The 70,528-nt window shown below is 40.0% G+C and overlaps 7 protein-coding genes across 8 annotated transcripts; 6 read left to right on the top strand and 1 right to left on the bottom strand.

Annotated features, from left to right (window-relative positions):
- The first annotated feature begins 2,982 nt into the window (after positions 1–2,982).
- On the top strand, positions 2,983–4,984 carry LOC121857451. The gene is made up of 6 exons (XM_042353505.1): positions 2,983–3,044; positions 3,294–3,341; positions 3,452–3,544; positions 3,933–4,094; positions 4,325–4,456; positions 4,819–4,984. The coding sequence occupies exons 2-6, from the start codon at positions 3,294–3,296 to the stop codon at positions 4,930–4,932; spliced, it is 549 nt and encodes a 182-aa protein (XP_042209439.1). The 5' UTR covers positions 2,983–3,044; the 3' UTR covers positions 4,933–4,984.
- Positions 4,985–7,694: 2,710 nt separating this feature from the next.
- Positions 7,695–10,041, top strand: LOC121857447 (putative per-hexamer repeat protein 5). Its single transcript, XM_042353502.1, has 5 exons — positions 7,695–7,736; positions 8,121–8,198; positions 8,349–9,221; positions 9,502–9,692; positions 9,809–10,041. The coding sequence occupies exons 2-5, from the start codon at positions 8,121–8,123 to the stop codon at positions 9,927–9,929; spliced, it is 1,263 nt and encodes a 420-aa protein (XP_042209436.1). The 5' UTR covers positions 7,695–7,736; the 3' UTR covers positions 9,930–10,041.
- Positions 10,042–12,157: 2,116 nt separating this feature from the next.
- LOC121857450 lies at positions 12,158–13,751 on the bottom strand. Its single transcript, XM_042353504.1, has 6 exons — positions 13,714–13,751; positions 13,479–13,523; positions 13,236–13,343; positions 12,868–13,029; positions 12,590–12,721; positions 12,158–12,336 (listed from the first exon to the last, which is right to left on the bottom strand). Exons 2-6 carry the CDS (start codon positions 13,521–13,523, stop codon positions 12,226–12,228), a joined length of 558 nt encoding a protein of 185 aa, XP_042209438.1. The 5' UTR covers positions 13,714–13,751; the 3' UTR covers positions 12,158–12,225.
- Positions 13,752–16,399: 2,648 nt separating this feature from the next.
- Positions 16,400–18,599, top strand: LOC121857449 (keratin, type I cytoskeletal 9-like). The gene is made up of 5 exons (XM_042353503.1): positions 16,400–16,456; positions 16,917–16,985; positions 17,199–17,879; positions 17,977–18,167; positions 18,410–18,599. Exons 2-5 carry the CDS (start codon positions 16,917–16,919, stop codon positions 18,519–18,521), a joined length of 1,053 nt encoding a protein of 350 aa, XP_042209437.1. The 5' UTR covers positions 16,400–16,456; the 3' UTR covers positions 18,522–18,599.
- Positions 18,600–22,234: 3,635 nt separating this feature from the next.
- Positions 22,235–25,785, top strand: LOC121857446. The gene is made up of 6 exons (XM_042353500.1): positions 22,235–22,276; positions 22,884–22,931; positions 23,483–23,563; positions 23,740–23,901; positions 24,672–24,803; positions 25,611–25,785. Exons 2-6 carry the CDS (start codon positions 22,884–22,886, stop codon positions 25,722–25,724), a joined length of 537 nt encoding a protein of 178 aa, XP_042209434.1. The 5' UTR covers positions 22,235–22,276; the 3' UTR covers positions 25,725–25,785.
- A 13,871-nt stretch (positions 25,786–39,656) lies between these two features.
- Positions 39,657–42,160, top strand: LOC121857445 (dirigent protein 10-like). 2 transcript variants are annotated; one of them, XM_042353498.1, is made up of 5 exons: positions 39,657–39,741; positions 40,107–40,195; positions 40,467–41,111; positions 41,367–41,557; positions 41,895–42,160. In XM_042353498.1, the coding sequence occupies exons 2-5, from the start codon at positions 40,109–40,111 to the stop codon at positions 42,010–42,012; spliced, it is 1,041 nt and encodes a 346-aa protein (XP_042209432.1). In that variant the 5' UTR covers positions 39,657–39,741; positions 40,107–40,108; the 3' UTR covers positions 42,013–42,160. The 2 variants fall into 2 exon arrangements, with proteins under 2 accessions (XP_042209432.1, XP_042209433.1); XM_042353499.1 differs by having other exon boundaries at positions 39,668–39,741; positions 40,098–40,195.
- A 3,049-nt stretch (positions 42,161–45,209) lies between these two features.
- LOC121857444 lies at positions 45,210–46,919 on the top strand. The gene is made up of 6 exons (XM_042353496.1): positions 45,210–45,256; positions 45,399–45,446; positions 45,750–45,821; positions 45,977–46,138; positions 46,350–46,481; positions 46,722–46,919. Exons 2-6 carry the CDS (start codon positions 45,399–45,401, stop codon positions 46,830–46,832), a joined length of 525 nt encoding a protein of 174 aa, XP_042209430.1. The 5' UTR covers positions 45,210–45,256; the 3' UTR covers positions 46,833–46,919.
- Positions 46,920–70,528: the final 23,609 nt, after the last annotated feature.

Here is a 70,528-nt window from a genome sequence, read left to right as displayed (position 1 = left end):
TCGTGTATATTTGTTTGTATTCTTGTTTCTGTTGCTTTATTTGTTTTTTCATTGTTGGTTTTGACTTCTTATTTCTTTCTTGTTTATGTTGGATTTGACCTCATTTACAAGTTTTGTTTCATTCTTGTGCTGATTTTTGGTTTCACTTAAACATTTCAAAATTTTTTCACCCATATGGTAATTCTTGAGTTAATTATGACTCTTATTCAACATTGAAGCTTCAAAAGAATTCCTGTCAGTGTTGGGTATTTAATTACGAAGTTGGAATTTGGTTGAATGATTAATATTTACATAAATGATTAAGGTGGCGTTAGTAATTTAGTAGAGGTACTAAGACTATATTGGGAGTTAATTTTAACAAGTTATTTTAGTTTATACGTGGTTGAGAATTAATTTTATTTACGATTTACACGGAGTTTTATATTGAGTGTTTACAATTTTCCCTAAATTATGAAATTATTAATTTTATAACTGAATAAAAACTAAGTATATAATATCTTATTTACTACTCACTAAAAATAAAAAAGTATAAATTTACAAGTCTTCTCTAGTTATAAAGAAAAGTATTTACCAATTTATTTTCATACGTGTTTTGCTGAAGGATCTTGAAATTGTGTAAGTTAAGAATATAAACAATTATAGGTAAACAATTCTGCTTGTTATTTGTACTTAATGAAGATTGTCAACTAACCCCTTGTGAACGGAGTCCCTTCTGAGCTGAATAAAATCATCTTTCGTTAACCAAATAAAATACCAAAAGTGGCGTCCCTGTAGTGAAGGGATTAAGGAGTAAAGAGTTTTAGTAATGAAGGGATTAAGGAGTAAAGAGGAAGTTTTAGTAATGAAGGGATTAAGGAGTAAAGAGTTTTAGTAATGAAGGGATTAATGAGTAAAGAGTTTTAGTAATGAAGGGATTAAGGAGTAAAGAGTTTTAGTAATGAAGGGATTAATGAGTAAAGAGTTTTAGTAATGAAGGGATTAAGGAGTAAAGAAGTTTTAGTAATGACGGGATTAAGGAGTAAAGAGTTTTAGTAATGAAGGGATTAAGGAGTAAAGAGGAAGCTTTAGTAATGAAAGGATTAAGGAGTAAAGAGTTTTAGTAATGAAGGGATTAAGGAGTAAAGAGGAAGCTTTAGTAATGACGGGATTAATGAGTAAAGAGTTTTAGTAATGAAGGGATTAAGGAGTAAAGAGGAAGCTTTAGTAATGAAAGGATTAAGGAGTAAAGAGTTTTAGTAATGAAGGGATTAAGGAGTAAAGAGGAAGTTTTAGTAATGAAGGGATTAATGAGTAAAGAGGAAGCTTTAGTAATGACGGGATTAATGAGTAAAGAGTTTTAGTAATGAAGGGATTAAGGAGTAAAGAGGAAGTTTTAGTAATGAAGGGATTAATGAGTAAAGAGTTTTAGTAATGAAGGGATTAAGGAGTAAAGAGGAAGCTTTAGTAATGAAGGGATTAATGAGTAAAGAGTTTTAGTAATGAAGGGATTAAGGAGTAAAGAGGAAGCTTTAGTAATGAAAGGATTAAGGAGTAAAGAGTTTTAGTAATGAAGGGATTAAGGAGTAAAGAGGAAGCTTTAGTAATGAAGGGATTAAGGAGTAAAGAGGAAGCTTTAGTAATGACGGGATTAAGGAGTAAAGAGGAAGCTTTAGTAATGACGGGATTAAGGAGTAAAGAGGAAGCTTTAGTAATGAAGGGATTAAGGAGTAAAGAGGAAGCTTTAGTAATGGATAATCAAAGTAACTGATGTGATTCCCATTAGAGAGAGACACTTGGTAGTTGAGTTATTGAAAGACTTTTGCATAAAGACTAACTTACGTACAGGGATAGCAACGATTAGAGGAATATATTTACGATATGTTGTTTAGTTTAAGTGTATCGTTAATAACATATGTTGTAACCAAACCCAACTTAACCTTTCTAGAATAACCTAACTTGTGTAATCTGAGTTAGCTTAATCTACATGAATAAACCTGATTTACCTAATCTAACTATCTACCTAAATTAATCTTACCTACGTAATCTGATCTATCTACGTAATCTAAGTTACTTTACTTAATCTAACACTACTAAATAACACACCTGACACTAACATTCCGACATTACTAAATAACATGGTGTGATACTTACACACCCACACTTCTAAATAACGAACACATCTTACACTTCTAAATAATACACGTAACACCTCTACACATCTGACACTACTAAATAACACACGTGACACTTACACATCTGACACTTCTAAATAATACACCTGACACTAACACACCTGACACTTCTAAATAATACACGTGACACTAACACACCTGACACTACTAAATAACACACGTGACACTAACACACCTGACACTACTAAATAACACACGTGACACTAACACACCTGGCACTTCTAAATAATACACGTGACACTAACAGACCTGACACTTCTAAATAACACACGTGACACTAACACACCTGACACTACTATATAATACACGTGACACTAACACACCTGGCACCACTAATCACCATCACAGTGTCAGGTGATTGTGTGTTGTTTTTCACCACCAGTCAACGTAATATTCTCTCTTCTTTTATTTAGTAATTTCTATGTTCATATCTTCCTTCACATAACAACATCATAACTAACTTTACTTACAAAATACAACAACAGTTCCATACGTGGGTTATACATGGGGTTTCTGAGGCAACACTCAAGGACCATAACAACCACACTAGTGTTCGAACGTCTTGTCGCTGTCAAACGTTGAAGTTATTCTCTTAATTGTCGTATAATATTTTTCCATAAATATTAATCAATGATAATTTGTAAGACATACGTGTTTGAGTTTTTTTTATCTGATCATGAATTGCAGTTGAGATTTATAAAAGAATTAGTTGGTCAATGAAGACGAAGTCAAAGCTCAGTTTTACATTCGAACGGATTTCCCGCCAAAAATGGCCTTTAAATAGCGTGGCTGACTGTTCGAGGTCAGCAGTTGTCAGCACCGCCACCTTTAATCGGTCAGAGTTTTCTACAGCTTCGAGCAGTATACATTAAGGTGAGGAGTAATTTTTGGTGAAATTGTACTTGTTTTATTTTTGTGGGATATGGTGTTCTTTAATTTTGTTTCAATATAGTGTTAATATTAAAGTCTTTAATTTTAAACTAATATCTATGGTTGTTTTGTTTGTTATTTCAAAGTGTTAATATGTTTCTTTAACACTATGATGTTTTATCGTTTTAAAGACGTAGATGATCATAGTCACAAATTTGTGATGAGACCTTATAAACATTATCGTCTTTTCAGATGGCAAGTTTTGTGTCTACACTTTTGCTCCTTGTGGCGGCCTCCCAGGTAACTAGGTTTTTTCATTAACTCTATTCATATTGAACTAGTAACCTACAATGGCATTTGACATCCATAAACATAACTAAATACATTTAATAAGTCGTTTGTTTTTACAGGTCAACTGCCAACAGGATACAAGCCCATACGAACCACATGAAACCTACCCACCTGTAACTATCACCCCAGTTACTGTAACGGTGTTTGTGACGGTATGTAACTTAAACAATATCCTAGTTTTCTATTGGTTAAGTTGAGTACTTAAGTGTTTAACAAGTTTCCTTCTCATTAACTTCATACTCTAATAAATTATATAGTTTAAAATTCCGAAAGTTAATTTGTCTTCGAAAGCATAAAATATTTTACTTAAACAATACTTTCATCAAAATTGTAAAATTCCTGAAACTAATGGTAATTATTAATTTTCTCTACTTAAACAAAAACTAAAGTGGTTTTAACTCGTCCCCCTCCACTTAACAAACTAATAAGGCAGCGTAAGTGTTTTAACGAACACGACAAATTCTTACAATACGTGCTGCGTTTGTTTAATTATAAATATAACTTCGATTTAAGGCATTAAATCGATATTAACATTGACAGGACACGATCACCCACACACTGAGGGAAACTACCACCTCCGACGTGTGGATCACCGACCAGACCACAGTGACGCAGACTCTCACAGCCACTACCACTGACTGGAGCTTCGTGTCCTATCGGCCATCTACCAGGACCTCTGTTATCAAAATCACCTCCACACCCGTGAGTATCTCATCGTTAGGATTCTGTCTTGCCAATGCTTTCCTTGACTTAATTACGAGCAATTGTTTGATTAAATTTACTGATGTCGTGGGAGTGTTAAGTTGACACTGATGGCTTTAATTTTTACACTGACAAACATTCTACTCGAATAACTTGGTACATTAAACGGATTAAGTCTTAATCGGTGTTCTAGTTGAAACCTCATTATGTTAAAACCATATATGTTACAGGTCGAAGTAGTGACTGCCACCAGCTATGTCTACCCTCTGCGTACTATGGTGTCTGAATACACGTCTTTCTTTACTACCACGAGCGTTGTAGAGTTATGGCAGAGCATCACCCACGTGTCGGTAATACACCAGGTAAATAATTATCAATGTTCCTCAATCCACTAGTTTTCGTCCTATATGTAACGGTCTAAGACTTTCTTTAGATATATCAAAGTACAATTGGTTTTAACTTTCTCTAATGCTAGAATCTCTCTAGCTAGTTCTAATTGGCTTAATGGCTTAAACGTCAGGAATTTTTAACTTGAACAATCCCTATTGATGTAACTTGACTGGTATCATTAGTCTTGATAGCTCTCCACTATCGGTTTAATAACCTGAGTAACTTGACTAGCCCACTTCAATAGCATCTAAATTATAAAAGTAAGACAATGATATAAATTGTCTGGTCACATAATTTTCTTTACTTACAAATTCTTAATCCTTATCTCCCACAGGTGCACACGGTACCCGTGGTCAGTACTCAGGAGCTGGTGCAGGAAATAGTCACTACCCTAACAGAGTTCATCACCGTTACCGTCACCTCCGCCTCCCGTTATGGACATAATTAATGTATCCTTGTAATAATTAACTTAATATAAATAAAACTTGTTTTCTGCATCATTCTGGATTTTAATAATGACCTAAAATAAGGTTAAATTATGTACACCACAATGTAACCCGAGCTTTAATCTGTTGCCTTAAATAAACGGTTACCGGATTTACTCTGAACATTAAGTTGACCTACACAAGTGTAAATCAGTAGTTGGTTAAAAAGTTTCAATATAATGATTTTGTTCTACTAAGAGTAGATGTGTAGGAAACGTAACTTCTTAATATTTCTAACCGAATATGGTATAAAGACCTAGTTAAAATTTGAAGATGGGTTCATGTCATAAGACGCTTTAGAAATAGTATGGATATTAAAACTGTCTTAAGACACAAATAGTCTAAATATTAACGACATTGCCAGAACCTAACCAATAGAGCGGTTAAGTGCAACGTATATTAATTTCATGGGCTTCTCCACCCTGTTTACCTGTTTAGATTATAAAGAGGCTTCAGAAATTAATACTCAAAATTTTAAGTTATCAAAATAAGCTCTGAACGCAATTGGCAATATAGCAACTAAGTTTGTTTAATAGATAATTACTTGTCGAGGAAGACGACTGAACTTCTAAGTGGTCCGCAGTGGTATGGGGGAAACTGAGGATGGATTTAAAACTTGACAAAACGAATCCTCTGGTAAATCTCTATTATATTTCCTTGCAAAGATTAACTGCACAACCACCCAATACTTGATATACTTCCTGGAGCCTTTGCAACAAGACTTGGAGGTTTATTTGTTGAACCATTTTGAAATGTATTACTTGTATTTCTGGGACTAATTATTAGCTTATATTCCTTTTAATGTTGAGCCACAACGAATACCAGTAGTTTTATTAAACGATCAAACTCAAGTATGAGAATCGTTTAAGTAAATGGATATTGGTATGTGGTCATAGATGTATGGATTATGTGTATGGACACTTTACTTGTGTGGAGGTGCTATATAGTGAAGTATTTCCTTTGTATCTAATCTTGATTAAACCCACAACACGATTGACTTGTTACCTAACAGATGGATTGTTGCTAGAAAGGAATATTATAATACCCATAAAGTCAACTATAGTATTACCAGAGGAATGAGTTAAGGATCTATCAATAGGAGGATGTATGGAGGGGACACCACGGAATATACAGGGCCCCGTGTCTACGGCCGTTCACTGCCTCACAAACCCTCTTCAACACTAATTAAATAATATTTCAACAAATCCTAAATTATTCCCGTTAATTAATTTCACAACCAAATTTTAGTTGTGTAATTAAATTCCAGCAATGAGGGACTACCGCCAAGCTACACCAAATTAATAATGAATTTAGTTATAATTATTAAGTGCAACCTCACGAGATGTTGTATATAAATAATTGAATTATATATACATTTACTAGTATATATATAGTGAGGCTAAGTTATATAAATTTGTCATTGGCTGGGAATATGATTTTTTAAAGTCAGTTTATTTTTTATTTTCTCTTTTTTTTAAAACTATGAAGAATTTTATGATTAGAAATTATTCCTATTGAATTTTAAGTTAGGTTAGGTTAGGCTAGGTTAGGTTCCTGTTTATTACACGTCTTAAAATATTATAAACATTTACGGTATATGATTAACCTATGACTATTATTGAACTAAAGATATTCAGTTAAATATTTTACCTCACTAATTATGTCTTGATGTTGTTCCTAAATTATCTCTTCTATTTAAGTAACTAATTTAATGTTTTCATGCTCTGTATTTTTTTGTTATTTTATGTATCTATGATGATTGTTTTATATTGTAGCTTAATATATAATGTAAGTCTTTTGTAATGGCTCGGGTGATATGTATTTTGGTTTGGTTTTATGCTGAGTTGACTGACTGACTTTACTGACTTTTCCAACTAACTGACTGACTAACTTACTTTACTGACTTTTCCAACTAACTGACTGACTGACTGGCTGACTGACTTTACTGAGTGACTGACTAACTTACTTTACTGACTTTTCCAACTAACTGACTGGCTGACTGACTTTACTGACTTTACTGAGTGACTGACTAACTTACTTTACTGAGTGACTGACTAACTTACTTTACTGAGTGACTGACTAACTGACTTTACTGACTTTTCCAACTAACTGACTGACTGACTTTACTGACTTTACTGACTGACTGACTAACTGACATTACTGACTTTTCCAACTAACTGACTGACTGATTGACTGACTTTACTGACTTTACTGACTGACTGGTTTATTACGACTGAAGCAGTAACTTGTACCTCGTAATATTGTTTGATAAGCATGATGGAGTTGTTTCTCCGTGTTCAGAGTGTTAGTCAAGCATTAATGATTTATTTTTTTATCAAGCGTGGAAGAAAAGTGTTAACAATTAAGGCGCGAAGGACGAGGGCAAATTATAACGACGGTAGTTCACCCTCGTTACGTGTTCCACCTCTGTTGTTACGACCCAAAGATAATAATTTGTAAGTTTAATTCTGTCAATAAATTACTATTAATATTCTAACGGTTATTTATTATCACAGAAATTATGAATATTACTTTAAGAAATACTTGTACTGATGGATAAGTGAGGTAATGCCACGTCTTTTGTTGATGAATATAGACTGAAAAAATGGGGGGGGGGGTAGGTGGGTGGGGGGGGGTTTAGGGAGGTGAAGGGGGGTGACAGAGTGGGGTAATGGGGGGTGAGGAAGGTGAAGAGGGAGGGTAGGTCGGCCGAGAAAGTCATTCTGTCTTCAGCTTGCAGTTGGGTAACACTCGTCTCTTAGCAAAGGTGATATAGTATAAGTGTTAGTCTTATGGTTGGGTTTTAAAGTGAGAGTTAATGAGTTGTTTTTATTTAATGGGTTTGATATTTAAGTATTATTGTTTCTTGATATTTAAATTGGTTGTCCTGTGAAACAAGGATTGAATATCGTTTAAACTATCAGTTACTTAGTTCGTCTTACAAAGTGTAAGTTCTATAACACAAAGGAACTTTTCACTTCGTATTTTCATACTCGCATGACGTGGTAGTATCGATCTTGCCTCGCAAAACTTTTCCGTAACACTATAATAATTACGATGTTTATTTTTGTACATTCAAACAAATAAAAAAAAGTATCATCCAACCCATGAACCCTGATGCAGAACTCATGAATTTACGTTGTTCCCCCAGATGTGGACGTTCGTGACGACGGCTTTAGCCATCTTGGCGGTTACCCCTACACAGGCCGGTGATCTTCTTCGAAGACCGGTTAGTAATTTTATTTCTCGGATACATACTTGTTGATGAATAACATTATCAAACAATATTACTCCATCAAATTTCTAATCTGATTATTTGTAGACATAAAATTACCAGTGTTCTTCATAAGACGTTACCACCCTTATTTCTTCTCTACAGAATGCAAACATAATCCTGAAGCAAGACTTCCAAGGACCGAGAGGTTCCTTTGTTACTCAAATAGGCGATAGCCCCGTTTTGGGTCCAGACAACACTGGCCGAGGTAGTAGTGGTCGGGTATTTGGTTCAGGTGTCGACAATGACCTGGTTTTTGACTCTGGCGTCGGCAGTGGTCGTGTCTTTGGCTCTAAATCAGGTGTTGGTAGTGGCCCGGTATTTGATACAGGATCTGGGGTCGGCAGTGGTCAGGGCTTTGGTTTAGGTGTCGGCAGTGGTCGGGTCAGTGGTTCTAGATCAGGTGTGGGCAGTGGCCCGGTATTTGGTACAGGATCTGGGGTCGGCAGTGGTCGGGTCAGTGGTTCTAGATCAGGTGTCGGCAGTGGCCCGGTATTTGGTACAGGATTTGGGGTCGGCAGTGGTCGGGTCAGTGGTTCTAGATCAGGTGTCGGCAATGGCCCGGTATTTGGTACAGGATCTGGGGTCGGCAGTGGTCGGGTCAGTGGTTCTAGATCAGGTGTCGGCAGTGGCCCGGTATTTGGTACAGGATTTGGGGTCGGCAGTGGTCGCGTCTTTGGTTCTGGATCTAGTGTCGGCAGTGCCCCGATCTTTGGGGCAGGTGTCGGCAGTGCCCCGATCTTTGGGACAGGTGTCGGCAGTGGCCCGATCTTTGGGACAGGTGTCGGCAGTGGCCCGGTCTTTGGTTCAGGATTCGGCAGTGATCAGGTCAGGGAAGTGGAAGCCTTAATCACGCCTACTGTCACCCAGACTGTTACACTGGACAGGTTCGTGACTTTGACTGACCTGGCCTTCCACAGCGTGGCGGTGACCCTGACTGACCTCCGATTACAGACCATCACGGTCGGGACACGCGCGGTAAGTTGGTGTAGCTCGCCATGTTAAGTGATCCCTGAGTGTAATTAAGTGCAGGTTGAACAATACTGGCACCATTAACTATGGTTGATATAACTAGTTTAACAAGTGCTATTGATGAAACATTAAACTAGATTTGGTGGACTTGTAGATGGTTAAATCATTATTTTGTCACAAGCATTACTGTAGTAACGGTTAATATAACTTGGTGTAGCCATATACAGTAGGCAGTGAGGGAGCAGAAGTTGACCCTATTGGTGGCCACTAATGTTGTTGTCTACAGGTGGTACAAACTCCCGTCGACGACCACGTCGCCCTCCAGACCACGGTAGTTGTCAGGCCTACTTCGGTCATCGTCACTTGTGTTAAGTCTGACTTCAAGATGGTGACTGACGTGGCTGTAGACCACGTCACCATCACCCACACCTCCTACGTCATCTACCAGACCACCATCACCACCCTCATCACACAGGCGTAAGTATAGTGTCTGTTGTCATAGTGTAACAGTAACCCGCCTGGTGTTATGTTTTAACTTGGTATAACGAGTAAATATATTAGTTCTGTTATTAATGGTAAACTGTCTCCCACAGCCTGACCTACACCTCCACACTGGTACGGACGATCATCAACACTCAAAGAACAACCTTGACTGACCTCCGCACAGTGACAGACACCGTGTTCGAGCACGGTACCTATGGTACTCCCGTCTAGTGCCCTCGCAGCGTCCACTAATGCCATCCTTATTAACTGGTCCCTTGTACACCAGAATTTAAATTATAATGTTATATTGTGTACATAGAAGCCTTATTTAATAAAACTTACAATATTACCACAATATTTTAATACCCAATAAAGCTAACTCGGTTTTTTTAGATTTTTCGTTTTTATTCACAAATTAATGAGTAACTTTAAGGTCTAAATCTATTTTATAATAGATGCCGCTAAAGTGTCTGAATTATATTGTAACAAACAATAAGTTTGCGCTCTATGTTCACTTAAAGCGGCTGTAGCTGTAAAATTAGAATTCGCGCTCAAATATTGCCGACATTATGAAATTGCCTCCTGGTAACTTTGCCTTAAGTTTAACAATTCTGGTAATGTACTCGTTAGAAGACTACGTAAGTACCAATGCTACAATCCACTACCTTAATGGTTGGATGGAACTTGTCAAGAGGGGTATACTCCACTAAACATTTGCTTCTGCTAGTGTGTAATTGTCAGGGTACTGGTATAGTAAAAAGCTAAGTCTACAACACCTGGTGTTTTAACTTGCCCAGTACAGGATGGTAAACTAGCTTAAATGAAAATATTTATCCGCTTAATTAAGAGTTTAATCAACTTGGACTATGGTGTAGGACAACCTCAAATGCTGTGATAGAGGCTCTTGGCAGAACATTCCTGGAGTTGAATGTTACTTAATAATTTGAAAAGGTTGGTTATATAAAGTACCACGGCATTTGGTTGTTGCCTTTACTGGACTTTTTACTTTAATGGAGGGAGACTGAGAGTGCTTGATTCACTACGTGCGACGTCTTAACTTTTCGTCTGGTCGTTTAACTGGTGAAAATAAAACCGTGTAACTCCATCTAATCTCCACCTTAAATTAATGGAACGAGAAACTCCGGTTAAACACTACATAACCGTCAGGCAAAGCATGAGCTACTTTAGAACCTTTGACAATTTGTAGCCGAAATTATGAAGGTACACTCGCACAAAAAAGTATCGGTGCAGGGTGTGATCGACGACTTCCGAAACGATACGTACTGTGATATGTCGGGAAGGTTGGTAAGTGTATCCTCATTGACCCCCCCCCACCCACTAGGTGTTGCCAAATGGCTGACAGTGTGTTCTCGGATTGTTGCTTTGTCGACAATGATGAGCGAGGGTTCGGTGAACGTGGGTATAAAACAAGAGGCAATATGAAGCGGTAGAGATCTACACATGGAAACCACAGAGGGAACACGATGAGCTATTATTCCCCTTCATAACGAAGGGTTTGGCGTCACATATTAGCCGGCGGGTTGGTGTCCACAGGAACACCGCTGCACCATGGATTCGGCGATACCTCGAAACTGGTGTTACAGACGACAGGTCTCGGAGCGGCTGTCCACACTGCACCACCCCTCAGGACGACCAGGTTGAGTGGTTTATTTGGAAGCATAAATTAATGTGGCAATATTCACAAGTGCCAATTTTAACGGAGCTCCTTATTTTTCATACTGTATCACTTCCCAACCTTATTTATAACGGTTTGATTCACTTTACTAGGCCATAGCTGCTCAACAAGATTACAGGGCTGCAAACACACGGCTGGAACAACTGGTCTCAAATTGTTCACACTACATTATGAACCGATACTTTGTTGCGAGTGTACCTGTAAATATAAGATTCCAACCGACACTACGAGGTCAGTAGTCTTAAAAAAGTGGGACTAGATTGCGATTAAGTACTAGAATTTATTTTCATTGTTCAAAATCGATGGTATTTTAACATGTAGTTCGCCGGGATATCACCTCCATATACTTATGGGTCAGTCAGCCCACAAGTCTAGACAAGGAACTGTAATCTATCCCGAGAGGGTGACCTTCAGAGGCAACACGATCAAGTTACTAGACCCTTCGTTACTGGGAAGCCCTGACTCATGACAGACCCTTAGGGGGGACGTACGTTTTCATACTAAATTTATACTTAAGGATTTATAGTAAAAAGAATTGTGTTCAGCTTAGTGCGGTTGAAGTGTAAGGAAAAAATATGAATTTTTATGTACACGAGGCGTTCGGTGAAGTTATAATTTACTTAAAACTTTAGAACTTCCCAATTCAGCAGCCAAATAACCAATTATATTTTCTAAGGTTTGGTTACAGCAATATGCTTTATAATTAATTTACAGATATATTAACATACACGGGTGAATATAAAGAAATTATTTTAGAGGAGTCTTTATTTAATATTCCTATCCCAGTTTTACAATTAGCCAACACCGGTTAAACAACATTTAGTGGCGTTATTATCCTAAGTATCCTGTAGAGGAGGTGACGGTAGAGGTCACGATTTGCGTCACTGTCGTAACTATCTCTTGCACCAACTCCTGCGTGGAGAACACTGGCTTTGTGAAGATCTGGGGAAAGATTACAGAAATTTAATATTTCCACGATTAAATACAATAATTTCACAAATTTCCTGCTTCAGAACCACTTTGCTTAAACGTTAATGGTAAAGAACTACAACTGTCTCAAGGTGAAGTATAATTTAACAACATTAGTTTGAAGTAGATGGCGATTTATTTTTTTTTTTACAGCCCAAGTTTATCAAAAATTTCTTGAAGTCATAATAAACTAGACTCGTGGTGTTACAGGTGTGGGTTACCTTACCTGGTGAGCGAGGGAGACGTGAGTGATGCTCTGCCAGAACTCAAGGATGGTGGTTGAGGTGAAGAAGGAAGTGAAGATGGACGTTACAGTTCTTACTGGGTTGGTGAAGGATGTTACGGTCGTTACGATCACCTGATAAATATAAGATACAACATTAACGCCTTCATAACTACAACCAAATTTAACAACTGGAATTCTGTAAAGTATCTTGCATTGCAAGACGTCATTGCCAGTCCAACGAAACCCACCTTATTTTTTTTAATTTACTTTGGCCTTACCGGGGTGGAGGTGACCCTCACTACAGAGGTCCGGGTGTAGGGTTCGGAGGACACAAAGTCCCAGTCGGTGGTATACTGGGTGACAGGGAGCACTACGGTGGTCTGGTCAGTGATCCACACGTCAGAAGTGGAAGTCTCCCTCAGCGTGTGGGTTACAGTCACCTGAGGGGGGGGGGGGTGTAATTATTACGTGCCTTGGTTTATTGGGCAAAATAATTTTATGTAAAGAGTAAGTCCTTTTATACAGTGTTTACAGACGATCAGATAAATAAAGTTATTAACCAATGTCCTGTTAACACTATCCAACAAGCTATCTAGTTACGGAGGCTGTATTATCAAAACACGTTAAGATAATTTCAAAAACTCACCGTCTCGGTTACATATTTAGTGATCACTGTGAAGTAGGGGTCATGGGTGTCGTAGGTGGGAGAGGTCACCCGAGTGTTGTAGGTGGGAGTGGCCACCTGACAACTCACCTAGAAGGAAGGGCAAGAGGTCCATTATAAAGAATTTAAGTCAATTTGTGTTATACCAAGTTAAGGCTTTGTTTTATATTTAAATTGTTTTTTACAAAAGATAAATTTAGGTTATGTTTGAGTGGTTATATTTACCGAAACAACTCCCAAGAACAGAAGAATAACTGCAAACACCGACATCTGTTGGGAAAAATGGATACTTGTAGTAACAAGGAACCATGAAAACGGCCTAAACAAACCAGAGAAATATTAACCAAAGTAATCAATCGCATTAGAAACTATTCAATAAATAAAAGTCCTTTTTTTCACATAAGAACTACAAATCACCAAAAAACTTCAACATTAAACAAACATGGTCTATAATACTCACCTTGTTGTGTGAAGCTGACAACACCTGTATCAGACAAGCAATGGACGGAGACAACGCGTTAGGGGCTGCCGTCCACCTATTTATTAGCCACTTTTGGCGGGAAACTTGTTCGAATGCCCAACATGACTTTGGCTTTGTTTACAATTCAGTAATTTTTTTTTGTCTCTAGCTTCAATAAATATAACCTACATGCGTACAGACTTAAGTTAATAATGAGGAAGGTCTTTATTTTCTTTATTTAAAGAAAATTAAAAGTGTGAGTCTTGCATAATTCCGAACTCAGGACGACACTCAGCCGGAGTCACTGACGACCAAAGGTAATTAAGCCATTACGTAAGAAAGCCGTCCACTGTATCTGGTTGTGGGTTAGATTAGGTTAAGTTAGGTTGGGTTAGAGTAGGTTAAGCTACTACTACTACTATTATTATTATTATTATTTTTAGAACGTGGCCTCCAGCCTCCCCCAATAGCCACACCTTCGCCACCATTTTATTACCTTAATATTAAATATCCTAATACATAAGTAGCTATCCTAGCTGTGTTGAGTTAGTTGAGCCGCAGATCTACGCGGCATTCAGTGACTGTTGCCTCATAGTCAATATCTGCAACTGTTGTCGGCTTTGGGGCCGATGCTCTCGTTCCCCTGAGGCAGAGCAAAGTCGACTGAAGGAGAGAGAAGGAAAATCGACATCTCATCCAGGCTGTAACATAACTTCTGGGCTGCTGCTTCTGTTCGGATATTACCTCCGCGAGTCTGGCGTAGAAACATCTTGCACTTGGTCCCATCCCACCAGAGGTTGTGAACACTAGAGGAGTGAAGCTGCCTTGATCAACGCTTTGAATTCTCTCCCTGTATGCCCCTATCTTGTCGTTCTCGTTCCTCCTGTGTGCAGCATCGAGAGCTAAGTTACGGTGACATGCGGCCATGGGATCAAAAATCCTGATGTCGAAGAAGGCTCGCTGTCCCCGCGTCCAGAATCCTCGAGCACTGACGTCAACACGGGCTTCGTTGGATGTGTTTGAAGTCCTATGTTGGAAAATCTCACCGTCCAATGGAAGGAGGGTCGGTTCTACCCTGACATCACGGCAGATTTCCTTCAACATATTTGCTGTGAGATTCCTTACTTCGTCATGCCTCATGCATATGAAGCCCCCCTTCTTGCACACCATGGCGTGATCGACGTCATAGGAAGAGTCACACACGTATTGGGAGGGCAAACCTTCTACTGGCCTACCGTACCTTAGAACATTGGCATCTGTAAATTCTTGTTTATTGAGACTGAAATCATTTGCCCTTATCGGTAACGTAGTTAACCAGTTCGAGGCGCCCACCTCCTTCGCTATAGCTACTACTACTACTACTACTACTACTACTACTTTTTCTTAAAGTGGCCTTCAGCCTCCCCCAATAGCCTGACCTTCGCCGCCATTTTATTACTTTAAAATCAAATATCCTATTACAACATAAGTAATAATAATAATAATAATAATAATAATAATAATGTGTTTGAAGTAACTCACCATGGAAGGAGGGTCGGTTCTAATGAATTTCCTTCAACATTTTGCTCAATGCCTCATGCATATGAAGCCCCCCTTCTTGCAACCATGGCGTGATACATAGTTTGGGAGGGCAAACCTTCTACTGGCATACCTTAGAGTATCTGTAAATATAATGTGGCCTTCAGCCTCCCCCAATAGCCTGACCTTCGCCGCCATTTTATTACTTTAAAATCAAATATCCTATTACAACATAAGTAATAATAATAATAATAATAATAATAATAATAATAATAACCACATTCAATAATTAAATTGTCAAAAAGGTTAACAGGTATACAGTTCAGCATGAGTATATATAATGTAGGTATACGGTATATATAGATCGTAGGAGTATACACATACCTATGTAATATACCTAGGCAATGCAGGTATATAACAAAGGTTAAACAGTAAGGCAATTTGACCAAGGATAACCAACAAAGTCATCAGATGCGTGTTTCCAGTAGAGCCATCCACCTGAAGATTAACCACCCTAACTAATTTACCGTACAGTCACGAAGAAGAGTCGTGTCGCCTCTCCTGCTACTCTATGAACCCTGGAAATTTAGACTCATGAACCCGAAGCAGCAGACTGACGCATTATTCTGTCTATAAATGTTTCGGATTCACGAGTTTGAATCTTGGTGGTTCATGGATCAGCGGGTGAGGGAGACAGGACTTTTTCATTCGTGACTTGTACTGCATATCAACTAAAGTCCTTATAAATATGTTTTTTCTTTGATCATACAGTAAATATACATAATTTTAAGAGATTTACGTCTAAGATGGGGTGATATAGAGGCTTATTATGACACCAAGTTGATATACGAAAATTGAATTATGTCAATGGTGTGGTTGTTAGGTGTGGGTCGGTCGTTACATCACAGGAATATTATATACGGGTTATTACTTTTACTCTTATAGTCATTTTTAGATAATAATATGTAACTCATTCCTGTAACTTGGTTAGGTTATGGAAACAAAATTGATTTATGATTGGTTAAGGGTGTGTGGGTACTTGAGGGAGAGGGGGGGGAGGTAATGGGGGTGTGGGGTAATAGGGGGGTGGTGGTGGTATGGGGGTTGGGTGGGGGGTAGAGGGATGTGTGGGTATAAAAGGCGAGGGCACCGGGTCAACGTCGTCAGTGTGCGCCTCACCGTTATCACGTTAACATCTCTCAACTATAAAACTTTCTTTGCAAAGGTATTGGGGTTTATAGGGTTTGGTGTTTTAGTTTATTTTAGTTATGTTTTAAGGTTTGTGATTTTATTGGGTTAAAATTAATTAGTATTGTAACTTCATTGCAGTAGTTTATCTAATTGAACACGACTGTTTACTTCAAATAATTAATAGAACATAGTGGTTGGCGTTAGTGTACTATGTACACTCTCTTTACCAGCTTACTAAAACTAACCACATTCGAGGTAAATTTTTAGTCCTTAAATTGCTCTACCTTAAGTAATTTTAAGAAATTAAATAACTTTACTTCCTAGAAGTTTCCTGCACTTGTATTGACTAAATCTAACTACTGTAATCGCACATCGACTACACTTGAACCCCTTGAATATTAAAGATTTCTTTAACTTGGTTTGCTGTTCCTGTTATCTTGTAGAAGCCTTTACGTCAACTACTTCTTAATTTTAATCCGTATTATAAATTCCAGATGTCTTGGTCAACGGTGTTCCTGGCTGTGGTCTTGTTAACAACCCAGACGACGTCTGCGGATAGACCAGTAAGTTTTTTACACCAATATATTTTCTAAGCGTACATAACTCCATGACCAGCAACAGTAGCTCGTATGAATAACGTCCTGTAATATTCTAACTTCTCAATTAATCAACTATAGATATATCATCGGATTGACATCTTAAGTCATGCATTGTTTATGGTTTTGAAATTCGTTTCACATCGTTTCAAAAGTATATCTGCATTATTTTCTCCCCAGCAGAGACCGAGAGGAGTGGTTAGCGGCACCACTACAGGTGGTTCTACACCAACCTATGGAACCCAAGGCTCTACCGGAGGACAAGGCTCCACCTTTGGCACTGGTCAGGGCTCTACCGGAGGACAGGGTAGCACCTTTGGCACTGGTCAGGGATCTACCGGAGGACAGGGTCCCACCTTTGGCACTGGTCAGGGCTCTACCGGAGGACAGGGTAGCACCTTTGGCACTGGTCAGGGATCTACCGGAGGACAGGGTAGCACCTTTGGCACTGGTCAGGGCTCTACCGGAGGACAGGGTAGCACCTTTGGCACTGGTCAGGGCTCTACCGGAGGACAGGGTAGCACCTTTGGCACTGGTCAGGGCTCTACCGGAGGACAGGGTAGCACCTTTGGCACTGGTCAGGGCTCTACCGGAGGACAGGGTAGCACATTTGGCACTGGTCAGGGCTCTACCGGAGGACAGGGTAGCACCTTTGGCGCAGGTGGGGTCTTTGGCGGCGGTGTGTTTGGCTCAGGTCTCGGCAGTGGTCAGGTCAGGCGGGTGGAGGCCTTGATCACGCCCACTGTTACCCATACTGTCACTGTGGACAGGTTTGTGACCTTGACTGACCTGGCTTTCCACAGCGTGGCGGTGACCCTGACAGCCCTTGGAGTCGAGACGGTCACCGTCACTAACTTGGAGGTAAGTGTAGTGTTCCATAACTATAAAGAAGGTTGAACAATACTGTTGGCATAATCTGTTGACCAATATTGGTGGCCACTAATGTTGTTGTCTACAGGTGGTACAAACTCCCGTCGACGACCGCGTCGCCCTCCAGACCACGGTAGTTATCAAGCCTACTTCGGTCACCGTCACTTGTGTTAAGTCTGACTTCAGGCTGGTGACTGAGGTTGCGGTAGACCACGTCACCATCACCCACACCTCATACGTCATTCATCAGACCACCGTCACCACCCTCGTCACACAGACGTAAGTATTGCCTACTGTATATACTGCTTGATGTCTGTTTAATGGAGATAATTTGACCACTTACTTCCCCAAGATCTTTTAGTATTTGGATCCTTGGTTTTAGGTATTTCATATTTTTATTAAATGTTCAACCAATGCTTGGATTTTAAACGGGTAATTTTCTTTTTTTGTACCTGCTGGTGCAATTCCGTATAACAGATAACGTTCATAGGCGTTACTAAACCTTCATTACTCCCTGACAGACTGACCTACACCTCTACTCTGGTGAGGACCGTCATCAACACTCAGAGGACGACCTTCACGGACATCCACACCATCACCGACACAGTCCTCGTCCCTCTCGCCTACAACTAGATGTGACCAACCTTCACTCGTACATATTTAACGTCCAAGACATTGTAAATTTAAACAATAAATAATGCTGCAAAATTACCTTCTGTGTTTGTCTAGTACATACTGTAAGAAAGGTATCACGCAGGGTGTCTTAACTTCCGTAATGACCCATACATCCCCTGAAGTGCCAGAAGATTGGCGTGCGTTCCTGTATGGCAAAGGTTTCCACCTACCAAAGACCGGGCAACATACGTGAGGACACCCTCGAGCAAGGACCGTAAGACTTCCTCCATAACGCATGACCATCGTGCATATTCCACTATACCAAGTCTGTTATAAATGTTACACAAGCAATCCGTGCGGTATTTTTTTTACGGAGCACCTCTTGAAATGGTCCATAATGCGTTTAAAAAAGTTCCTGTTGGTGAGCCAGTCGCTGCTTGAATCGACCAGAGGTACCAGGCGTTTTGACTTGATTGTTTAATAGTTGTAAGGTATGGGAACTTCCCCTACCCTAAAGGTATCTCTTGGAACACGAGTGTAATATTTACTCTACGTTATAAAATACTAGTTTGTTCCTGGGGATTTGGATATAACTAAATTATCTAAGCAGTTTTCTATTAACACAACCAAACTGCTGTTAAGAGGTCTAGCAGAAGGTGGTGTAACCGTGAAGAAGTTGCATTTTTTACGCGGACCAAACTAGGCATTAATCATAACTGCGTCACTAGACTAATAAAGGAGGCCAAACTGCCCTATCCTTCACTATAATTTGCATTATTAAACAATGGTCGCGCAAAGCTTCACGAGTCTTTGCCACGAAACTTGGAACTATGCCATGAGCTCAAAACGACCTTCACACCGCGTTGTAACCAAATGAATCTCTAATTCGAACATAAAATGTAAGTTCATTACTTTCTGTAGCTGGAATCGCTTGAGAAACCATAGTTACTGATTTGAGGAACTTAGTACAGTACAAAAAATTCATCCCCGACGTTACATACACCTGACCCCCTCTACTGTTCTCGGTTCAGCTTCTCCAACCTTGCTGCCTCGCCTCACTTCCCTTGCTGGAGAGTAATATAATAGTGAAGAATAAACATTCCTTCCCCACGCTTCAAAATATTGTGCTAAGTGTCTTAAGAATAATTGTCAAGGTGAGGGTAGGCTTATAAACATTGTTGGCAGAAGTTATGGACGAAAATAAATGGTAGTTGGTATTGTGTACGGAAGTTGTAATTTGGCAGCTGATGGTCCTTAACCTCACCTGATACTTCACCTGCCTCTACCTGCTGAAAATAGTGACTTTAGTGACTTGTTTTAATTATCAGGTAAAGGATATTGCTGTAGGATAAAAATATAGAATATTTCACTCAATAAAAAAAATCCCCGTACAATATATGTATGTACCAATACAACTTAACACTGAATGTTACACCAGAAATAGTTAAAAAAGTTTCTCCAAAAGTAAAAGACTAAACTCTTCATCACAACATGTAGTTTATATTCTAATCTTAACAAAGTCGGTGGTCCATCGCTTACTGCCAACGCGAGAGAAAGCAGGTAAAACCCATAATCGGATTACGTTAAATTGAAAAGCTATTTACTCGGATCTTTCCAAAGCCTGAGTTGGTTTAGTGTGGAGCTCGCCTGCTCTTGGCTATTAAATCTCCAGGAATATGTTAGTGGAGGTAATGTACGTGTACAGTCTAGCCTCAAGGTTTACCAGAGACCCTCCCCTTATCCCCCAACCCTTCACCCCCTCACTCCTTCACCCCTACTCCTCATCCCTTCACCCCCTCACCCCTTCACCCCCTCACCCCTTCACCCCTCACCCCCCAACACATGCGATCACTTTGTCTCAATTTATATCCACGATTTTTAACCCTCAAACTTGTGATTATTTTATAAGTTTTGAATAATCTTTTGTTTCTGTTGCTGTAATACAAATAAGAGTTACCATTCTATTTATACCTAGGGAGTGCCAGTGAATGTCAGAGTGCTAGTGAGTCCTAGGGAGTACCAGGGAGTGCCAAGAGTTCAATAGAGAGACAGTGAGTGTCAGGGAGTACCAGTGAGTCACGGGGAGGATTAGGAAGTGCTAGAGAGTGTCAGTAAGTTCAGGAAAGAGATACTAAGTGCCGGGGAGTGCCAGAAAGTACCAATAAGTACCAGGGAGCCCCAGTGAGTACCAGTGAGTGCCAGGGGTGTCAGAGAGTACCAGGGAGTGTCAGGAATTATCAGTGATTGCCACCGAGTGCCAACAAGGAGTGCCAGAGGGTGCCAAGGTAATGCAGTATTATATAACATGTTAGGTTCACTTCGTTTAATTAGTTTTGTATTAAAAGGGAGAGGTGTTTTAACCCTTTGAACACGATGGTTTAAGTCATCATCTCACGGGATTAAATCATTATCCTCAAAGGGCTAGACCAGCTATCTTTCTTGTATAATTAAAACATTATCCAGTTAAAGCTTCATCATCAAAGGGTTAAAGATCGCTTGTGCGCGTGTGTGAGTGTCCGCGTGTGTGTGTGCGTGCGTGTGTGTGCGTGTGCGCGTGTGTGTGTGTGCGTGTGGTTCACCTTAACATCTAATTTACATATCCTATCAAAAGTTCCTTATAATTACCTCACCTATTCTATTATACCACAACATTATAGAAGAAACGTAGAGCTCTTACAGGTAAACTCTCCGTATGTAATTAATATGTCTAATTACCCAGGTATAATAATAAAAGTTTAATGGGGTGTTTTAGGCGACGATTGAATTAACAGTTGGGGGTGACTAGTTAGCCTGCCCTGAGTACTATGATAACACCCTGAGTACTATGATAACACCCTGAGTACTATGATAACACCCTGAGTACTATGATAACACCCTGAGTACTATGATAACACCCTGAGTCCTATGCTAACACCCTGAGTACTATGACAACACCCTGAGTACTATGACAACACCCTGAGTACTATAACACCCTGAGTACTATGATAACACCCTGAGTACTATGATAACACCCTGAGTACTATGATAACACCCTGAGTACTATAACAACACCCTGAGTACCTCAGTAAGTATGATATCTTAGCCTGCCAGTACAGTAGTATAATAAATTACCTCAGTAAGTATGATATCTTAGCCTTTTGAGTACAGTATCTTAACCCCTTGAGTACAATGGGTTAATCCCCCTTGAGTACAATGGGTTAATCCCCCTTGAGTACGATATCTTAAAACCTCTTCCCTCAAGCGCAGGATTAGCAGGTTTATCAAAGGATTAAAATCTTCTACGTCTATTTAATTTTTCTATTAATTGTACTGAAAAAATTATTATGAAAATGTAAAAAAAAAAAGACAAATAAATTAGGGTTTGTGATATGACTCCACCTGTTTGTATTCTGTAGAGGAACACGACGATGAAGTCTAAAATTATCAAAATGCAATTATCAATGTTTGGAATACTAGTACCTTGTTTATGTTCGGTTCGTCTCCACGCTATGATTGTTCTGTTAAGTAAATGTTGAGTTACTTATGAGATATATATAATTTTGGTGTTATTTATAAACCAGAAAATAATATATATAATACTTGAAATATAATAATAGTTTATGGTTAGAATTATAGATGTTTGTAGCTATATAGGAAGACAGAAGTCGGAGCCATTTTATTCGTTCGAACACTTTTCCCGCCAAACTGAGTATGTAAATAGAAGGGCAACGAAGTGAAGTTATCCTAATCTACTGCTGTATTCAAGCTGGTAACATCAACTCCTCACATACAAGGCAGGTTTTTTTTTTTATTTATGTGTAGTTTATTATATATTTTGGCAGTGTTGTAATACGTGAAGTCATTTAGTTATTTAATTTTGTGTTGTATGTTTTTATATTTTGGTTATATTAAATCTTAGAAACGTGGGTAAAGTACTAGTTTTCATATTTTAAATCTTATTAATTGGTTTTGGGCTTCTTCATGTTAATCCATTAACGGGTTTATTTGAAAAATAAAATCGCTGAACAGTTTGTGGGTATGATTATTTGAAGACGCCATCAGTTTTAACTTAAAATTTCTCAAAAAATCCACTATTTCATAAGAGTTTCTATATAATTGTAATAAATCAACCTATTATACTGTTATGTACTTTCGTTCGTTTAGCTTTAGCAGTAAATATTAAAATGAAACTTACTCATAGATTTCTTATAAGACTTGTTTAACAAAATATCACTCCTCAGAGTTCAATAGTTTTAACCTAAGATCTTTATCTTGCGAAACTCGGTTGGTTAGTTATCTTTACTTAAACGTTCATATTTTGACTATTGATGGATAATTTCCCGTAAATTTGTATTGTCTTTATTTTTTGTAAATTAATTTTGTAATCTAATTCCTCTTCAGATGATAGGATCAGTGTTCGTCCTGGCTGTGGCCGCGTGCCTCTCCCTGGTGAGTTCTTATTTATTTTATGATAAATCACTATTGCCACTCCTGCGGAACGGCAGGAAACGGCCTTGTCTACATAACGCTAGACCTGCAACCCTTCTGTAATAAACCCATGGGTAGATAAGTCTTCCATCTATTTTCGTTAATATAACTTGGCTCCTACATATCGTGAAACCTAAACCGATTAAATGAAATAAGCAGACAAAAGTTAGTATTGAGTATTCAAATTAGTTCAGACACTGTATATAAAATAAACTTTGATTTCAACTTCAAAGAAAATCCCTTCACAATGCTTATCCTGCTGTCTCGAGTTGCCATGACTTGCTCAGATTACTGAAGAGATATTATGGTAGTCCTTAAATACTGAACTTGAAACAGCTTTATGCGGATTGTTAAACCTTTGTTATTTTTAGTTCACTTTAATTCAATGCATTGGAGAATGTAACTAGTCCTAAACGTCCGGTTAATTATAAATTACCCACTTTTGTTAAAAGTGTAGTCTAAAATTAACATTAAATCGGAGGCTGACAATGTTTTAACGTCTTATATTATAGGTTAATGGTGAAGACTTTAAGCCCTACCAGAACTATATCACTACGCCAGTCAGCGTCCACACCAGGACAGTCACCGTTACTGTGAGTACCGGACTGTTTTACCTCTAGCTTGATGTATTGACTTGTATGTTGCTTTATTGTAATACAGATGGAATAAGCTGAAGAGCTCTGTCCACTTCGCCATTGACTTCATTAATTAATAAACCTTGTGTAGTCTTCGTTCACGGGGTGGGAGGTCACCTATGTTTATTTAACAGGCGACGGAGGTCCACACGGTGAGGTCGACGACAACACGGGACGTGTCTGTGACAGAGACGACTGTGGTGAACGTGCCAGTGACGGTCTTTGTGACGGTGAGGGACTTTGTAGCAGAGCAGCCCAACACCGTCACCTCAGTCGTTCGCGTCACCACTACAGATGTGAGCATTATTGGACGCTGGTTTTGGGGGTCTAAAAGCGGTGGTTTACAGAAGGAAATTGGTTTTATGTTCCTGGTATTGTAGATGGTTATTGTTAATGAAGGATAAATTAAATGTTTAATTGGCAAACCAAATTAATAGATGAGCTTTGATATTGGATTGTTAATAGAAAGATCTTTCTCTCGATAACTCTTGGTGTTTAAATATTTTAGTTAACGCTGAATATTCGTTAACTGTAGATATTGTCCACGGCAGGCTCTCGTTCCTTAAGGTTTTGTGATGTAATAATTTTCATATAGATAACAAAATTTACTAAAATTGATTAACTCGACGAACCTTAGAGCCTTTTCAGTATTCGCACTATCCAGAATTTAATCTCTATTTACATAAGCGATAAGACGTTCATGCTGGGGTATAAAGTTTACTTTAATTAGGAAACTTTAACAATATTTTATGCCATTGATGTAAATGGCTAGACTCGAGCCCTTAACTCTTCCTTTGGCCGCTACCAGAAACTGTTCAGGAACAAGTGGCAGTCTGAAAGAAGGGAACCGTACCTATTTATTCCTTCCTTCATAGGATGTTACAGGTTCTTCTGAAGTTCAAGATGACTAGGAGTATTTAGAACACGCTGCGCAGGTGGTAAAGTTAACTAAAGATAGAGTAGGAATAGTTAATTAGTTTAATCAAGCAGGTGATGGTAGGAGTTGGATGGTATCTTGAACCCGTCACAAGGCAGGTGGTACAACTCGTGTAAACCTTCCTTACAGCTGGAGGTGAAGACAGTCGTGGCAGGGGACTACCGCGTGAGGACGGTGTTGTCTGTGTTGACCAACTTCGTCCCCACCACAGAGACTGTTCAGCTCGTGGAAAGCATCACGCACTTCAACGTGGAGACTCAGGTGTGTTGAATATTCTAAGGCCGTATTATTAAACATCTTCCCTTGATGAGGGTTTTAGTGTTTCAACCCGAGTTTTAAACAGTCCTGAGGGACACGGCAGTACTGTACTTAACGGGGTGGTGTGCCGGTAAAATTGACGAATTCCAACAATTAATTTACAATATTAAAATAAGTTAATTTTACCGCCACACCACCCCGTTAAGTACAGTACTGTGGTGTCTCTCCGAACTCGTTTAGTTTTCAACTCTGGTTGAAACCCGACGACCCTCTAGAAGGGAAGATGTTCTTTAATAATCTGGGCGTTAGGATGTTTAAGTTGATCTACAGTAAACAACTAGAGTTCAGTGTTGGAAAAATGTATCGTCTACCAGACGAATGAGCATTAACGTTAGTGCCAAAAGTTCTATAGCCTCCTGTTCCACGAACCCCGGGGCTTATAGTCGTAAACCCAAAGCGGTAGACTAACGGATTATCTATAATACTTGAAATTGGTCCGAATTTGTTCGTGGTTCAGGAGGGGCTACGGGACTTTACCTGCTCGAAGTTCTCTTCACATCCCTTATTTGCCTTGATAAATGTTTGTCCTCCGGCATAATTTAATTGATTCTTAAAGTTTAAAATTTGACAATACATAAATTACCATCCAGATGTTCTCTAGTCCTGAAAGGGTTTAGGTATTCTAAACGTTCATGGCTATTAATGACAAGTTTAATTATTCTTTAAATAACTCTAGTAGAGTTCTTGGTGTAATTGGTCTAGTCTTGTTGTTTGTATGCTGAATTAAATCTAATGTTGTTAATCTTGCAGGTGGACACTGTGCCGGTACAGATCACGGAGAACATCCAGCAGAACATTGTGCTCACCACCACCCAGCTCATCCCTACCACCATCACTTCCACCACCGGATATTATAACTATTAATGACTTGTAATTTCACTTTATAAACTTGACCTTTAGTGTTGGAATAAACGGTCTCCTTTCACTAATATTTTCTATCCATAACTTGTGATAACTCCCGCTCGCTGTTGTATGGTTAACTAGTTCATGCCCTGACTGTTCACTCGGCTGTAAATGATTACCTAACTTCAGGCCAGGAGGTGTAGTGTCGCCCACATGCTACCTTGAGCCCCCGAGGCTTGGTATTGTACGGCGCTGTACTTCCACTCTCTCCCACCTGGTCAGTGAGACTATAGGACTTCTCTTGTATATCGTGGCAGTGATGCTGGACCACTAAAGTTTTTGGTTAACTACAATAGGAAATCTTGCACCTAATAGAAATTATTTCACTAAAGGTGTGGTGTACTGTACAACCTGCTATAAGTACAATGCTGCTGCTAATAGGGTGAATCTCGACTACAGCAGCCTCTTAAGAGCACCTTCATAACCGTATGCTAATTCCTGGAACAGAAGGGCCTGCTGGTACATTATAAATGTGTAAAGCTCTAAGGTTCTGAATCTCCAACACTACGACTGGTGACTGAACTGTATAGTGACCACGTATACAGTTCTTGGAGGACAAGGAGGTTTAGTTGCTTGGGTGAAGGGCCTACGACTGACAATACAAGACTTGATTAGTTCGTACTATCTTAAGAAAAACGGGTTTACCCATCCGGTTCGTGGTACTTCAGTATATTTGTCAACGGTTGGATAAGTTGCGAGCGCCCTAGGATCGACCCATGGATCTTTAAAGCCCCGTCCACACGATCGAGCAGTGCCCGGCAGGCTTTGCCCATTTACCAGGCAAAGCATGTGTTGTTGTACACACGGGGGTGGTTGGCGGCAGTCATAGTAGGTGGTCGGCGGGTGCGGTACGATCACCGTGGGTGTGTCGCAGGGAGAATCCCGGACAGTTAAAGCGAAAAGCATAGCATTGTGTACTATAAGTGCTATGTGAAAAATGGCGAACCACATGCATAAAAGGGAATAGTGCAAAGAGTGGTTAGGTCGAAGAAAAGTATTGAAGTCCTGCCCCGATTTTACGTGAACTGTAAGATGGACATGAGCAAGACTTGTCCAATTACATGAGTGGCCCTCGACACCTTTTACTAACTTCTAGCGAAAGTGGAACCAATATATAAAAGGATACCAATGTGAGAGTATATTTGCAGAGGTCTCGTCAAGAGGCAACGCTCATATCTCTCAACTGGGTGCACCTACACGTCACTTCAGTATGGAACGAGGATATCAAAACGGTTTCTCGCTTACCTGCAACTTGTCAAGCCATGTATGAAGTACTCGAAGATTACTTGCAGGTGAGATTTGTAGTACATAAAAATTCATTGAATGTTAGAATTATGTGCGTAGACAGGAAGCTGTGGGACTACGAGTGAGGAGAGCAGAGTCGTCGGTCCATATCCGGCAGCAAACCACCACGGGCACTGCGCTGATTTGCCAGCCAAATTTGCCCGATAACGGGCATTTAGCGAGTGCCCGCCGGGCACTGCTCGATCGTGTGGACGGGCCTTTAGGACAGGCGTTGTATCCACTCGGCCACCTCACACTTCAACGTAAGATACGATATGATGTAGGCGAGCTAGGTGTGAGGTGAGGTGGTGCTGGCGGCCCACAATCACTAGTTTATATCTTTTGGCTTAACTTTAATGTCCTGACCAAGTTGGCGAGAGAAAACGAATGTTCCCAGAGTGCGAGTCACACAAACTCCGGTAAATTATTATACTTTGTTCAGCGGTGTGTGAGAAACTCGTACACAGTCTTTATTGTGAACACAGTTATGAATTTCTGTAAAAATGGGTTTACCAATATCTGGCTTACCTAGTTTATTAACCTGGCGGCTTTCACGTCTGCCTCACTTTGGGGGGGCGGAGGTATGGGGTGTTTGGTAACGTGTTCTCATAATTAACGTCATCACCTGCGGCTTACATAACAGCTTTAGTGACGCTGTAAGTTGATTGTTTATAAAGCTTAATATTCAGGTGATTAAAGTGAGGTAACATTTTATTATTTAGTGCGCGTGTGTGTCTTGAATAAACCCGGAGCGGAGAAAAATCCCTTCAAACACTGTATAAATGTTATAGTTTATCCAGAGAGAAGAGTAACTGTCATCCCTCCTAGCAAAACCTGAGGACAGACAGACGGACAGACAGACTACACCCAAACATCAAATTACAAAACATTACACAAATATTAAATACTTCCTCTACTTGTTTTTCAGTGAAGTATATTGACTTTTCTTCCTAAATCATCAAGTACACTCATTCTCCTCCATAAAAACATGCTTTAATATACACCCATACACATCCATACACACTCCTACACCCATACACATTCATACACCCATACACACTCCTACACCCATACACATCCATACACTCATACACCCATACACACTCATACACCCAGGTACACACATACACACTCATACACCCATATCCCTCCTCGATATACTGTACCATTATATATTTTTTATGTTCCAAGTGTAAATATACTTTTCCTCTTACCTGGGAAAAATACTATTTAATTATTCAGAAAATACACATCTATACACCCATACACAATTACTTGATTCACTGCTGTATTTTTTCACCCAAGTGTAAATATTTTGCTTCCATTCTATTTGGTTAGAGTATACTTGAACGTCTAAGTTGATAAATATACATACACACGTTATATACGCTACAGCCATAGGTCATATACACTCGCCGTAGGTGTACACACTTCCTACCACTCGACCATAAACATTCCTTCTTGCTTTCCTAAGTTCAATAACCCTGATGTACTTTTTTTTTCCTCAGATCTTCTTACTCGCACACCATTCGGACTGGGAGGTCACCACTAGCCCGACCCGAATGTCTGTCTGTCTTGTCAGCCAAGCTGACTCTTTACTCAGCGTTGAGTCATGACGACGACCCGATTGGGTCATCGTCAAGCTCGGTTTGCCAGCAATGCTGGCTCATATCTCACAATGAGCCTGGTAGGGCCATCATTAGTCGGACCTTCTTCAGAGCTCCGAAGGCGACTTCCCACCTAAGAGCTTCGATGTAGACTGATAATTAATTTGGTGGTGGTGGTGATAATGGTGGTGGTGGTGATAATGGTATTGGTGGTTTAAATTATGTCCCGTAAAAGTTAGAATATATATTGTGTAGTAATAATAGTCCACACAAACAAGAGCAACTGCTATAATCGCTATTCTTAACAAAATCCAACGTTACATAAACCAGCTGGCCAAACTGCATAAGTTTAATGAGAGGAAATTATCAAATAATAATTGGAACCAAAGTTTAAAAAGTTTCTGCATTTACTTGTGTAATTATATGAGGTCACTTCCTCTCTCTGCTGGGGTCATTACCTCTCTGCTGGGTCATTAGGGGATAATTTAGCAGTAGTTCTTAATGATGGAGGTAAGGGAGTCGTCTAGCTATCTGTAACATCAGGTAATGTGGTTATTTGCTCACCACAATTGTAAAAAATAGTTTTTTTTTTTTAGTTTTAGAGTTTTTTTGTTTGATAGCTTGTACCAAATAAATAAATAAAATAAAATATATATACGCACAGAATTTATCACTTGACTTTTTCAACATTTGTGAATTTGTAAAAAAAAATAATATTGTCATTTTGAGAATTTGCTTCATGAATATTTTTCTTCTTTTTAAGTTAAATAACGTTAAATAACAAAGAGATTGTAAATAAATAAAATCCTTGGAATTAAATTTGTTTCAGTATACCACAATTATTTTAAGCTCGTCTCTATGTTAAATCTATAGGATTAATTATCTCTATAAATTATCAATAATTCTGAGTTATATTTCTCATAAAGCCGAGGGATTAATTGTCCTTATAAACTGTCATTTACTTCAAGTCTTTATACCCCGCCTGGTCTGTGGGACTAATAATGCCTGGGATCTATTTCAGTCGTCTGTGTTGTCTGTGGACACTCCTTCGTCATCTCCTTGACATATACAATATATTTCTGCCCAATAAGATTTCACTTAATATCTTTAGTTTACATATTTCAGTTGATGTATATTTTCCTCTCTTATTTTATTGCCAAGATAACTTTAGTCTTAAGATTACCTGAGTTAATTAACCTGAGACAAGAGCCATACAGGAGAGTAATCACCTGGAGTGGATCATCTTAATTAGCGTCTTGAAGTGAAGTAATTTACCTTTGTTGGGCTATTTTATGGTATTTTCATTAGACGTAAAAAAAATGGATGGGATTTTTTGGCCTTGGAAATATTTTGCTTAGTAATTAGCTAGTTAACTGTGCATATCAAGCTCCTCTCAGTAAATTAGTGAGACAGACACACAGTACTGACAGCCTCTAAGAACCGAGTAATTAGCACCCGGAGATAAATGCAATCCAATCAAATGTACATTATCTTGACTAATGAGCCGACTCGAACATTTCTACCAGGTATTATTCAGGTTAATTTTAGTTGAGGGTAAGAATTAACAATTATACTGGTAAAGGGGATAAATTTCAACACCATAACCCAAGAACACGGGATCGAGGACATATTTTTAATTGATATCAGTATTCGTCATCCTGCTGTTGTTTTTTGTCACTATGATATCATCCGAGGCTGGAGGTGGTGTGTCTGGCGCGTCATACAAACCCCCGCTTCCTCAGGTCAACTCATTATCACCTAGCTGGGTAACAAGGCTCTTGGGGGGGGGAGGGGGAGGGCTTTACCGGTACAGTGGCTGGCTTAAGGGGAGGGAGGGAGGGAGAGGAGGGTCAAAGGAGAGAGGACTGGAGAGAGGGAATGAAGGGAGATTGAGAGGAGAAGAGGGTAAAAAAGAGAGGTAAGAGGGAAAGGGGGATAGGAAAGGAGAGGAACAACATTACAATAACACTCACACTCACGGACACAAACCGATAACAATACCCTCTCCCACCTCAACCCTGATAGAGAGTGGGAAGACGGAGCCTCACATAAAAAAAAAAAAATATTACAAACTTATAACATCACATAATTTCCCCGAAGCAACGTTCATTATCTACCAAATTAATCCTTGTGTCACTTCCTTTAGGTGATTATTATGGCAATTTTGTGCCTGAGAATCACTGAGCCAGGTAAGAGGACAGGTTAATTAGATCAAGAGGGCAAGGAAGAAGTCTTTGATGAGTTACCTGAGAGAGGAAGGTGATGGTAAGGTGATAAACGCTCAGGATTTTTTAAAGGTTTTCTTTTATTTCAATATTTAAGGGTTATTATTATTGTTATTATTGTTATTATTATTGTTATTATTATTGTTATTGGTGTTATTGTTATTATTGTTATTATTATTGTTATTATTGTTATTATTGTTATTATTATTATTGTTATTATTATTGTTATTATTGTTATTATTATTGTTATTATTGTTATTATTATTGTTATTATTATTATTATTATTATTGTTATTATTGTTATTATTGTTATTATTATTGTTATTATTGTTATTATTGTTATTGTTATTATTGTTGTTATTATACATAAAAGCCCGAGTATGTAGCTAAATTCTTCATACTAATATTGTCAGATTATTGGCTGTTAGTTGTCAGATACAAAGGCTTGGTATCTGATCCACTGTAGTTCTGACAGACAGGAGGCAATACTCACTCTCTGACATGTCGACAATAATCACCATCACCACCATTATCACCCAGTCCTAGCCAGCCAGGACCCAAAACAGTGTTATTAGTGAAGGGAACGAGAACAAAAACCAGGGATGACTTGTTGTATTCGCTCTAGTGACCAATTACCTGTCTGTCTCTGGGCGTGACGGGGGACAGGTGAGGCGTGACGGGAGACAGGTGAGGCGTGACGTGATATAATGTACCGTTATTAATTAGTTACATGACCTATTGAGGTATGATATTACACCTGAGGGATAAAATTAATTGTTTACCTGGCTCTACCGTCTACCTTAACTGAACTGGTTGATAGATGTTTCTCAGTGGATTATCATAAGAGTTCTAAAAGGATTATCAAAAAAAAGATAAAGCAAATTATTGACATATAAAAATTACATCATAGAAGGTGAATAAAACTTTTGTTTATTCAACGTAAACTCTTTGTCTTCGTTGTCTCTCAGGCTCAAGGTGATGTGACTTGACTAAACCACACATCTTATAACATCACACAGGTAAACACACACACACACACACCACCTGACCCCCCCCCCCTAAAAAAAAACCCACTGCAAATATTTATCGTCAGGTTAAAAGAGGTTTAGGGGAGACACACTGGACCCAACTTTCTCTTCTATCAACCTCAAAGTTGCAGGTGGCAGAGGTACATTAGGCGCTGTGTCGACTGAATAATGTTTAGAGTGAGATCCTGGAGACGTGGTTTGTGGCGTTCATGTTATTCCTCAACTGTCTGGGTAGATTATAAAGTAAAAGAAGATTAGTTGTGTCTAGAGGATGTTGATGGATTAGTTGTGTCTAGAGGATGTCGATGGATTAGTTGTGTCTAGAGGATGTCGATGGATTAGTTGTGTCTAGAGGATGTTGATGGATTAGTTGTGTCTAGAGGATGTCGATGGATTAGTTGTATTAAATTTGTGTTTTTTTGTTTGTTTTATAAGTCGACGATCTCCATTAATAGGCACTCCTTCTCGCACCTCTCCTCCTCCTCATCCGCCTTCTTCTTCTCCTCCTCCTGATGCTGTTCCTACCCCTCCTCTTCCTTCTCCTCCTTAAACTCCTCCTTCTCCTCCCCTTCTTTCTCCTCCTCCCCTCCCTCCTCTTCCTTCTCCTCCTTATCCTCTTCCTTCACCTCCTTATCCTCTTACTCCTCTTCCTACTCCTCCCCCTTCTCCTCCTTATCCTCTTACTCCTCTTCCTTCTCCTCCTTATCCTCCTCCTTATCCTCCTTCTCCATCAAGCAACGACTGAGAAAACTCCTCCTGACAGCGAAAATGAGTCATTGTTTTGTTCTGTATTTGACGACAATCATTAATCAGAAAAAAACACTTCAGATAAGATTATTTTTCACTATAAGAACAATACGAAGGCGATAATTATCTTAAACTTTTATTACCTGGAGTTGAGAGTATGAACTGAGACGGTCATTGGTGTTTAAAGGAGAGATAAAAGTAATTACTATTATTAAGAAAAATATAACTAATTAAACTAACTAATATAAAGTTATAATCTCACCTTAAGAGTAGAAATATTATCACCTAACTTATAATTATTCCTGAGTAAATTAACTAATTTCGTGGTCGACCCCAACAAACTAAATGTAATTAAGATGTTAATTGTTTACTTCACGTCAATAAGGTAGAAAATACTAATTAATTTTGGTTTATGAGGTTAATTAATACTCAGGAATGTGTCTTTTTATCCCTAGATGTTGAAGGAATTTTGAGTTAGTGAATTACAGTGAAAGTTTCATTATGTAACTCACGTATTTGTGCCTTTTCGCTGGTTTCGTAACTTTTCACTAATTTTCAATATTTTCCGTAACTTTTCAGTAATTTTCAATATTTTCCGTAACTTTTCACTAATTTTCAATATTTTCCGTAACTTTTCACTAATTTTCAATATTTTCCGTAACTTTTCACTAATTTTCCGTAACTTTTCAGTAATTTTCAATATTTTCCGTAACTTTTCACTAATTTTCAATCCTTTTCTTAACTTTCCACCGCCACAGTTTCTACCATCATACTTCATAAATTAATCGAGGAAGCTGAGAGTGACCCGAGAGTTTTCCAGTCCAGCAATCTCAGCCTACTGAAAATGCTCTTTGATAACCCCCCGGGAACTGGTCCGCCCCACCCTCCTCCCTTCCCCCTACCACCACACATTTACTTCCCCTACCCCCTATCCCTTTAACCTCTACTCCCCATGCCCCTTTACCCCCTACCCCTTCTACCCTTAGTAAATTTCCAGTCATTTTTCCAGTTCTATTATTAATGTTTTTTTTTCGTTTTTATTATTATTTTTTTCCATTGAGTTTCGTCTCTTTACCAACCGAGTCATATTTTATGCTTCCTGGAGTCTGTGTTGAGGGAGTGGACGGACACACACACACACACACCATCCCACTTTGTCATCCAGTAATCCCAGAAATCTCAAAGTCTTGTGTGAGGGGATTTAATAGTTATAAGTTATTGTATTTTTGGTTTAAGGATTTACTGTAGTTGTTGTGTTCAGTGAAGGAAGAATAGTGTGTGTGTGTGTGTGTGTGTGTGTGTGTGTGTGTAGTAGGAGAAGGAGGCTGGATTAGCGTGCGTTGCTACATTATTCACCTCCACACGCCGACTAATGTACCGTCAGCCAAACTTGGACGGTGACGGAGGTAAAGTTTGTTCCCAACTGTCGACAGGTCCTCCAAGTTGGTCAGAAATATGACAGTTTTACCGAGCGCCGTCGCAAGTCACACACACAGAATAACTGGCACGTAAATGAACGGAATTTTTTTTTACACTATTGGAGTTAAAAAAAAGAGGGAAGCCTTCGTCAGGTATTCTGCCGTAGGAGGTATTGGGGGTGGATGTTAGTCCCCCGCCCCCACCAGAGTTATATGATGATTTGGCCGCAAGAGTACGATGATTTGGCCTCAGAGTACGATGATTTGGCCCCAGAGTTATACGTTGATTTGGCCGCAAGAGTACGATGATTTGGCCTCAGAGTACGATGATTTGGCCCCAGAGTTATACGTTGATTTGGCCGCAAGAGTACGATGATTTGGCCTCCAGAGTACGATGATTTGGTCTTCAGAATACGATAGCACTTGACCTTGGCCATTCACCTTGACACTCTTAAGGGGCATAGTGCCATATAAGATGATCACTACACTCAGGGTGCCATCTTAACGGCATTGAGATACACAGACAAACAGGTGGATGGAGTCGATTGCTATATTGTTTTCTGTAGCGGATAATAAAACCTTCAATAATGTCGTGTTTCATCCTTCCAAAAAAGTAAAAGAGCAAAAAAAAAAAAAACCCATTGATTTAGAAACCTTTCAACTTATAAATAACATAAAAAAAACTCAACAAAATACCTCTCCTTAAAGGAAACAAAACAAAAACAATCACCAGAAATCTTGAGTAGTATCCCCTCAAAAAAAAAATTAAAGTCTTTGGCCTGTAAATCAAGGTAAAGCTAAGAAATAAGAGGGAGAGTTAAACGCTAAGAGGTACTCATCTGTCAACATTCATCTGTGTGAGTTACGGCCATATATTACCTGGGACCAAGGCTTTGTTAACATGAGGCATTACGTGAGGGGGAGGGGTGGGGGTTCCTCTCCTGCGTTATGGCGTTGAGGAGAGGGACGGCGGTAGGGACATCCGGCTGACCCTATCGTGATCTAAGTATAGGGACTCCTGAAGGAATGGGAAGGGAGGAGGAGGGGGAGAGTAAGAAAAGGAAGGTGGAGAAGGACTGGATGATGGAAGGAAAGGGGGGAAGTGGCTAGAGCTAAGGGAAGGATAAAGGGAGTAAAGGGGAAGAGGAAGGGGTAGAAGGGAGGAAAAGGAAGAGAGTGAAGGGGATGGGGAGGGAACAGGTGGTTTAGATGTGCGTTTACTAATATTCCATAACATGACCCGTAACCAGAGCCCCCAAAATACGGCTCCTTAATTAATATATCCAAAGGGAACCACATTGAGATTTTAAAGGGAATTAGTTATTTGGGGGCTAAAATTGGGTAAAATAATCTATTTCCTTTTAAAAGTCATTACCAACAGCCATTAATTTACCGAGTAATTAAAAAATCTGGCCACAGTAAAGGTAATATAGGGTAATTAGTCCTACAGTAATTATGACATTTAAATTAATATCCCTCATCACTCATTGGTTATTAAGGAAAGTCTAATTACTGCCAAATTCATCATCTTGAGGCCTAATTGGTACAGGTAGTTAATATTTTGTGTAGTAAATCGATTTTCTATCCCAAGATTTGGTCCAATTAATATACTCATGCTAGGTTAAGTTAGATTAAGTTTGGTTAAGTTAAGTTAGTTTAGGTTAGATTAACTTAGTTTAAGTTAGTTGACGTTAGGTTTTATCAGATTAAGTTTAAATTGGGTCAGTTCAGGTCAGGTCAGGTTAGGCTAAGGTTAGGTTAGTTTAGGTTAGGTTAGGTAATGACCACAACATCACCTCCCTCACCTATATATCTTATAACCATTAACCACCGCCACAGGGAATGTATACAACAAACTGTACGGTATATAGAAAGCTGTACGGTATATAGAAAGCTGTACGGTATATAGAAAGCTGTACGGTATATAGAAAGCTGTACGGTATATAGAAAGCTGTACGGTATATAGAAAGCTGTACGGTATATAGAAAGCTGTACGGTATATAGAAAGCTGTACGGTATATAGAAAGCTGTACGGTATATAGAAAGCTGTACGGTATATAGAAAGCTGTACGGTATATAGAAAGCTGTACGGTATATAGAAAGCTGTACGGTATATAGAAAGCTGTACGGTATATAGAAAGCTGTACGGTATATAGAAAGCTTATAACAGTTAATAGAAACAGTGTGACAAGAGAAGAGTGAAACAGAGGGGAGGAAATATTGTTGTTTTGTTTTGATGGAGGTAAAGAATAAACTATGTATCTCAGTGTAATAGTGTGTGTGTGTGTGTGTGTGTGTGTGTGTGTGTGTGTGTGTGTGTGTGTGTGTGTGTGTGTGTGTGTGTGTGTGTGTGTGTGTGTGTGTGTGTGTGTGTGTGTGTGTGTGTGTGTGTGTGTGTGTGTGTGTGTGTGTGTGTGTGTGTGTGTGTGTGTGTGTAAGCCATCTCCCACAACACCCTCCCTCCACACACACTTCCCCACCTCCACACACCCTCTCACTTCTCCTCACCACACACTCTCCTCACCCTCCTCACACACACCTCTCCTCTCTCTCACCACACACATCTCTTCCCTCCCCACCTCCACCACACACTTCCCCCCACCCTCTCACCACACACTCTCTCCTCACCTCCCCACTCCCTCTCACCACACACTTCCCTCTCACTCCCTCTCACCACACACTTCCCTCTCACTCCCTCTCACCACACACTTCCCTCTCACTCCCTCTCACCACACACTTCCCACTCACTCCCTCTCACCGTCCAGCAAATATTAACAAAGTGCTCTCAGGGAACACGACACTGATAGATAGTCAGAACTTACTCCCTAAAGCTGATAACCGTTCCATCCTGAGTCACCTTCCTTGTTGAAGTAGTGTTGAAACATGGACAAGGTCAGTGCTGTATTGACCTTTAACCGTGTGTGTGTGTGTGTGTGTGTGTGTGTGGTGTGTGTGTGTGTGTGGGGGGGGAAGTTATGTTATGTTTGAGAGGCAAAGTAGCATGAGATTTTTATATTATACTATCAAGTCTCCTCTCTCTCTCTCTCTCTCTCTCTCTCTCTCATCATTCTTGCAAGCCCAGTCCGTTATTGAGAGGATTCCGTTATTGAGAATATCCGTAATTGAGATGTTCGCTATTGAGAGAGTTTATTGTACTGTAAGGGTTCAAAGGTATTTCAATCTCCCTGAGAAGAACAAAAAAGTCAATGTATTTTTTGAATGATTCTCTCGTGTAAATTAAAACGTTATTTCAGGTAAAAGAAAAAAATAATCACGTGGACATGATAGAAGCTCAGGATAGAATTTACCTTCCCGTGAAAGGTCAGACAGAGAGAGAGAGAGAGAGAGAGAGAGAGAGAGAGAGAGAGAGAGAGAGAGAGATTCAGGGTTCGCTTTTAAAAATTCCTTCAACCCTAGGCGTTCGTCGTTCTTGTTAGAGGCAGGCATCATACACCATCATGATCTCCTGAGAGGAACGTTAGCCGAGCAGGATCACACATGACGACCTTCCCTGGCAGGAGTTTTATCGCTAGGGTCGTAGACGGAGGCGGTGACGAGCCTGTGCCTGGTGTAGTCTCAAAAGATCGTACTCTCTTTTTTCGTAACTGATGATATGAAAATGTATCTAACTGGCTGAACTAAAATATTAAACTAACTTTCAAAAGGTATTAAAGTTATTATCAAACTCTACCTTAACTAGATACGTTCACTTAACACCAGGTATATAACTCATTAACACACTGAAACTCTACCATAACTAGATACGTTCATTTAATTACCAGATATTAACTACCAGTACCCAACGTTATAAATCCCAATTCCATTTTCTATGAATTATTCTTCTATACCTCACCCCGTTTTCTTTCATCCGCCCATTGAAGTTTGGCGTTCCTCGTATACAATACCCTACAGACAATACACAATAGGCTATATACATCATACAGAATACATTACAAAGGCTTCACAACTCACAATACACAATACAACTCCCTGTGTTATACCATAGACAATATATATATACCACGCTGTACTGTACACCTTACACAATACAACACCACCCTCCCCCCCACACACACAAACGCACACATATACACGCACACACATAAATATCACACATAGAATAAACACATACCAAAAAAGTCTCTAACGCAACACAACACAACACGAAAACCTTCAGAATTCTTAATAGAAAACTTTGTCTCTGATTTAGGTATAGAAAGACAACTGAGAGAGAGAGAGAGATTAAACCACCTTCTTTGTCTCTCATCACGACGTGGGGGGATCTCATCTCTCATCACCTGGGGGAAGAGGGGGTAGAATCTCTCATCACCTGGGGGGTAGAATCTCTCATCACCTGGGGGGGAGGGGGGAAGAGGGAGGGGGGGTTGAGACTGTCACCTCTGAGGATAATTTAAATATTTACAACACTCTCGGGTGGGATTAAAAATGACTCGGGAATTGAAACGAAAATATTTATGTAGTTTAGCCAAGGTTCACTATGTGTGGGAGGAGGAGGAGGAGGAGGAGGAGCTAAGCGAGACCTTGGTGGATCCATTGTGAGTGTATGTGTGTGTGTGTGTGTGTAGTAGTAGTAATAGTGGTATAAATTCATACAAACACACACACACACACACACCACACACAAGCGATATATTGCACGATTTAACAACACACAGACAGGCAAGATGTGAACAAGTTTAAGAATGATTTAAAACTCCGTGACGAGAGTAAGTTTTTCTCAACGGGATCAGAGAACATTTAAAACTTGGTATTAATTAAAACTCTTCACAGTTTGTGTTTCAGAAGCATCAAACATCGCATTGTCTAATTGATTCCTGCCACCTGAGATTGGGGCCGGTTAGGAATGGGGTCGGTTAAGATTGGGGACGGTTAGGGCGGTGGCCGGTTTAGACTGGGGTCGATTAGGATTGGGGCCAGTTAGGGAGGGGGCCGGTTAAGATTGGGGACGGTTAGGGCGGTGGCCGGCTTAGACTGGGGTCGATTAGGATTGGGGCCAGTTAGGGAGGGGGCCGGTTAAGTTTGTGGCCGATTAGGATAGGAGCCGGTTAAAACTGGGTCGTTTAAGACTGAGGCCGGTTAGGAATGAGGCCGGCTATTACCGGGGCCTACCAGAACTGGAACCACCAATGACTGGCGCCTATTAAAACCCATATCAGGCCACTCTTAATATCTTTCCCTAATAAAACAACACAAATATTTTCTCTATCCTGGTGACGAATTTCAATCACCCGGGCACACTGGTACAGCCAAGCTTCCACCTCCCTACCCAGACACACACACCGCTGGCACGCCCTCAAACAACCATAAAACTATCTTAACAACAACCCTCGTATCCTCTACATAAAACTAAGGTAAAGTATTCTAAATGAAGATGATACTTCCTACATGAGATATTTACAAGAAAATGAGGGTAAGGTGTCTTGAGGATTGTGATAAATGGAGTAGATTTGTGGGTTAAGGAAATGATTGAGTGAGAATTAAGGCTTTTGGGGTTGTTGCTGTTGTTTGTGTTGGGGGAGGCCAGGTGAGGGAGGTGATGAGGTAGGGTGGTAAGACTAGGAGACTTACTGTGCTCCTCGCCTGCTGACACGACGCACACACACATACTTAACACTGTTGTGTGTATTTTTACTGTGTTTTAAGAAGAAGTAAGTGGTGTTTGTTGTGTGAGAGAGAGATTATCTTTAATATATTGTTATTTGTTTAGTGCGGTTTATGTATATTTTTCCTTTTTACTTAGCGTTTTAAGTATTAAATTTTGGGGGATTTTTGTTATTGTCTGCTGTGGTTGTAAAGTATCTTGTGTAATTCGGGAGTCTTGTAAATGTTCCACTAACCTTTAGTTGATTCTAGTTGTTAATACTAGATGAAAATGTGTTAAGCTAAACTTGTTATGAAATGGGTCTTGGTATCTACACTGGTCTAGTCTAGAGAATAACTAGTGTTGGTTACAGGGCATCGCTATACCTAATACAAGTCTTGGTCATCCATTGATCTAAATTAGTATTTTCAGACATGATTCGTGTGACGCTATTCCTGGTGTTGGTGGTGCTGACGGTGTACACCTGGGCAGGTCTGGCTAGCCTACCAGGTAAACGTCAGGTGAGTTTACACTGTAGGCTTTTCCATAAAGTTGGTTTAGTGTAATTAATGTTCAATAGCAACATGGTGTTTCCAGGTGTTCTATGCAAACCTGAATATTGAGTTTGTAATACTTAAACGTGCGAAGACAAATATCGCAAATAATTATTTAATTTCCTTAACCCTATAATTAACATGATAAATGCTGAAAATTAGTATAAAATTAATCTAATGGAATTTGACAATCTACATAATTAAAACTTTTTGTTCCCGACACAAAGTTTTGTTCCAGAACATTGGTAGTATCTTGGATGGTGAAGCAGGCAGTGGCGCTAGGTCAAGAAACGCTAAAATAGGGTCATCTGCTGGTGTGGGTGGCGGTGACCGTTCGGGAACTAACACACTCGCCAAAAGTGGGCGTGGCACTGTGAGCAGTGCCGAAGGCCAGGCTACAGGAGGAAGCGGTAGAGATAGCAGTGGTGGGTCTGCCGGCCCGATTGTTATTGGAACCGTTAATGGTGGACCCACGACCTTTGGCAACAGAGTTAACGGAGTGGGCAAAGGTGGTCAGACTGATACTCCTGATCAAGGTGTCGGCGGTGGTCCGGCCTTCGGCTCGGGTGTCGGCGGTGGTCCGGCCTTCGGCTCGGGTGTCGGCGGTGGTCCGGCCTTCGGCTCGGGTGTCGGCGGTGGTCCGGCCTTCGGCTCGGGTGTCGGCGGTGGTCCGGCCTTCGGCTCGGGTGTCGGCGGTGGTCCGGCCTTCGGCTCGGGTGTCGGCAGTGGTCAGGTCAGACGGGTGGAAGCCTCAATCACGCCCACTGTCACCCAGACTGTCACAGTGGACAGGTTCGTGACCTTGACTGACCTGGCCTTCCACAGCGTGGCGGTGACCCTGACTGACCTCAGAGTACAGACCATCACGGTCGGGACACACGCGGTAAGTTGGTGTAGATCGCCATGTAATTAAGTGCAGGTTGAACAATACTAGCACCATTAACTATGGTTGATATAACTATAACAAGTGCTATTGATATAACGTTAAACTAGCTCTGGTAGACTTGTTCATAATGTAATGGGTGTCGTATAATACTATAGCATCGGTTGTTAATATAACGTTAAATGTAGCCATATAGGCAGTGATGGAGCGGAAGTTGACCCCATTGGTGGCCACTAATGTTGTTGTTGTCTACAGGTGGTACAAACTCCCGTCGACGACCGCGTCGCCCTCCAGACCACGGTAGTTGTCAGGCCCACTTCGGTCACCGTCACTTGTGTTAAGTCTGACTTCAGGCTGGTGACTGAGGTTGCGGTAGACCACGTCACCATCACCCACACCTCCTACGTCATCCGTCAGACCACCGTCACCACCCTCGTCACACAGACGTAAGTAGATTCCACATCTAAATTATATCTGCGTAGGAGTAAATAAACCCGGGTGGTGGAGCCGTTCCATTAAGACCTGTAGTGCCTAGTTTAAACCTGTTCATTATGAGCAACTTCCCCTATGTAGGAAGGTTAAGTCAAAGATTTTAAACGACATTAATGTTGGGTACGAATTTTTTCTTTTTGGCTAAAACCCCATTGAAAACTTAACTTGGATAGTTTTAACTTCTACTGTAGGTTTAGTAAGGTGAACTTGGGTTAGTATTAACTATTTTGGCCTATAATTTATAATCGTCGGAACTATTAAAAGGATTATCATTGTTGTTGACTCCGGCAGGCTGACCTACACCTCCACGCTGGTCCGCACCATCATCAACACACAGAGGACCACCTTCACAGACTTCCACACCATCACGGACACAGTCTTCGTTCCCGCCGTCTACAACCACTATTAGTTGCTGTAATATACTGCATTGCTGTGTCGTCTGTAGCGTAGTAATGGTTTTTAAAATTGTAATTTATGTAAAATAAGGCTGTAAGATTACCCAGAAGTTTACCACCTGAATTTGATGTAAATTTTTCAATAAATATCTAATTTAGTAACCTTTTCGTCTCTTATCCTGGACTATGTTATGTCTGTTATACACAGAAGTAACTTGGTTAATTTAAAATTGTTCTGCAGGTAAAGGTTCTAGACTGACCGAAGTATTCATACAACCCGGTGTATTTCCGAACTTTTAAACTGCTTGTACGTTCAGTTGGTTTATCGGAACTGTTAAAGTGGTTCTTTATTAGTAAGCTACACCCAAAATACTCGGGGGCGGCAGGAAGGTACTTTGATCTTGCTGTGTAAATTTACCCTTGGCTACATTTAGTTCCTAATTGAAGGCGGCTTTCACCAACCCTTCTATAACACGTCTAGGGGATTCCTGTGATGAAGTGTTGTCTATAAACGTATTTGATGAATGTTATGGTTCGTGAAGGTCTAACTTGAAACCCACGTGAGAGCTGTCCTGGTTAAGTGATGCAGATGTTATTGGGCATTTATAGCGTGCAAGATCGGAGAAAGCTGGACTCGAAGCATTGAGGTCGGCTTTGACTACTGGTGTAAGAGGGAAACTGACCGCAAAAACCATTGTCGCTTAACCATACGGTAATACATAACTCAATACGTGCAACATATAATAAATCCGTATAAACCTACACTATAATTATTACCTCGTGAGGTGGGATAATCTTGACTGGTCTTAAATCCACAGGTGTTCACAAACAGCATAAACAAATTATCTAAGCGTTCTTACGTGTCTTGAAGCCTCCAGGTCGGGTTTTTCCAGTCGCTTAACTTGTTTACTGATCAATTACCTGGAGATTTGTCATATTTCACCTGAATAAACGTCATCTAAAGCTTAGCTAAACTAACCCACCCCCCCACCCCTAAGGTAGCATTTGGGAGATTAATTTTCAGGTGAATGAGAAGTGAAAAAAGTTGGCCTGGGTTAAACTTCAGGTGAAATAAGCTGGGGGGGATGACGTTATTACGTGAAATAAGGTGGCGGGGTCGACTCATGTGAAATAAACTGGGTGACCAGGTGAAATAAGATGGGGGATCAATCTTCAGGTTAAATAAGCTGGGGGATGAATCGTAAGGTGAAATAAGCTGGTGGCGACTTCAGGTGAAATAAGCTGGGGGATGAATCTTCAAGTGAAATGAACTGGTGTGACTTCAGGTGAAATAAGCTGGTGGGGATCAATCTTCAGGTGATCCACAACAACTCTCGAATATAATGTCGTATAAGGCTGGGGTGACAGTGAAACAAAAAAACAGTCTTAGAGCTGCCGACAACAGGTGGTGACCACTAATAGGCCTCACCTTGACACACCTGTCCTTTGGGCATTAGGAACCTTGAGTACAGAGACAGGTTAAAGCATCTTAATTTGCACTCCCTCGAGGGACGTAGAGTGAAGGGCGATATGATAGAGGTGTATAAATGGAAGTCAGGGCTGAACAAAGGTGACATTACAAAGGTACTCAAACTATCCAACCAGGAGCGAACTCGTAACAACGGTTTTAAATTAGACAAATTTAGATTTAGGCGCGAAATAGGTAAACACCGGTTTGGTAACAGAGTAGTGGATGAATGGAACAAATTACCAAATATCATCATTGACTCGAATACGCTGGATAGCTTCAAACAAAGGTTGGATGCTCATATGAGCAATAGGGGTTGGGTGTAAATGGGACTGCCCAGTATGGGCCAAAAGGCCCGCCGCAGTTTCCTCTATTCTTATGTTCTTATGTTATCCCGGGGCACCCCAAGGTCATCCAGCTATGAATGGATACCTAATTTTACAGTTGAGGAGAGAAAGTGGTCGTATGCTGTTCTGGCCATGTTATGTATCGAAGGTTTAATAGACAGTATACTGTATCTGCACTGCCCCTAATGAGTTGCTAGGCTTATGATTAAATCATTGTACTGTAAGGGTTATCATACTTAAAGGCTTAAGTCATCATATTCAAGGTGCTAAATCATGTTGTTAAAGGGTTCATGTTATTGTACTCAAAAGAGTTAACTCATCACTCTCAAGGGGTTAAATCCGCTTACTGAAGGGTTCAAGCTGTCCTACTTAAAAGTTTAAGAAATCATACTCCAAGGGTTAAATCATCGTACTCAAGAGTTCAAGTCATCATATTCAAGGGGTTAAATAATCATAGTTAAAGGCTTAAGTCATCGTACTCCAGGGGTTAAGTCGTCGTTCTCAAGAGGTCAAATCATCATACTCAAGAGGTCAAGTCATCATACTCAAGGGGTCAAGTCATCATACTCAAGGTGGTTAAATCATCATACTCAAGGGCTTAAATCATCATACTCAAGGGGTCAAGTCATCATACTCAAGGGGTCAAGTCATAATACTCAAGGGGTCATCATATTCAAGGGGTCAAGTCATCATACTCAAGGGGTCATCATACTTAAAGGGCTAAATCATAATATAACGACGAAATACAACTGCCTTTCATATTTTTAACAATTAATTAGGTAAAATTTTAATTAATACTTTAATTAATTGTAAATACATAAAGGTAATGTGATATTTACTTAGCTACCAATACTCTTACATGTCTTCCAGGTCATATTAGTTTATGTAGAGAATTAATGGTGAATAGAGGGTACTGGTGAAGATTCATGGAGCGGGCAGTGTGATGTATATTCCTCTATGAATGATTACGAAGAAGAGGAAGAGAGAAGAAGAAGCAGATGAAGTGTTAAACAAATATTGTTGATAATTGTGTTAGCTTTATGTTCGTATTTAATGAAGGAAAAAACATTAAATTATCGAATGGACGTAAACAAGTGTTGAGGTAGTACTACCATCAAGACCCTTGTCCCTTACGGTGCTCGAACAGTCAAGTTATTTATTATAATCAAATATCTAACTATAGTTTTTAATAAAAATGAAGGTTAAGGTTCAGGTACATATATTTACATTTATTATATATTATTCATTCATTATTATAAAGGTAAAGAAATTAATTAACGAATAAAAGTTAAATCTGTTGAGGAAGACGAAACCAGAGTCGCGTCAGGGGGTTGGAAGGTTCTCCGGGTGAGGAAGGTATAAATACGGACGCGGCCGTGGAAGAGGTGTCATTGTGGTTCCTGAGTCCTGTTTAACGTTGACTAGTGAAACCTTAAAGTGAAGGTTTGTCTTATGAGCTTTTATTTTATTTAGTTTGTTATATATATCTTAAATTTAATTTGTTGAGTGGTGGTCTTGATTTATAAAATTTGACTCTTGACAATTTTCAAATATAAATGATGTTTATAAAGGTTTTGTGTTCTAGATGGGTCTGTGTGTATTATACCTTCTACTGGCGGCGTCCCTGGCTAAGGTGGGTGTACTGTAGTTCCCGTGGTTTGTGTAATAGAGTCCACGTTGGCTTTAAAAATTGTATAGTGAGTTTAGTGTATCGTCTTCTGGTTTATGGAAGTAACTTGGCTAATATGTTTATCTTTTATGTAGTTAATATTTAGTAATTAACTAGATTCAAACTAAATGCTGGAGTGCGTAATGAAACTGTTTAATTTATCGTTTGACTGTACTAGCTAATTTAAATGCTCTTATCGTTTAGTGCTGAGGTGGAAAGATTACTTGGTTTCGTCGTTTTGAAGTTTAATGCTATCCACTGTTGCAGGTACAATGCCAAGTTTACGACGATCACCGGTACGTCCCTGTGACGATCATTACCCAAACCGTTTACGAGACCGTAAGTAACTGATGCAGACTTGTGAATTTTATTGAGGAAGCTCGATGCTAATATGGCTGAGGTGGATCCTTAACATGTAGAGTGGTCTGTCTACACCAGGTCAGGAAAGTTTGGCTTGATAAACAAGGTGGTTGATAATTCCTCATATTCCCCAGGTTACGAAGACCCACACGCTGAGGGAGACTTCCACTTCTGATGTGTGGATCACTGACCAGACCACCGTAGTGCTCCCTGTCACCCAGTACACTACCGACTGGGACTTTGTGTCATCAGACCCCAACACCCGGACCTCTGTAGTGAGGGTCACCTCCACCCCGGTAAGGCTATAGTAAATTGCTTCGTAAGTCTTTTATAAGGAGTAGCTATAACCACTTGACCTACTGGTTTTGCATTCTACAACTCCCTATCGGATATTAGTGCCTTTACATTTTTCACAGATGTAAAGTAATTAGGGTTTCCTTGTGAAATTTTAAACCTCAAAATTTCGGCGTCGGTAGACTGCTGTTACAGCACACTAATTCTTCACAGGTCGACATTGTGACAGCGACGGTAGCAGTAGTTCCCGTCAGGACCCACGTGTCTGTGTACACCAGCTTCCACACCACCACTACCATCCTTGAGTACTGGCAGAGCATCACCCACGTCTCCCTCGAACACCTGGTCAGTCTTTTGAGGTGTCTCGTATACCAGTTGTTTACTTTCCATTATTAAACTACTGCAGGTAATTGAATGGAGTGTAGTTCAATATCTCAATAGGTGGCTACGATGGGTGATGTAGGAAATTTCGTGGTTCTCATGGCCTTTATCCTTTGTTGTGCTGGTGTAGTGGTAATCTCGGAGGGTTGTGTAAAGACTTATCGGGTATACAACTTTGACTAATTCAATATAAATCCTCGACAGGTGGTGACCGTGGCGGATTACTCCACACAAGAGCTGGTGCAGGAGATCATCTCTACCACCACAGAGTTCGTCACCAGCACCACCACGTCTACCACCTTCGGGTATCACTAATCTTATCACTTGCCTATTATCCTTGATCACTACCTTCGGCTCTTATCTTGTCACTTGTATATTATCCTTAATAAATGTGTAAATTGATCCAGCTCTTTAATCTAACCTATTGTGGGACCTTTTATGAAATGCGAATTTTTAAGACTACGAGATGAAGTCTGATAAATTCATCCAGTGTCTCGTCGTGGATATTATCGAAGATAACGAGAGAGAATTCTAGATAAAATGATTAAAGAAAATGCTTAATTAAGTTATAGTTTAAGGAACTTCGCCTATTAACTACATTTTGATTATGTCCAACTTACGTCTTCGAGATGTTTGCTTGTAGCACAAGGAATAATGCAAGACAATCGACAATAACTGCCCCAAAGAGGTTGTCAGAGGGAGTAAATTACCTTTGGTACATGACGGGTATTGTTATCGTACCGTAATGAAATGGATCGGAATTTAAACTTGTATTGTTTCTGTTCACATCGTACTTCAACGCTGAAAACATGCGCCTGGCTGGTCACTAATAACAGCCAACACGCTTCATGTTCACATTAACAGCGGTGTGAACTGCGACTCGGCGTGACAGACCTGATATTCTCATCACGTATCGACAGTCGTGGCCGATGTATATATATTATGGGTATCCTGAAGATGGGTATTGGTTGTTTTATCTTGGTAGTGTTAGTATGGGAGAGGGGTGGAAAGGGTGTAGCTGGGTATGGGGGTCGTTGGTGTGGTGGGAGTTGTTAGGATGAGTAGGGAGTAATCCAATAACTCGTAACTCCCACCGCGTCACAAACCCCACACGGTAATCGAGGGACCAAAATGGCCCCAGCTCGCAAGACAATCTTGTCTTTGTCAGATTTACACCACCGCTTGTTCCTCCATGTTGTAATTTCCACTGAATTTTCTTTATGGCTCCGAGCTTTTATTTTATCACGGGACGATGAGTTGTGATCGTCCTGGAGGCCATAACACTGTCTTGGACATTTAGTGGCTCGGAAACTGCTGTCCTGGGGAGAAAATCTGAGACGGGTTCTAACTTTGGCCGAGAGATGACGCCACTTGGCTTCCTATTACGAGGTCTTCCAGCGTGAAGAATGTAAGTGGTGTTACCTAGAGAATGGCTAACCTACTTGACCTAGCCCTGTCCCCTCTCAATCCATCAACAGCACATGACAATAATACGCTCCAGTGATTCCTACGTACAGTTCTCTCTCCCTCCTTACACCCCCTCCCCCCCACAGCGAGGACAGCTCCACGAGAACAGGGTCAAGAGGACGAATTTAACCACCTACAATAATTTCAGTTAAACCCGTTATATACTGTGCTGGTAATCGCTATTTCACAACTATTAAAGTTCTGCCATTATCACTGCTCGAGTCCCAACCCAAAACAATATCATACGGTAATTGCTATTTCACCCTAACTCGTTACCCCCCCTATAAAAAATATAAATAGATAGATTTATCTTTTTTTACTTTGTTTATAAATTATTGTATACTTGGATTGTCTGTTAAGTTTCTTTTAATATACCTGGAGGTGATTTTTTTTTATTACTACTATTACCTGATCTCACCAGACCTTGCATGATCTGAAATTACTCGTGTCAACAATTCACGACTGCAGTGATATTACCCCCTGAAGGTTAGTCGAGGTGAATATCTATTCTGTTCAGAGTCACCATTGGAATGTTCTCTTTTAAAGTACATGTTAAATAGATTAGTTCTTGTGTGTCCCGTGGCTTCACACTGCCTCGATATATCATGAATCCTTCGTCTGGAACTATTAATTATTGAAGCCTGTTGAGATAATGTCAAGGTTCATTTGACACGCATGACACCAGTGAAGCATTTTGGCGGTGCATTTGATAAGTGAATTCCTTCTAAGCAATTAAGAGAATTATCACACCCGTACTTAACACCTGATCCTCAACCTGCGTTTGTAATCTAAGTAAATTTCTTGCATCGAACAAACCATAACATTTTACACCAGTCCCTCTTAAGACAATACCTGTACCTGTAGTTTTATACTCGAGTCTACTTGTAGGTTCTAAGTACAGTATCTGGTCTGTGTCTGTCTGTTAAAATGCAATATGTGTTAAGTGTTTGATGTGTGGGGTTATAAATTATGGTTTGATACATTGAACCGATTCTCTCTCACGTACTATACCAATCCACGCATCATCCCCACTCACCTCACTCATTTTTCCTCTCTCCTCACTCTCCTACTTCTTCCTCTCTCCTCCCCACTCACCTCACTCTCCTCCTTCCTCTCTCCTCCCCACTCACCTCACTCTCATTCTTCCTCTCTCCTCCCCACTCACCTCACTCATTCTTCCTCTCTCCTCCCCACTCACCTCACTCTCCCAACCCCTTCATAATCTATCTATATATAAAACAAAAGACGACCTACAGTGATTACGGTTCGACCAGCGGCCATCAGGACCAAGGCTGTTCGCTCCACCACTGTCACTAGGTCTGTTGGTGACTAAATCATGAATTGTACCAAGGAACACGCAAACTTAACCTAATTTAACCGAACCTAATTTAACCTAATCTAACACTAACCGAATTTCACTTGAACGCTAACCTAATTTAATGTTAATCCAATATAATCTACCCTAATCTAGCCTAACTTAACCCAATCTAACCTAGCCAAACCAAAACGAAACTATCCTAATCTAACCAAACCGCCACGATATTGCAGACAATGTTGCAACGATGACAATATTCACTACTCAGACCATGCAACTGTTCAACAAAGTACATACAAACATCCCTCGTATACAACTTACTGTAAATTTAGTGGAAGGACTTGAGTTAACTCCGTGTCGTGTTGTGGTGGCGTCTTGTAAGAAAAGTTGTGAAGTTGTGGGCAAAGTTTGCTATTTTTTGTGATTGTGGTTAGTTAGCTCATTTTCCGCCTGTCTTGACTTAACTGAGGGTTGTTATATTACGTATGAGGGTATAATTGTGTTATTTTAAGCATGGGAACACCTGAAGATTAACCCCACCCCTTAGCCCCGCCCCTTAGCCCTGCCCCTTAGCCCCGCCCCTTAACCCCGCCCCTTAGCCCCACCCCTTAGCCCCGCCCCTTAGCCCCGCCTCACGCCTATGCATTTTTTTTATTTGTCTTTAATACATCGATATTATATACAATTTTCTTTACATTTTATATTTCTTCATATTTTTCATCATCATTGACGTAAATAAATCAACAAAAAAATTTCTTCAAAACACAAACACCACACAATCCCCCACCCCCCACCCCCACCCACCCAACCCACCCCCCACCCAACTCGCTCCAGGAATTAACTCGTATTTTCCAGCGAGTGACAGTCCGCCTCCCTAAACTTCCCAGCTCAAGTGTTAAACGGCAAACTCACAATCAGACTTACACCGTGAGAAAGGAAAAAGGTACTACCGACATGAGTAATTACGGTCGAGTTTTGTCTCTTATACTTTGGTGAGAGAGAGAGAGAAAGAGAGAGAGAGAGAGGGAGAGAGAGAGAGAGAGAGAGACCTTCTCTCTCTCTCTCTCTCTCTCTCTCTCCCTCCATCATCTACACCAAACTATCACCACCAATTCTTCCATTTCTTTTCCTATCTCTCAATTATCTCCCAGTTGTTATCTCCTCCCCTCTACCTATTAGTTACGGTTCCCCTATCTCATATTTCTTCTCACTTGGTTTATCAATCATCATCATCCCTCTCTTTATCTCTTTCTCTTTTATCATTGGCTGTATTTTCGTCTTTTTTCTCCCCCTTTGCTTATTCATCTTTATCTGTTCTGTAATTATCTTAAGCTTTTCTTCGTTTCTTTTTGTTTATTCTCTTCTGTTTTTATTATGTTTTTCCTGGTTTTATTTTTATTAGATTTGTCGTTTTTCATTATTTTTATTCCTATTTTTATTGTTATTCCTTATTTATTCTCATTTGTTTAATTTTTCCTGCCTTTATTCCATTTATTTTTCTTATGGATATTGATTTAATTTTGTATTTAATATTTTCACTATTTTCATTCTTTTATTATGTCTTATTTAACTCTTCTTATTCTTCTTAATATATTTCTCTATCTTTATCTTTTATTGTCTATTTTTATTATTATTTATTCATGTGCTCTTATTTCGTTTAATCTATTTTGTCATTATTTTTTCATTTTGTATTTCCCTTTTCATTGTCCATTTTTATTCTCTCTTGCTCTTCCATCTTCATCTTCTCTCTACCTTTTTCTCTTCCCTTTGTTATCTGTCTCTATTTTCTCACCTCGTGATTCATCTTCACCGTTCTTCATTCTCTATATTTATCTTATTTACCCTATCCACTCTGTCTCTCTCTCTCTCTCTCTCTCTCTTTCTCTCTATCTATCTATCTCTTTCCCTTTCCCCTGATTCACTTTGTCCTTCATTTATCACCTTTTTTCCTGTCTCTCTCTCTCTCGTTCCCTCAGGTATTCCTTTCTCTCTGTCTCTCTGTTCATCATTTAGTCATCCCCCCCCTCTCTCTCTCCCTCTCTCTCTCTCTCCTTTATTCATTCTACCTGATTACTTTACGTTTTCCTATACCCATTAACACCGGGTCGTGGTATAAACTGATCTGGGTTCGTTTCATCTCGCTTTCTGCTGCAATATTTTCCTTTAGACCATCAGAGGGCAAACTACTGTAGAACTACGGACCCTCTGCCTGTTGGACATTATAGGTAATTAATTTATTATACGGTATAGTAAATGATTTTTATATGGGATGATAAAGTATAAAATTTGTTTAGTTTTCGAGTTATTTTGGTGACATTTTCAAGGGGTACATTGTTTACTTACGTTAACACCACGTAATCATGCTCGACCAATCAGGGGAAGTCATTCTGTCACGTGGTAGATGCCAGTATGTCCAAACGGTTGAATTAGGAAATGGTCAGTCAGTGTTTGTGTGTCAAAGGTATTGTGTGTCAGAGTGGGAAGCCAGTGAACGTGTTTTGGTGAATACTGTAGCTGGTGTTGACATTTTCAAGGCCCATGGTGTATTGCTCCGTTCCTTCAGGTGGCCAGAGTGTAGTGTACTCTCATTTTCGTGAAGATAAACACTTTTGGTCTTAATAATCACGCAAAATCAACAAGATAAAGAAAGGAAAGGTTAGTTATAGCTAGATTAGATAAAGTTCAATTTGGTTAAGTTAGGTTAGACTAGGGTCAGGTTTCCTTAGGTTTGGTTGGGTCAGTTTTATTCGCATGTTTACACGACAATTTCCCTCGACTTCAAAATCGTAAGGCGTGGGCGTGGGTGGGTGGGGGAGGGGGAGGGTTGACATCTCCATAACTATCCATTTCCACCACAAATGAAGGTCAGATTATCTTAAATCGTCATCAACAACATACGAAACACCTATTTTTCTTAGTGATTTCCGTACATGTTGTCTACTGAATCTGTCCCTCTATCCACCGACCTATTCCTTCCCTCTATTGTTACTATCGGAAACATTAATAGTGTTTGTGTTTTTACTCGATTAATCAATAAGTGAGTTAATTAATGGACAGGTTGACAAGCATTCCCATCAATCAATTAAGGTGGTAATTATTAGATTGGGTGATGACCTCCTTCATCAATTAGTTAATCAGTGGATACGGTGACGCGTTGACCTCATAATGACCTCATAAATTGATAGATAGACCGTCATATCTCACAATCAACCCATCAATTAGTCATTCGGTGGACAGGACAGTGGTAATCAATGCCTCATTTCAATATCGAATGCTAGTGACATATTGAAATTCCTTTATGTGTACTGTATAATATTCCCTCTCTCTCTCTCCCTCTCTCTCTCTCTCTCTCTCTCTCTCACCGTCATCTCCCTCATCAATGATTCACTCATCATTTCGTATTCATTACCACATTTTTTTAAATCCTCTTTCCTTCCCTGTTTACTCTTCTGTGCCTCTGTTTACTTTCTTTCTTATTTTTCTCCCTCATTCTCCCTCATTCTCCCCCGTTCTCACCGCTTCCTGGTTTGTTTATCATCGTCATTAATTATCGTCTTTTTTTATACATTTCTCTGCTGTGTTATTTATCATTTGTTATCGTGGATTATTGTTGCATATTACTTTATGTTTTCTTCTCTTATTCCTTGTTTTATTGTGATTTATCCCTCTTCCTCGTTTATTATTGTTGTTTTTGTTATTTTGGGTTTTATTTCATCTCTATGTATTGTCTTCTTAGTTGTCTATTTCTGGTTTTTGTAATTTTTGTCTTATTCTTAGTTATTCATTATTTTTGTCTTATTGTAAGTTATTTTAAATTATTCCAATTCCCTTTTTTATTATCACATTTTCTTCTATTGTTTAATGTTATTGTGGTTTTTCCTTTTTAGCTCTGATTTATTTTAATTTTCTGTTTTTTTTGCATCCACCCTGATCCACCAGCACCTTGATCCACCACCACCTTGATCCACCAGCACCTTGATCCACCAGCACCTTGATCCACCAGTACCCTGATCCACCAGCACCTTGATCCACCAGATCCACCTGATCCACCAGCACCTTGATCCACCAGCACCTTGATCCACCAGCACCTTGATCCACCACCACCTTGATCCACCACCACCTTGATCCACCAGCACCTGATCCACCAGCACCTTGATCCACCACCACCTTGATCCACCAGCACCTTGATCCACCAGATCCACCAGCACCTTGATCCACCAGCACCTTGATCCACCAGCACCTTGATCCACCAGCACCTTGATCCACCAGCACCTTGATCCACCACCACCTTGATCCACCACCACCTGATCCACCAGATCCACCAACCTGATCCACCAGCACCTTGATCCACCAGCACCTTGATCCACCAGCACCTTGATCCACCACCACCTTGATCCACCAGCACCTTGATCACTTGATCCACCAGCACCTTGATCCACCAGCACCTTGATCCACCAGCACCTTGATCCACCAGCACCTTGATCCACCAGCACCTTGATCCACCAGCACCTTGATCCACCAGCACCTTGATCCACCAGCACCTTGATCCACCACCACCTTGATCCACCTGGCAAGATCCAAATATTTTCCTCCGAGTGTCTGCCTCAGGGACCTCGCCTATATTTTTCTCTCTTAGGGGTAAATATTTTTCCCTTCTGTGTGTGTGTGTGTGTGTGTGTGTGTGTGTTTGGGAGATTGTCTCTTTCTCCCTCTCTCTTTTTATCCCTCTCTCTTTGTTTATCTCTCCTTTTTGGTTTCTCCTCATCTCTCTCTCTCTCTCTCTCTCTCTCTCTCTCTCTCTCTCTCTCTCTCCTCTGCTCTCTCTTTCTCTCATCTTTAATGCCCATTCACTGCTCTTCTTTCCCGGATACCTTTTGTCCTTCTTTCAGTTTGTTCTCTTGTTCATCTTTCTTCTTTCCATTTTTATTATGTTATCCTTTTATCAGGCTTCTCCATTTATCAAAGGCAAGAGCTATTGTTTTCCTTCTTGTTCCATTTTTTGTTTTGTTTTTTACTTTTTTTTTATCTTTGGCTTTTATTTTATTACTATTATTTTGCTAGTTTTATTTTTGTTGTTCGTCTTCTTCTGTTGTTGTTCTTCGTCTTTCATTATACACCTGTGCTTCCTGATACTAAATCATTATACACCTGTGCTTCTTGATACTCACTAAATCATTATACACCTGTGCTTCCTGATACTAAATCATTATACACCTGTGCTTCTTGATACTCACTAAATCATTATACACCTGTGCTTCCTGATACTAAATCATTATATACCTGTGCTTCCTGATACTAAATCATTATACACCTGTGCTTCCTGATACTCACTAAATCATTATACACCTGTGCTTCCTGATACTAAATCATTATACACCTGTGCTTCTTGATACTCACTAAATCATTATACACCTGTGCTTCCTGATACTAAATCATTATACACCTGTGCTTCCTGATACTAAATCATTATACACCTGTGCTTCTTGATATTCACTAAATCATTATATATCTGTGCTTCCTGATACTAAATCATTATACACCTGTGCTTCTTGATACTCACTAAATCATTATATGCTTCCTGATACTCACTAAATCATTATATACCTGTGCTTCCTGATACTAAATCATTATATACCTGTGCTTCCTGATACTCACTAAATCATTATACACCTGTGCTTCCTGATACTAAATCATTATATACCTGTGCTTCCTGATACTAAATCATTATACACCTGTGCTTCCTGATACTCACTAAATCATTATACACCTGTGCTTCCTGATACTCCCAAACATTACTAATTACTCCTTATCCCCCAAAACGTCTCGCTTGGCTTCCCTTCACTAATGTGGTGTTGTAAAGTCGGAGCTCTCGTGTTTACGCCTGAGAGACGCTGAATTACCCAGCCGGCGGAGCAATTAAATGTTAATTAGGCAGTTAGTGGAGAGCCGTGGTGACCTGCCTGAGTCATATTAAATCACTAAGGGGTTATACCTGAGGCTGACGTACACACACACACACACACACACACACACACACACACACACACACACTTTAGTTCACCAATCGATATTTACGGTTGATAAAAATTGTACTTATAATAATAATAATAATAATAATAATAATAAAAACGTTAGAAAATGGCACCATTCCCAAAGCACAAATTCCAAGCTGCTCCCCATGAATACCAAAAGAGACAGAGGCACCATTCCCACCATTCCCAGGGCACATATTCCTAGCAGACACCCTTGAGCACCATCACAGATAAAGACACTATTACCAGCTTTAAGAAACTAGTACAGTGTTACAAACGAAGCTCTTATTATTAGTGATACCTTGAAGCGGTCATGTTCAGGTCTTGGGCTGTGTGTGTGTGTGTTTGTGATTGTGTAGTCAAGATGCATCACCACCTCATATCTTCTTCTTTCACCCCTTCTTTCACCCCTTAATTCACCCTTTCATTCATCCCTTCTTTCACCCTTACATTAACACCTGCTTTCACCCCTTCATTCACCCTCATTCGTCCCTTCTTTCACCCCGTCTTTCACCCCTTCATTCACCCTCATTTACCCCTTCTTTCACCCTTTCTTTCACCCCTTCTTTCACCCCTTCATCCACCCTCATTCACCCTCATTCACCCTCTTTCACCCCCTTCATTCACCCTCTTTCACCCTCTTCTTTCACCCCCCAAAAAACACCAAACACGCACCAGTTTATATAGAAGCTGTTTACATTAACGTGGACAGTCTTGGCTTCATCACCATAGATATATACAACATACGCCAACATAACGACCTCCAAACACCATTGAAGAGACGTTAAGTAGACAACTACTCTCGTTACACCGGCAGTAGAGGAGCTGGGTACTGGAGAACAACATGGCTACTCTTACCTACTTGGGTCATTATTATTTTAGAGGTGGTGGTGTGGATGGGTAAGGGGGGAACGGGGGGGGGTGGGTAGGTGGTCGGGAGGTAGGTGGGGATGGTGTGTGGTGGTAGGTGTGGGGAAGGTGGTAGGGGAAGTGGTGGTGGTGGTGGGGAAGGGAGTTGGGTAGCAGGGTGGGGAGTGAGGAGTGTGAAGGGTGTTAGTAGTGGAGACTTGGAATAGTGGGGGTGTGGGGTGATGGGGAGAGGGTGAGGAGGTGTTAGTATTGGAGAATTTGTTGGTCTAGTATTAGTGGTAGGCTGTGGGCTGTAAACTATGGGTTGTAAGACTGTGGGGTGTGGGTTGTAAGACTGTGAGGCGTGGGCTATGAGCTCTAACAATAATAACATCAATAATAATAAACAACAGCAAAAAAATAATAATAATAAAACCTGAAAAAAAACAAAATTTAATATATAAAAATAAAGAAGTTGAGGAAGCATCTTATAGCCTGACGGGAGATGAATGAGGCATCGAATAAGGAGTTGATCCCGTACTGATGCTGAGAGGCGAAGACGTAGACACTAATGGTAAAATCGTGTTGGCTGTTTTGATGGAGTGGCTAGGAGGGGGGTGGGTGGGGGGGGGAGAAGAAGGAGGGATGCAGAGAAGGAACATGCGAGCAAGATAGAGATCAAAACACAAGATGAAGGATAATTAGGAAGGAAGGAGGATAAGGAGAGACGAAAAAATAAAGAAGGAGGGGGAGTGTAAAAGTGATTGCAGAGGGAAAAAAATAGATAAATAGAGAGAGAGAGAGAGAGAGAGTATCGGCCCTCCCCTCTCCCAGTCTTCCAATATTATCGGCAGTAACGGATGACTCGTCACAAAACCCGATGAGAAGTGACAGCTGGAGAGGAGGAGGCCAGGACAGACAGACAGATAGATATATAGACAGACAGACAGATAGATAGATAGAAAGATAGATAGATAGACAGACAGAAAGCATTTACATTTTTTCTCCTCGTGTCGTTTATTATTCAAAGCTTCATTAAGAGGAGCCAAAAGTTTTCCCCAAATACGTAACAAGTTGTGTGTTTTTCCTCACCTGAGCTAAAACACCTGGGCGGTCTCTAATTACCTGAGGGGCGGCAGGTAGGGTGACATAGGTGAAGGGGAGATAGTTTAGTGTGTTGTAATGTGGGTTAGGATAGGCGTTGTTGATTTAAATTCACGTACATGTCACACAAACATTTACACACACACACACACACACACACACACACACACACACACACACACACTTTTAATGGCCAGCTTGAGACCTAAGGAGACCCCCTGGCCACTCTGGACTTTAAATGGCCAGACTGAGCCTCACATGGCCACTGGTCTAATAACAACAGCAGGACAATAAGAACTAAATCCTATGGCTTTTCCAATGGATTTACGTCAATAAGAGCAAACGCTACCCAGATAATTGTGTCATTCTTTTCACACAAATATTCCTAACATTAGTCACGGCCCGACGCTTCCTTGATCATTGTCAGTCATCCTAAATTGTTATTAACCCTTTGAGGAGGATGGCTTAACCCTTTGAGGCGGATGGCTTAACCCTTTGAGGAGGATGGCTTAACCCTTTGAGGAGGATGGCTTAACCCTTTGAGGATGATGTTTTAACCCTTTTAAGATGGTGGTTTAACCCTTTGGGAATGATGTTTCAACCCTTTAAATATCATATTTTTCGTCCACAAAGGGTTAACACCATGTAAGGGTAAACACCATGTAAGGGTTAACATCAAGAGGATAATTAGTACTAACAATTGCTAAGAGTACATGACCTCACCTCCTCCAAACTGGACACAAACACTCATACAGTCAACTCGTGGTGGCCAGAGACATCCAATTAACTCATCCAGCCAAGTCATCCAATCATCCACCAGCAGTGAGATGTATTTAACGTGAGGATTGCGGCGCGTTCTACCGTCCGTCAGCAACACAGGAAGCAGCAGGCGTAGCTACGTGTGTTATTGCTATGTTTCACGCCAGACTTATCCCCTCTCATACCTAAATTGAATCCGAGACTAACAGCGCGTCTCTTCTCCAAAGGCAAACTGACACCCAAACAAATATGACACAGTTTCCCGCGTGTGTGTGTGTGTGTGTGTGTGTGTGTGTGCTTTGTTTTAATTTGTAGCTTTTATTTAATTATATTCATGAATACGTTGTTCATATCTTTATTTTCACACAGAGACAGAAAGTATAAATATTCAAGCCTTGGTTCGGATATTAGCTCGTTCTTGAAGGTCCTCATCGTGTGATCTCAAACGTTGCCAGCGAACACATAACTTCGTAGACTCCAAGACGGCAAACTCAGCCAGCGACCATACCACCAGCCACCTCACCTCGATGACTGCCGGACAAGTAATATTTTTATCTATTTGCTGTTCAAGACTTAAAATTCTCAAAGAACCTTACGCCTTTTTATCCCTCATAAGTAAAGATATAAGGCCACTTCTAGCTGGTTGACTTAAGTTAAAAACACACAAATAACGTTCACAAAGTAGCAATGAGATTATACGAGAAACGCGTTTATTTTTACGAGCGTTGGTGACTGCAGCCCTGGACACACTCATAGGCTTGTATATTGAACTTTCCTCGTAACTTGAAATTTAAGAAGTCGCCTCAATGTTTGGTTTTAGCTCAGATATGTAAATAGCTGCTAGTTAGGGGCATTAACCAGTTAAGGGCATTGACCAGTTAGACGCATTAACCAGTTAGGGACATTAACCAGTTAGGGCATTAACCAGTTAAGGGCATTAACCAGTTAAGGGCATTAACCAGTTAGGGGCATTAACCAGTTAGGGGCATTAAATATTTAGGTACTTTAACCAGTTAGGGGCATAACCAGTTAAGGGCATTGACCAGTTAGAACCATTAACCAGTTAGGGGCATTAACCAGTTAGGGCATTAACCAGTTAAGGGCATTAACCAGTTAGGGGCATTAAATATTTAGGTACTTTAACCAGTTAGGGGCATTAACCAGTTAGGGGCATTAACTAGTTAGGGGCATTAACCAGTTAGGGGCATTAACCAGTTAGGGGCATTAACCAGTTAGGGGCATTAAATATTTAGGGACTTTAACCAGTTAGGGGCATTAACTAGTTAGGGGCATTAACCAGCTAAGGGCATTAACCAGTTAGGGCATTAACCAGGTAGGAGTCATAAACTAACATAAGAACCTTTTTAGGAACCTTTGAGAATCTCTTTATTGTGTCACAACTAAGGAGAAATTCATCGATTCTCTCACACGTCGCCAGTCAGAGAAAAACTTGACTTAAGAAATTTTTGAGAATTTGTCTTAGTGTCGTTGCATAAGCGAGTCAATTCCTACGATCTTTTATCCTCAGTTAATGCAAAATAAATAAATAAACAAATACTAACTTCTGAAAATCCATTTTTGTTATAATTTCATTGAGTAAGTTACTAAGCTCTCAATGGATGATGTTAAGGTAAAAATAATCAAACTCTCGAGAATTAATTTTTTTTTGTCGTATCTTAAGTGAGTTAATTACTACGGTTCGGGATAATAAATCATAAGTTACGAGTCTTTTGGGAATAAGGGACAAGATTTCTTCCATTTTTCCGGGTTTAGACGGCCATGTGACTCGGGTTGTAATAAGTGGTGGTCGTTCCGGGGTGAGGAGGGAGTCTGCTCGGGTAGTGGCTGGACTTGGGTGATACTGAGAGGTCGTCTTCTGTCTGTGTGACCATCTGGAGGTTAGAGAGAGATGTTGGGTGAATGAGTGGAGTGGGAGGGAAGGGAGAGATAGGAGAATGGGGGGAAAGGAGAGATGGAAGAGAGGGAAAAAGAAATATAGAGATGGAAGGGAGAGAGAGAAAACAAAACACAACGAAAGATAAAAATTAAGAAATGCAAAGTAAATAAACAAAAAAACAGAACTCGTCAACAGTGTCATCACCACCAACTACCGAACGGTTGTTTACCCTCAACCTATCTCTCTGATTGGCCAGGATACCCCCTACCTAGTCCTCTTATTGGCCAAGTTACTTTCTATCTAGTGTTTTGATTGGCCAAGCGAGTGTAGAGGAAATCTAATCATATATATATAGGAAAGGTGACAGAAACCTGGCAACTAGTCCATCTTTGACTCGTGTGTGCGTGTGTGTGCGTGTGCGTGTCCGGGCGTGTGTACGTGTTTATAATATATCGCCGCGTTCGTCTGTGTGTTCGTTCATCTCCCAGCGCCGTCTACTATAAGGTAATGTGCTGTTTGTTGTATCTTTGTGCTTATTAATACGAAATGTTTTAGAATTGAATGTTTTGATTTTAAGAAGTGTAAAATGCGAAATGTCACGGTGAGGTCAAGTTTGTGTGGTTAGGTTATGTTAGGTTAGGTTAGAATTGGTAGAGGGGTGGTGTGTGTGTGTGCGCGTGTGTGTGTGTGTGTGTGTCAGTGTGTGCGTGTGTGTGTGTGTGTGTGATCGTTTGTGGAAATATCTTTTTATAGGTTACAAAGTCATTATATATCACCGATAATAACCTAACCTATCCTAGGTTATCTTCTAACCTATCCTAATCTATTCTAAACTATCCCCTATCCTAACTTACCCGTAAAAATAACATAAAACTACATATTTATCATGAAAAAAAAATTAAATCAACCCGTCCCGAATCCTTCTTTACTCTACACTAACAACAAATTAACCGCATCACAACCGCAAGCTAACCGCACCACCAGAGATTACACACATACTATTCCTTCCTTAATAACCGCAGGACACCGCAGCGGGTATTGGTTGTGTCAGTGTTGGTCGCGGGGCAACTGCAATTACGACAGAGGTAATTGAAGTAATTTCCAGCCACAAAAAGGAGTTGATTGCCACAATATTCACTGTTTACGATGACAAAAGCAAGGCAGAATTAGCTCAAGGGGAAATCTCATTTGGCGCAGCGCGACGTGTGTGTGTGTGGAGGGTGAGGAGAGAAAACTGAGAGGATGTGTGTGTGTGTGTGAGAGAGAGAGAGAGAGAGAGAGAGAGAGAGAGAGAGAGAGAGAGAGAGAGAGAGTGTAAACATAAAGGTGAGGATACTAATTACGGGGGATGACTCAGGTACATAATAAGAGACGTGACCTACATGTGTTAAAAATATGAGAGGAATAATATTTATGAAGGTAGAAAATGTTGTGGTGATGTCTCTCTCTCTCTCTCTCTCTCTCTCTCTCTCCCTCCGTCTCTCTCTTTATTTCCCTCTCACCTCACCCCCTGTCTCTCCCCCTTGTCTCTATCTCTCCCCTTCACATTTTCTCTTTCTCTTTTCACTTCCTAAATCACTTCAGCCAGCCCACACCTTTCCATCAGATAATCCTGCTCCCTTCCCCCTCCTCCCCCCTCCCTCTCTTCTCCCCACCCCCCCCAACAAGGGAGGTCTCAATGGTTGTAGCAAGAGACTGATGATGGTGTGACTTCTCTTGTCGTTTATTTCATCTTGACTACAGCACAAAGGTCCCCTGATAACACCTCGACCTACAAGAGAGAGAGAGAGAGAGAGAGAGAGAGAGAGATGGGGGGGGGTTAAGTTAGGTTAAGGGTAGGTTAGGTTAGGTTAGGAGCAAGTTTAGTTTCAGATTAGTTTGTGTTAAGGATAGGTTAGGTTGGTTAGGTTAGGTTAAATTAAATTAAGCTAGACTAGGATTCGGCTAGTTCTGGGTTCAGCTATATTCGTGTTTGCTTAGATCTGGGTCCGGCTAGTTCCGGCTTGGCTTATATCCGGTACCGTGTATTAACCTTACTGCCTCTCTGTCACGAGGTAAATTAATAGCCCTTCTGATTAACCTAAGGTGTAAAAATTATCCACCATGGCGGGTTGAATCCATTATCCACCTACAGCAGCTATTGTTTACCGTGATGGATGAGGCAAGAGGTGGGGAGGGGATCGAACCCACGTCTCGTAGTGAGTAAATGATTACACTTCTACGCCTCTTTCCATCACTTCATTAGGGGCTTTTCGGGGGCTATTTGGGGACTGTTTAGGGTGACTGGTAGGGGCTGACCACATCTACAGTAAGGTGTTGTTGACCTCTGACCTGTAATGGGATAATTGGGTTTACTGTTTCATTTTCCTTGTTTATTTGTTTTTTGTGGTTCGGAATTTCAGGAGTGGTTCGGTGTTTCGTTGTAAAGGTTTGGTGTTTCGTTGTATGGGTTCAGTGCTTCGTTATAGGGGTTCAGTGTTTCGTTATAGGGGTTCGGTGTTTCGTTGTAAGGGTTCGGTGATTAATTTTCCTATTCAGAGTACGTATCGTGAGGCTGATAGTAGCTTCATGATCTGTACCATAATGTGTTTGTGTGTGTGTTGAGATTCACTTTGTATACACACACGAACAAAAAATAACCCACATAAATACAGACATGCGAAAAAACTTACAAACAAACCCATAAACGCACATTAATCCAAACACACCAAAAAAAACACTTACCAACACCCCCCCATACACACTCAAACAAACCCATACAAACACATACAAATCACACGCACATACACTTTTTTCTTCTATCCCATCAAACAAACAAAAAGGAAGATGGTAATATTATTTGCATTTATGAAGTCAGAAACTCGACACAAAATATGATTACCACACAGGACAAATACAGACCCAGAGACCGAGAATTGAATCACGTCTCCTTGTCTAAAAGTTAAGGGTGAGTGTGAGGGCATTGGGTATGGTATGGGTCCGTAGGGAAGAATGTATGGTAGGTTTTGTAGGTAAGAATGTGTGGAGAGAGTCCGTGGGGAAGAATGTATGGTAGGTTTTGTAGGCAAGAATGTGTGGAGAGAGTCCGTGGGGAAGAATGTATGGTAGTTTTTGTAGGGAAGAATGTATGGTATGCTATGTTATTTTTTGTAGGTAAGATGTGTGAGGTATGGTGTGGTGAAGGTCCGTACGCATGAATGTATGGTAGGTTTCGTAAATAAGATTACAGTATGGTAGAGGTTTACAGAACTTACCTACAGACGCTACCATACCATAGGAGCTCAGACATATTGTTGTTAAGTAGCCTCAAAATATACCACCTTTAAAGACTTATATAAAAGACTATAACATATATATAAGCCCGGTGACGTCAGGGATTAAGGCTATATTGGTCGTGTCCCCTGGGGCTATATTGCCTGAAAGACCTTCCCATTGTATTAAAAGGTGTGAATCTATTTCTAAAAGGCGTGGATCAATTTTATAAAAGGTGTGGATCTATTTCCCAGTGCAGGAATTATCAGTAAAATTTATGTGATCTTGTAAAATATCATAAAATAAATACGAAATAACAGGAGTGATTCTTCAGTAGTACCCGGGATCGAACCAGCAACCCCTTAGAACAGGTGAGTATTATAACCACCCAATCACCGCTCTCTCTCGTGGCGATAAAAGGTGTACTACATATATCCAGTTAATTTAATAGGTAATATAATATAATATACAGACTCCTCCTTAATTGTGTGTGCAGGTGTAAATTCCACGTTAATTAATAGGTGTATTGTCCATTTTAATTAGGTTAATAGATCCTGCAGATATATTTCGCTTTATCAATGTTATTCCAAGACACACACACACACACACACACACACACGCACACACACATACACACACACACACACACACTGGCACTAAATAGATGTTAATAATTTTCTTTCTGGACGGGGTATGCAGTTGACAGTCAGGTAATTAGTTTATATCATACCTTTTGTGAGTCACATTACGAAAAAAAATAATATAAAACTATGAACGAAAAAAAATAAAAGACGTGTTTGATGGAATGAATTGAATATTTATGTGAAGGAAATGTGTTAATTAAGAGTGTGTTTTAGTTTTATGTGAAGGAAATGTGTTAATTAAGAGTGTGTTTTAGTTTTATGTGAAGGAAATACGTTAATGAAGAGTGTGTTTTAGGTGAATGTGAAGGAAATGTGTTAATTAAGAGTGTGTTTTAGTTTTATGTGAAGGAAATGTGTTAATTAAGAGTGTGTTTTAGTTTTATGTGAAGGAAATGTGTTAATTAAGAGTGTGTTTTAGTTTTATGTGAAGGAAATGTGTTAATGAAGAGTGTGTTTTAGTTTTATGTGAAGGAAATACGTTAATGAAGAGTGTGTTTTAGGTGAATGTGAAGGAAATGTGTTAATTAAGAGTGTGTTTTAGTTTTATGTGAAGGAAATGTGTTAATTAAGAGTGTGTTTTAGTTTTATGTGAAGGAAATACGTTAAGGAAGAGTGTGTTTTAGGTGAATGTGTTAGTTTTATGTGAATGAAGTGCGTTAATTAAGGGAGTGTTTTAGGCGAGTTGTGTTTGTTTTATATGAAGTAAGTGCGTTAATTAAGAGTGTGTGTTTAACTTGAAGAATCTCCACCCCAGCTTATATTACCTGAAAATAACTCACCATAATATTTGGGAACGAGGAAGAGGAAAGAGAGGGTTAAGGAGTAATGAACACTCACACAAAAATACTACAATGTGTAATTTTTATCTCACACACACACACACACACACACACACACACACACACACATACACGACACAACTTTGTAATATAGCGGTATAGTTTGTCCCTGGCAGCTTAACACATGAGGACAGCACCTACCAAAATAATAGCAGAGGTAAGACACAGTAGGGAAGTTATCTCAAGAGCATTACAGAGAGAGTTGAACAAAAGAGCGATTTATTGTTGTGAGTTAATGTGGTGTTGATAACCGTGTGTGTGTGTGTGTGTGTGTGTGTGTGTGTGAGTGTGAGGCCCCTACAGACAGAGAGACAGAGACAGAAAGATGAACAATAGATAAAGACAGACAGACAGAAAGACGATAAAAACAAAGACAGACAGACAGACAGAGGGACAGACAGATAGACAGACAGACAGAGAAAAGGGTAACGTAAAGATGGTGTGGTTTGCGGTTGTAAATTTTCAGTGTGTCCTGGGGGGAGGGGGTGGTGATGGATAGATGGATTGATAGATAAATGTGAAAACTTAGGTCACACTCGTAACTTGAGAGGTCAGGAGGATTTAGTGGTGGTGGATAATGTTTGTGGTAAGTGTTATTGGTGTGGTGGTGTGGTGTGGTGGTGTAGTGTGGTGGTGTGGTGGTGTGGTGTAGACAGGCAGATAAACACTACACCAACAACTATACGATCCAACCTTAATATATATAGCTACTTACTCCCTGAACGGAACAAAATATTAAATAAAAAAACTCGACAAATTATACAAGAACACTCCAATGAAACTGTAGATAATTTACTCACGATATAATAACATAGATAACGAAGCACAATTAACATCAGTGAAATAGTGGAGAGAAACTCGTAGACTCCGTATCAGAAAATTGCATAAATTATTGCAATGTAAATGTTGCAAGTAATGACCAGTGTAAATAGAGCGATTCATTTACTCTTTATGTCTTTAACGTGTGTGTGTGTGTGTGTGTGTGTGTGCGTGTGTGCGTGTGTGTGTGTGTGTGTGTGTGTGTGCGTGTGTGTGTGTGTGGTGTAATTATTGCTGTTATTAGTGTTTAAAGAATTATTCCTCTGATTATATTGTCATTATTTTTATTAATTTATTTTTATATTTTATTATTATCATTATTATTATTATTATTATTATTATTATTATTATTATACGTTGTTACAGGTGAGTTAAGGAGACAATTAAGGTTAATTAAGATCTTATGGTCTCTGTGGATTAACTAGATTTATGACGGTATATTTCTTCATCTGAATGATTAGATAAGATAAAGATACTAGGCGGTAATTAGGGTTATTAGTAGTAATAACGATTGCTACTATTACTGCTGCTTCTACTACTATTATTACTGCTGTTGCTACTACTACTACTACTACTACCCGGTAATAGTAATAATAATATCAAATTACGTTCACTTAACTCAGACAAACAAACTTCACAACAATAACATCTAAAAAAAATAACAACAAAAACAAAATCAATAATAACATTAATACTAAAACAACGAAATAAAACAAAACCCAAATAAACCAAAAAGGAATAAAAAAATACATAAAACACCTAAATAATAAATCACACGAAATAAAACACCCAATAAAACAGAGTAAAAAACACCAAATATAAAACACGAGAAATTAAAACCACGATATAAACCAGCCAAATAAAACAGAGACAGTAAGTTATAGACCAATATCCCAACCGTGTGCGTGCGTGTGCGTGCGTGCGTGCGTGTGTGTGTGTGTGCGTGCGTGTGTGTGTGTGTGTGTGTGACAATTGATTACACTCCGGGTATTTGTAACCTTCCATACTTTAACTTGCCGTTTCCAATTTGGTTCGACACACAAAAATAAGGAGTTTCACGGATTTGGTAGTACTGCGAGCGTTGGTGTCTTGGTTGTGTTATTATTATGGGACAAACAATATTATTAGGGTTTGTGTGTTCTGGATGGTGGTTGTTGGTGATTGTGGTTGGTGTGGTGGTTGTTGTTGTATGATGGTGATTGTGGTTGGTGTGGTGGTTGTTGTTGTTGTTGGTGATTGTGGTTGGTGTGGTGGTTGTTGTTGTTGGTGATTGTGGTTGGTGTGGTGGTTGTTGTTGTTGATGGTGATTGTGGTTGATGTGGTGGTTGTTGTTGTTGATGATGATTGTGGTTGGTGTGTTAGTGGTTGTTGGTGATTGTGGTTGGTGTGGTGGTTGTTGTTGTTGATCGTACTGGTGGTAGTGGCTGGTTGTAGTTAATATTTACTCTTGTTGTTGCTTGTAAGAAATTACTTAAATATTATATAGGAAAAAAAAAATCCACCTTCTATAATTCCTACCATTAAATAATCCGCAAGTCAATTATGTTACACTATAAGTATATAATAACATACAAAATACCAGGACAAGATTATCGAGTAATATTTTTCAAGGTATCTAAAAAAAAAATAATTCTGGTTGAGCGGCAGTTATGAAATTATATCAATTATAACTAAAACTTTTATTATAGAGTTTTATTACTGTTCTCGGTTTCATGGACCAATTTAAAATGGATTATGAAATTGTTGAATGTAATTTGTAATTTTTTGGGGTAACACAAGACCACAGAATGGCCAGAAGAGATAGATGAATAGAAAGATGGATAGTTGGATAAATGGATAGTTGGATAGATGGATAGTTAGATAAATGGATAGTTAGATAGATGGGCATATGAGTAGATAAGTGTAGAGGCACACACACACACACACACACACACATACACACACACACACACACACACACACACACACACACACACACACACACACATACATACATGAAGGCAGACTCATAAAAACAGACACAGACTACCTAAAAACCCCGTCCACCTCTCTCAACCTTTGAAGGGCCGGACATTGATCCAACTAGCGTCTCTAGGGAAGGAGGCCCACCCAGACGTCTGAACCGAACCCCGAACCCGAACCCCTGAACTCTGAATCCCCAATACCGAAACAACGAATTCCTAACATCTAAATCCAGAACACCGAATCCCTGAACATCGTATCTTTGAATCCCTGACTGAACCCTGAAACCTCAATCACGAATCCTTAAACTCTGAACCCCTTCGAACCCTTTACGGAGATAATGGAATACTTATTTATAAATTAAGAACTTTATCACTATTTATGATATGTGCATCAGCTATAACTATTATTATCCTTATTGAAAGACTGTGTATGTGTGTGTGTGTGTGTGTCCAAAGTTAGGTCAGACTAAGAGACAGGTTGAGTGATCGTGGTCAAACTTCCCCGTTGTGTACATGACAGGATGATCTTGGCTAAATTTGGGGGAGTGTTTCTCTCTCTCTCTCTCTCTCTCTCTCTCTCTCTCTCTCTCTATAGGCTGGGTTGAATGGCCTATCAGCCCTGCTTCACATTTTCCAAATTCTCTCCTTCGAAATTACCCCAAAGTCAAAATTAATTCTCGTTTAAGCTTAGCGTGATCCAGCATTCCTGTCGAGGGGGGTGTAGCTAGTGATCCTTTGAACCTTTTAAAAGTTGAATCTCTGACCATTGAACTTTTGAACCTTTGAACTTTTGGACCTCTGAACTTTTGGACCTCTGAACTTCTGAACCTTTGAAACCCTGATTGCCCCCCCCCCCACACACTCACACCTTCATCATCATCATTAAGTGAAACCAGACCTTTTCGTCTTGCTTAAAGTAGAGTGATAGGTAAAGTATTGATAGTGTGTTCGTTATGGGAAGGGGAGGTGAGGAGAGGATAGGAGGGAAAGGGGTATTAAATGAGAGATTAGTGAAAAGAAGAAAGAGAGAGAGATAAAGAGGACAACAATAAACAAGACAACAATACCACAACAAGAAAACCACACAACTACAACAGATCAATAACAGTATAACAGGACAACAACACATAAACAACAGATCTTCAACAACAGGAAAACAGGAGTTCAACAGATCTTCAACAACAGTATGGAGGACAACATTACAGGCAGACGGGGACGATAGCTATTAATCTTGTCTTGTACAACACTAATTTCCCTTGTGAGTTACACCACTGTCTCTACCCTTAATATATTAGCTCTCCCTACTATGATAACCTACCCCAGTATGATAACCTGCCCCCCCCCTCAGTATAATAACCTCCCCCAGTATGATAACCTGCCCCTATGATAACAGTATAATAATCGATGATAACTGCCTCAGTATAATAACCTCCGCTGATGTGATCACCTACCCGGTCAGTATAATAGCCTCCCCTATGATAACCTCCCCAGTATGATGTTTAATCCCCTGATATGATAATACAGTATAACCTCCCCTAGTATGATACCTTCCTCAGTATATAACCCCAGTATGATAACCTGCCCCCCTTCAGTATAATAACCTCCCCCAGTATGATAGCCCCCCTTTAGTGTGATAACCTCCCCTCTATTATGATAACCTCCCCTTTAGTGTGATAATCTCCCCTCTACTATGATAACCTCCCCTCTACTATGATAACCTCCCCTCGGTCTAACACCCTCCCTCTAGTATGATAACCATTCAATACACTTGATATATTAGGATTGACGTAACTCATTTTATATACGCTTAGTTTTGACAGGTATTCTTAGATATACGTATTTTAGACAGGTATGCTTAGGTGTCTGTCTGTCTAACTGTCTGTCCGTTCCTGTTGACAATATACCAATAGATTCGGTTTATGTACTTTGTTTTAGGTCAAGACAGCCTCTCTGTCTCCTGGGCCAAGCGGTATGACTGGGGTACACATTCCTTCATCATAGAGACCAGTTTGATTAATAACCCGACAATGTTATTCTCCGTGGAATATATTTGACAACATTTCCTCTTAAGAACTTATTTTATGTATCCTGTATATGTCTGTCGGTTTAAATCACAGCTCATGGGAGTTAGATCTAGGACATGAGGGTTTATATTCTGATACAATATATTTTGCAGGACGGTGTTAATCTTTGTGGTTTATTATTTTATTAAACCATTTCTTGATAAACCATTGAATGTGTGTAGTCAGGGAGGCATCTGTTAGCTCTTAGACACCACACAAAATACCTGATAATGTTTAATTGGTAATAGAGAGATATCCTGTTAGGTAGTTCACGCCGACCAGGATATATCATCGTTATTTTTCACGTATACTCGCTTTATTTACTTGTCTAACTCGTGGGTAGCATCTGGTAGAGTTCTGCTATACCTCGCAACTGTCTGGGTACATTCACCGAGGCATTTAATTTACAAGGAGGTATTTTTATTACCATCAGCCAGGCGGTTCGTTTGAGTATTGTTGATTCATTTCAGAGTAATTCATGTTCACGTATTTTATTTTTTATTTATTTGTTTGTGTATTAATTATATTTTTCGAAACAAACTAGAATATTAGATTAGTTTAATTGTCAAAAAAGTGTATTATTTTAGTTTATGTCTCAGTTTTTCTCATCTTCTCTTAGTTTCTCTCAGAATAACAACTCCTCTCATCTCACACTGTTCTGTTGTTTGTATTTCATTTAGACTCATTTCTCAGCAAGACGTAGTGTGTGTGTGTGTGTGTGTTCATTCATCCATCCTAGAACCAATCCCAGTCGCACGCACACACACACACACACACACACACACAAAACTCCCTTCCTCTCACTCAAGCCATCGACGTTTTCCCCGGGATATATTTAATCTACAAGACGGAACCATTTTTAACCCAGTCTCCTCGTCGAAATAGGATCCTCAGTTTTATTGCGGCTCCCTGGGCGAACTATTTACTTCCACACCTCAGGGGATTGGCGGACCATCTGTCACTCTGATAGGTTCTTGTGTGGTGATGTTGCTGCTCCTCTTAGCGAC

The sequence above is a fragment of the Homarus americanus genome, unplaced genomic scaffold (assembly GCF_018991925.1).
Source record: "Homarus americanus isolate GMGI-L3 unplaced genomic scaffold, GMGI_Hamer_2.0 scaffold15541, whole genome shotgun sequence".
NCBI classification, from domain to species: domain Eukaryota; kingdom Metazoa; phylum Arthropoda; class Malacostraca; order Decapoda; family Nephropidae; genus Homarus; species Homarus americanus.
Note: the sequence above shows the minus strand (reverse complement) of the source record. Positions and strands in the feature narration are given on the sequence as shown.

Bases quoted from the DNA above. Each gene is read 5' to 3' on its own strand.
- LOC121857451 (XM_042353505.1), top strand. From the start codon at position 3,294: ATGGCAAGTTTTGTGTCTACACTTTTGCTCCTTGTGGCGGCCTCCCAG. The intron at 3,342-3,451 runs GTAACTAGGTTT...TTGTTTTTACAG, and splicing joins TCCTTGTGGCGGCCTCCCAG to GTCAACTGCCAACAGGATAC. The intron at 3,545-3,932 runs GTATGTAACTTA...TAACATTGACAG, and splicing joins CTGTAACGGTGTTTGTGACG to GACACGATCACCCACACACT.
- LOC121857446 (XM_042353500.1), top strand. From the start codon at position 22,884: ATGATAGGATCAGTGTTCGTCCTGGCTGTGGCCGCGTGCCTCTCCCTG. The intron at 23,902-24,671 runs GTGAGCATTATT...CCTTCCTTACAG, and splicing joins TTCGCGTCACCACTACAGAT to CTGGAGGTGAAGACAGTCGT. The intron at 24,804-25,610 runs GTGTGTTGAATA...TTAATCTTGCAG, and splicing joins ACTTCAACGTGGAGACTCAG to GTGGACACTGTGCCGGTACA.
- LOC121857445 (XM_042353498.1), top strand. From the start codon at position 40,109: ATGATTCGTGTGACGCTATTCCTGGTGTTGGTGGTGCTGACGGTGTAC. The intron at 40,196-40,466 runs GTGAGTTTACAC...GTTTTGTTCCAG, and splicing joins GCCTACCAGGTAAACGTCAG to AACATTGGTAGTATCTTGGA. The intron at 41,112-41,366 runs GTAAGTTGGTGT...TGTTGTCTACAG, and splicing joins TCACGGTCGGGACACACGCG to GTGGTACAAACTCCCGTCGA.
- LOC121857450 (XM_042353504.1), bottom strand. From the start codon at position 13,523: ATGTCGGTGTTTGCAGTTATTCTTCTGTTCTTGGGAGTTGTTTCG. The intron at 13,344-13,478 runs GTAAATATAACC...CCTTCCTTCTAG, and splicing joins TGTTCTTGGGAGTTGTTTCG to GTGAGTTGTCAGGTGGCCAC. The intron at 13,030-13,235 runs GTGAGTTTTTGA...CCCCCCCCTCAG, and splicing joins CTAAATATGTAACCGAGACG to GTGACTGTAACCCACACGCT.
- LOC121857447 (XM_042353502.1), top strand. From the start codon at position 8,121: ATGTGGACGTTCGTGACGACGGCTTTAGCCATCTTGGCGGTTACCCCT. The intron at 9,222-9,501 runs GTAAGTTGGTGT...TGTTGTCTACAG, and splicing joins TCACGGTCGGGACACGCGCG to GTGGTACAAACTCCCGTCGA. The intron at 9,693-9,808 runs GTAAGTATAGTG...TGTCTCCCACAG, and splicing joins ACCACCCTCATCACACAGGC to CCTGACCTACACCTCCACAC.
- LOC121857449 (XM_042353503.1), top strand. From the start codon at position 16,917: ATGTCTTGGTCAACGGTGTTCCTGGCTGTGGTCTTGTTAACAACCCAG. The intron at 16,986-17,198 runs GTAAGTTTTTTA...TTTTCTCCCCAG, and splicing joins CGACGTCTGCGGATAGACCA to CAGAGACCGAGAGGAGTGGT. The intron at 17,880-17,976 runs GTAAGTGTAGTG...TGTTGTCTACAG, and splicing joins TCACCGTCACTAACTTGGAG to GTGGTACAAACTCCCGTCGA.
- LOC121857444 (XM_042353496.1), top strand. From the start codon at position 45,399: ATGGGTCTGTGTGTATTATACCTTCTACTGGCGGCGTCCCTGGCTAAG. The intron at 45,447-45,749 runs GTGGGTGTACTG...CCACTGTTGCAG, and splicing joins TGGCGGCGTCCCTGGCTAAG to GTACAATGCCAAGTTTACGA. The intron at 46,139-46,349 runs GTAAGGCTATAG...AATTCTTCACAG, and splicing joins TGAGGGTCACCTCCACCCCG to GTCGACATTGTGACAGCGAC.